This window comes from Anolis sagrei, chromosome 2 (assembly GCF_037176765.1).
Source record: "Anolis sagrei isolate rAnoSag1 chromosome 2, rAnoSag1.mat, whole genome shotgun sequence".
NCBI classification, from domain to species: domain Eukaryota; kingdom Metazoa; phylum Chordata; class Lepidosauria; order Squamata; family Dactyloidae; genus Anolis; species Anolis sagrei.
In genome coordinates, this window is record NC_090022.1 from 282,175,179 (window position 1) to 282,244,350 (window position 69,172).

The 69,172-nt window shown below is 40.8% G+C and overlaps 1 protein-coding gene across 11 annotated transcripts; it reads right to left on the reverse strand.

Annotated features, from left to right (window-relative positions):
* Positions 1 to 809: 809 nt before the first annotated feature.
* Positions 810 to 56,065, reverse strand: ZNF532 (zinc finger protein 532). 11 transcript variants are annotated; one of them, XM_067464642.1, is made up of 12 exons: positions 55,647 to 56,065; positions 54,628 to 54,768; positions 49,368 to 49,405; positions 48,372 to 48,491; positions 27,508 to 29,871; positions 15,575 to 15,756; positions 13,021 to 13,197; positions 8,393 to 8,555; positions 6,487 to 6,765; positions 3,429 to 3,541; positions 2,769 to 2,916; positions 810 to 2,386 (listed from the first exon to the last, which is right to left on the reverse strand). In XM_067464642.1, exons 5-12 carry the CDS (start codon positions 29,842 to 29,844, stop codon positions 1,892 to 1,894), a joined length of 3,894 nt encoding a protein of 1,297 aa, XP_067320743.1. In that variant the 5' UTR covers positions 29,845 to 29,871; positions 48,372 to 48,491; positions 49,368 to 49,405; positions 54,628 to 54,768; positions 55,647 to 56,065; the 3' UTR covers positions 810 to 1,891. The 11 variants fall into 11 exon arrangements, with proteins under 11 accessions (XP_067320743.1, XP_060617317.2, XP_060617316.2 ...); XM_060761334.2 differs by having other exon boundaries at positions 54,628 to 54,771; XM_060761333.2 differs by lacking the exon at positions 54,628 to 54,768.
* Between the last annotated feature and the right edge of the window lie 13,107 nt (positions 56,066 to 69,172).

Genomic DNA, 69,172 nt, shown 5'->3' on the forward strand with positions numbered 1-69,172 from the left:
CCCTGCCAATGAATTAGGCCAAACTTCCCACACAGAACTGCTATGACCAACAGAAAATACTGGGGTTTCTGATGGTCTTTGGTGACCCCTCTGACACCCCTCACGACCCCCCCAGGAGTCCCCCCTCCCAGGTTGAAAAATGCTGCCTCTATAAAATTGCTGTCAGTCAAAGGAGACAACCAACAGTGGGCTAGATGGACAAATCATCTGTCCTGGGAGTTTAAGGCAGCTTCCTATGATTTTTGACATGGTCTTGAGTCTAAGAAAATCTAATTTAACATCATCTGGTGGCCTCCCACCATCTAATGCAACCAATGAAGTGTGCAGAAATATTCCAATGTGGATTTTCTCTCTGTAACACTAAAATTATGCACCATATAGTACGCATTAAAATTCATCCTGAATCTCATTTGACAGAAAATACTGAAAAATTTGCATTAAGCTCGAAAAGGTGCCGGAGTGTCGAATGACCTATTTCAAAAGTGCAATGGAGGGGAACTAAGGAACATGATGCTTACACACAAACAACAAGACATGTATCTTGCACAAGCACTGCAGAAAAGAAGACTTGTGCTTTTCTGCAGCTCCCACTGATTCAGTGGGACTTTTGTTCAGGGGATTATCTTTGTGGCTGGTGTAGCCACTGCAATCTGTGTGCACAAGAGAACCCTCCTTCCCTAATATTAACATAGAGAAAAAAGCACCTGTAATTTTTATTCAAAGCATTAGAATCAGATGATCCCAATCCTTCTGATCATAAGAATCTACGAATGTGCTAGGTGAGGATACAAATCCATATGATCATTCAACAATACCCCCAAATACATGCTCCTTATTGATCTTCCTTTACTTGTATCGCTTGACATTTCAGTGCTCTTTCTGGTCGAGAGATGTATGAGCCAGCATGGGGTACAACAGCCCACATGACTGGTAATTTCACTTTAGATTTCACCAGAAAGGCTTGTGAAATATGCAATTCAGCATCATCCTGTTTCCAAGAAGGGTGGCACTGGCAAATGAAGGAATTGTGTAGCTCAGGTTCCTGACACAGTCATAATGCTAGGGAAAGGACAAACAGGAAGACAGTATGCTTCCATGCTCCTTTACATAACATCAGAACAAAATGACCCATGAAGAAATATAACAAATTTGTAGGAAAACAAAACTGCAGTTAAAAAAGACAACAACAAAAAAGACTGACAAAAATAAACCAACTAGAAATTCCCATTAAGTACCAAAACAAACACATAACAAAGGGTATAAAAACTATCCATTTAAATATATACAAACTCTGTTTCAACTCAAATACTGCTTCACTTTATGCTGTTTTGAGTATTTTTAAAAAATATATGTCTCTGTGTGTATATCTACATGTGTGTGTATATCTTTATAGTGATGAGGTCAGAAAAAATCCTATGAGTATATATTGCAACAGTTTAAAGAAAAACTGTTAATTCTGTTGAGTGGGAAATATTATGTACCAAAAAAATGAGAAAAAGAGAAGAAGGGTAAATTCTGTTCTGGAGGACAGTCTGCACATTCGCTGGGGCCAGGGGCACAAGACCCCTGTGAAAGTGGGAAAACTGTTCCTAAAAACCCTACTTTTTAAACCTGAGAGAACACCACTTTAGGAATCTCTAGGTCCTCCTGGAAGTCGACCACAGAATCATGATGGAGGACCTACAAATGCCTAAAGAAGTGTTCTCTCTAGCAATATCTAGGTTCTCCAGTGCAATTCTATAGGCACACTGGAGGATCTAGAGATCCCTAGAGAGAACATATTAACCAAATCTGCAAATAATCAAATTTGGAAAATTTAAACCCGCAAATGTGGAGGACCAACTGTAGTGAGGCTTTTTTGCTTTTGGAAAACACATATGGGATGGAAGAGTCATTTTTCAGCTGAACTCATTCGTTTGGATTTAATAAAGGCCATCCCATGTGTCCTCATGTGGGTGTTTAAGGCAGCTTCAGTTTCAAAGGTCTTTGCACAAACTTTGCACTTCCTGTCGGATACGGCATTGTCTAGGGACGCCTCTTCGTGGCTGAGCTTGTTCTCTTGCTGACTGTTTTCCCCAGATCCGTTCTGTTTTGAGACCGGCTGTGGCTCCTTCAGCTTATGCACAATGAAGAGGTGTCTGGAGAGAGATACATGGGAGGTATAACAGAGACCACATTCCCGACATTGGTAAGACGAGCCATCAGACTTGTGCTGGGGAATATGTTCGTGGAACTGAAGAAGGTTCTCTGTTGTAAAGCCGCACACCGCACATTTGTGAACTTTGAAAACGTTGATCTTCAATTTCTTTAGCGGTTGAGTGATGGCACCTCGAGGGGGCCTGAATTCCAGCACAGGCTCCTCCAGTTTACGCTTTGGACTGGGAACCTGAAGTTGAGAATACGTCCATTAAGAAGGGGAAAGAAAAGGACCCTGTCACAATCATGCAGTGATTCTCAGGAATGTCTACAGTTTGAGATGAACCAAACTGCCTACCAGGAAGCAACCAAACTGACTGGTAGTTAGGTTTGGGACAAAAAACAAAACAAAAAAAGGAAGCCTTATGAAACATGACATGAGTTTTTCACTCAACCCAGTCCCCTCTACAAAAGGAAGCACAGCCTGGGAATTTCATGCACACCAGTTCCTTAAACAGGCCACAAATTGCTGATGTTTCATCATTTATGGCCAGGACACAGAATTTCAATGTGGAAGTCTGGAACTTTTTTAAAAAAAGAGATTGGCAAGTTCAGAAACACACGTATCTCACCTTGGCATCTTCTTTCACTGCACTTTCTCCTATGTTGGCTGATTCTGCCATCTCTTTCACATCAGGCTCCTTAATGCCATGCATCAACTGAATGTGTTTTTCCAACATCAATCGCTTTGTAAAAGTACGCTTTGAATCTGGACAATGCCTGTAATCAAAAACATTTGTTGTTTATTTGTTCAGTCACTCTCAACTCTTCATGACTCATGGACCATCCCACACCAGAACTCACTGTCAGCTGTGGCCACCCCCAGCTCCTTCAAGGTCAAGCCAGTCACTTAAAGGATACCATCCACCCATCTTGCCCTTGATTGGCCCCTCTTCCCTTTTCCTTCCCTTTTCCCCAGCATCATTATCTTCTCCAAGCTTCCCTGTGTTCTCATTATGTGGCCAAAGTACAAAATCAAAAACATAGAAAACTATAAATAGATACAATTGATATTTTGGGTAAACAGTAAGATTTTAAAAAATCCTACACAAGTGGGTCAGCTTGGGAAATCCTCTCCCTTACAGCTTTAGGTAAGTTAGCATTGTACTTGCCACCTGATCTCAGTAGGAGACGGGGAGGTTTTAGAAATGGAATCCTGACTGTAATAAGCATAAGCAGGTCATTCAGTACAGTTTGCTCTTTTTGAAAAGAAATTCGGAAGCCAGACTCACGAGCAGGTGTAAACTTTCCGAATGCCTTTGTGCTTGATTCGATTGTGGCGGCAAAGGCTGTGCGATGAACTGAAAGATTTGTCACACTGTCGACAAGGATGTTTCTTCATTTGCTTTAACAGAAAGAAAGAAAGCACTTAAAAGAGGACCAGGTATGTTTACACTGACAGTAAAAAACAAACAAACATGGAATTCATTCTTACCAATAATTAGGGTACTGTGATACCCACTGCCTCTCCTAAACGCATTGTTTGGAAAGCATTGAGTTGTACAGACACAGTATCATACTTAATAAACAGTCATTAAAATCAGTGGGACTTTAATTAGTCCGGTTTCACTGCTTTCAATGGCTTAGCTCCAAGACTGACTGGGATCCAACCCAATGTGTCCACTAGAGGGAGTGAAACTGTGTCCAACTATTTATGGAAAGCAACGTGGGTATAATTTTTTTCCCCATCCTATGAGCACTTATTCTCATAGGTACCAGATGGGTACATACAGAAAAGAGATGTGTGGCGGGAGAAGAGAACCTCCTTATGAACTTTCCTAGTTTTTTAGGTCCAGAGGAGCAAATGGAGTTCTGAAAATTCACTTGCCCAGGAAACACTTAACAGTTAACAGAAATGCAGCATCGTGCATAAAGGTATGTATTATATAGAGGATATAGTTGGGTCACAACTTTAAAAAAATGCATTTTTAACAACCTCCCTCCTCCCCAAAAATCAGAGAATTTCCATACACAGGGGCACATGGTTCTGGAATTGATAACACAAGAGACCATCGCCTTTCTGCACTGAATTATGGGCTTCACTGCATTATGAGCTTCTGAAAGCATCTAACCTGCTTCTGTTGAAAGTGGTGTTGAACTAATATCAACATGCTCGTACCAGTTCAACGCCAAATCTGGGGACAGTTTACAGACAAGCACACAGCTTGATAACATTATTTTTAAAAAGTAAAGCTCCCAGAATCCCCCAGCAATGGGAGTTTTAGACCAAAAGAGGAACTTCTCAAAGTCATAGACAGTTCTGAATTGGTGAGACAACTCTTGCATCAAGCTGCTAGGTAGAATCTCGTCTGTTACTTGCCTCCAGCTAGGGACCTTCCTTGGACTCAGGTTTACTGGAAGTTGCTAAGTAACTATGCTTAAACCATCTCTGAAAGACTGGCTTGGTTGATCAAATAACTAAACAGCAGCAGGAGGACAAGGACAGCATTGGGTGTGCAAAGACTTATGTCATCCAAGAGGCCACAATGCACAGTTAGAACAGTTTCATCTGGTTTATTCTCATCTGGTCCAATTCACCACCTGCACCACTTCCTCTTCTGCCTTTGAAACCTACTGCATGGGTATTTCATTATAGCATCCCATGCTTACAAGACCCTGTTTTTTCTGAAGCATCTTCTGTCTCTGCTGACACCTTTGAGCTTATTACATTTCTCACAATATTTCCCACATGGCACCCACTGCGCTCTTTTCCCCCTCATTCTCCAGCTACCTCAGATAGGAAAACTGACATGATGTTTATTAGGCTCACTCATGCCTAGAGGTTTGCGCTGAGTATCAGCCTTGGACAATTATAAGCCTTTCCTCTCTTTTTAATTTTGCTGCTTCGGAAACCCCTCTTGGCAGGATGGTGGTGGAGAGGAAATCAAAAGCAGGCTTAAGGTAACAGACCAATATTTATTTAGACACCTTCAGCAAAATGTTGCCGTATAGAGTGTCCCTGTTCAAATCACATCTGTGTCCAGGCCATCCCATGCAGATGTGTTGAAATTCTGCTTCTGGTGAAGTCCAAGCTGACACAAAATATTTATCAGGATGCGCGGTGCAGAGTTGCACAAGTAGGGGAGAGGAAGCTAGTATTATCTGTTTCCCTGGTAGATGGAGAAGAAGTGGCTACAGCCCATGAAAGGCTAGGATGATGACAGGGCTTTTTCTGTAGCAGCAAACTAACTACAGAAATTCCTCCTCGTTGTCGTCATCATCATCATCACCATGAAAATGTATTAGTCAATTGACCGCAATACAATGTACATATTGTATACCTCAAGTTAATTCACTGCTTAACACACATTTTGGTGTCTTGGTCTGAGTATATTTGATCGGCTGATTTGAAAAACAATGCAGTGTCCACCTATTTGTCCTAGTTTTTGAGATGCAGAACATATGCCATTTACCAGTTGCTATCTGTGCATCCATTGAAAACCATAATAACCACATCTAAGAAACTAGAACGAATGCTGTCTATCCAATGCCATTTTCTGAATCAGTGGCCCAAATAACCATAGGAACAGGCCTAAAAACCAAGACACCAAGAAGTTGTTGTTGTTGTTGGGCTGTGTTATCAGTTATAAGCTGCCCTGGGCTTTCTCCTTAAAATCAGCATGATTTTTGAGTATGATGAAAACAACAGTCAATACTTGACTTGTGCACTTTATGTGACTGACACTAATATGGCTGTATTTTAATCCGCAGCTATTGCTGTGTTTTATTGAGTATTTTTATTTAAACTAGAAGATGTGTTATGCTGTTTTATATATATTTCTTCTATGTAATTTGATATTATTATATGTATTTTACTGTATTTTGAGTATTCTGTTGCACTGCTATGTGCTTTTGTAAGCCACCCCGAGTTCCTTTCGGGAGATGGTGGCGGGATATAAATAAAGTTTTATTATTGTTATTATTATTTATTATACTTATGTAAATGAATAAACATGATTAATGGATCAGAATCCAATTCCAGTTGGGTGAAAATTCAGAGCACACGTACCTTGGAAGTTATTTTAATACTTGCACACTGATGTTATATGGAATGCAAAATGTGTGAATGACTGTTAGCAGTTATTTATTAAACTATGTTGTTAAAGCTTATTTGGTATCTCAGAAACAGACTAATGACATTTTTAGCAACACACAGATACAATAAATAAATATGATGAATATGGCCAAGTATCACATGCACTGAAAAATAGTGCAAAAACAATTTAAGTGCAGCCTGATTCTGAACTTCATATACTCTACTGATACAGGGTAAAGTTATGAACAATTTACCTTTCCGTGTTCTTTCCTCATGTGGGATATGTAAACATCTCTCTGGGTAAACAGCCGATCACATTCCCAGCACGTCCAGCCAGGGTTGGGTGCTTTTTTGGGATCTGCCTTCTTCACAGGAGAGGGAGACTTCTTCTCTGTTTTTTCTGTTCCATTAACAGACTTGGAGTCCTCTTTGTTGTGGCTGACTGAGTTCTGTGTGGTGGGCTTTGTGCTCAGTGGCAAATTGATACCCAGGTTTGGTGGCCCTTCAACACTTTTCAGTGTCCCATGCATAGACTATTTAAAAACAAGCAAAAAAAGATAACAAAACCACACTATTGTAATGAGCAATTGGTTACAATTTGCTGATAATATGACTAATGTTGCATGCTCAGCTGTTGCATGATAGAAATCAAGAATTAGAAAGGCATTATCTGCATAAATGATAGAAATAAAGTTGTGACTGGGCTTGGAGCCAGCCAACACATACAAAAGATAGGAGGCAACCAGCTGCACAACTGAAAAGTCCATAGTAAAATCCAGCATGTACTCTTCTGTAAAAGGGGGAAAATGGGCAATATAAACTGCTCCAAGAACAATATAGGTGATAGGAAATCCATGCAAGAAGCCAGGCTTTGCATTTTGGACCTCTTGAAATTAGCTATTTTGGAAAGTAGACTTTGTTCCTTCTCATTGGTTAAGACTTTGGAAAAAAAATTGTGACAGCTATACAAACTGAAAAGTTAAAGCACATAGGAACCAATCTACCAAGTTTGAGCCAAAACTACAAATGCTGCAATGCATCATCAGTAATATGATTAAATCTTTTTCAAAACACTGTGCATTGAATAAAACATTTCTATACAGAGTTATCTATCAAATAATGTCTGTGTATTGTAACTGATTCTGGAACACAAATAGGTTGGAAAAGTTACTTTTCTGTGTTGCAAATAAGAAACTTCCAAGCATTCACTATTTGTTTGTTAATGTATATATTTGCTAATCTGTATGGTATGTATATATTGATTTGCGAGTTTGACTGACCTCTTTGGTGTGGGAAGGGCTACAAACATGCGACTGTACTGAGTATGTTAAGACTCAAGACTCCCTTTTTATCAGTATGATTTTGGACTTCAGTGAAAGCAAGTATGCTTTTGGGCTTCAGTGGAATCAGTTTGCATTTGGACTTATGCAGGAACAGTCTACTATATGTTTGCTTTGAGAAGCAGTGAATACAGTAATACAGTTTGGATTTTTTTATAAGATGTATACTTAAAGACTTTGGACTATGGACTATTGATTAAGAACAATGTACTGTGTTCTCAACACAGAGAAACTACATCCTATCTATAAATGTGCCTGTAGGCTGAATTAATACTATATGTTTATAAGTAAACAAGATGTGTTACTTTTTAAAGAAGACTTTTTTTGTCTCTGAGTGCATAGATTTTAAAACTAAGAGGTTTCAAGGGAGAGTATATGTTTTGGGCAACTGCAATTTCAATTTCAACTTCAATAAGAAACATTTTAAAACTCTGTTAGCTAAGTATATGTTTTTTGTGCAGTGGCATGTCTTTGTCCCTGGCAGTTCAAAGACATGGTTTATCAGTTTAACAGCTGAATTATCTGTGTGCCATTATATGAATGTTTGTGAACATCACTTTTTCAAAAGGTTGAGTTCTAACAATGTCATGTCTTTCCTTGACTAGTGGTTTTCAAAAGGTGGTCTCCAGATGTTCGTGGAGATTCACATTTGCCAAAGTGATATAACACCATTGTTCCTTTTCAAGATGCTTATGAATGGCATTTTCCCAAAATTCTGGAAATGATCTTGTCTGGGAGATGCAATCCCCAAAAGTAACATTTCAAAGTTCCACTCAGGCTACTCACTCAGTTCCCATGAAGCATCCACAAACACAATTACCTTGATATGGTCCATCATAAGTTGCTTCTGTGCATATAAAAGAGAGCAATCTGGACACTTGAAGACAGACACCTTCTGGTTTTCAATGTGCTGATCAAAGTGGCGATATAGCAAAGGTTGCAGGGTAAACACTGTGTCACACATAGAACACTTGTATATGATTCTAAAAAGGAAGATAAAGAACTAATGTCAATCCATTGCTGTGTTTAATGGTGCAAATAAATGTTTTCACAAAAACAGGTAAGTATGGATGGAAAATTCAGTAAGCCTTGACAAACTGTTTTGTAGATTCCCTTTCAATCTGAAATTCCCTTTCAAGAGTATGATTTAATCAGAAACATTTTGCATCTTCCTAACATCAGTTCTAAAAACCACAGTTGGAGGTTCACAAACTTCTCCTTGACCTTTGCAGTGTTGGTAATCCTGACTTTTTGGCTGAGATCCTCTGAGCTCACAGTAGACAGCACTGAAGAGACAAGATTAGTCACCACAATCCAGCCAAGGACTGAAAAGGGCACTAAGATGCCCTGTAATAGGAAAATTTCCAAGCATAGCGTAGGGGAAAGGCTCTACCCCCAAAACAGAGGAATTCCAGACATAAAACAACAAGGGCCAACTAACACCTCCCAACAAAGGCTTCCGCCAGCCAGGAATCAGCCGGCCTAGAAGCTGCAAGGCTTTGCAATGCTAATCAAGGTGATTAATTGCAATGTTCACAGTTGCCTCCAACAGACAAGAGTTCTTTCTCCCACCTTGGACCCTCTACAGATATATAGACCTCCCTTGCTTAGTTTCCAGTATATCTCACAATCTCTGAGGATGCCTGCCATAGATGTGGGTGAAACATCAGGAGAGAATGTTTCTGGAACATGGACATACAGTCCAGAAAACTTACAGCATCCCAGAACCCCTAAATCTTTCCCTGAGTGAGCTGGCCCCTCCACATCAGCCATTGAACGGTCTCTTTTAGAGCTTTCAGGTTATGCACAGGTTCATTCAGTGGGGCACAATGTCACTGGGGAAGGAATAACAAAGGGTGGCCTCAGTCCTCCATCCCCACCCCAAAACCAGTTACTATATGTGGAAACAGTCTCATACTCCCTAGTGTAGAACAACATGGTATTTAAACTCTAAAGCTCCAGGAGCACCTTTCGGAGGATTAAATAGTGTTAAGTAGTACTGATGTGGAATGGGCTTTCAAATGACATTTTGAAGCTGTGAATCACTTTAACAGTTCCAGCAGGTTTCGATAAAAGCAAACAGGAGACCCTTGCTGCTAATAAAGAAAAATTATCAGCCATTTTTCATTAGAGCTGATGCTGACATTTTGCATAAAGCGAGGTTTGGAGCAAGCAGTCTTCTTCAAGTAAAGCAACCAAGGAATATCCAGGGTAACCAAAAGAATGATAAAATAACCAACAGCATTTCTCAAGGGAGTTTTATACATCTCTACTGATGATGATATTTTGTCAAAAGCTTTCAAGCCAGGATCACTGCAGTGTTGTGTAGTTTCCAGGCTGTACGACTGTGTTCTAGCAGCATTTTCTCCTGATATTTTGGCTGCATCTGTGGCTGGTATCTTCAGAGGATGCCAGCCACAGATGCAGGTGAAACATCAGGAGAAAATGCTACTAGAACATGGCCATATAACCAGAAACCACACAACACTCCAATAATGATGACAGATTATGAAAATAGCTGCACTGTAAAGCATATTCACAGCTATAGAAAAAGGGAAAGGTTTTCCCCTGACATTGAGTCCAGTCGTGTTCAACTCTGGGGGTTGGTGTTCTTCTTCTTCTAAGCTGAAGAGCCACCGTTGTCCATAGACACCTCCAAGGTCATGTGGCCGGCATGACTGCATAGAGCACCATTACCTTCCTGCCAGAGTAGTACCTATTGATCTACTCACATTTGCATTCACAGCTATACATTAGGTAAAGTAGTCTGACTTTCCCCAAGACAGTGTGGGATTTGTAGTTAGACAGAGGGCTCAAAGAGCCATATTCCTCCCTGCCAAAATATAATTGCCAGTATTCCCTTGGGAGCTGGAATGGCAGTAAAGCCACTTCACACTTAGAGTGACTGCAGATGCTTCTAAATCAGCCTTCTCAAAGTTAGTCTCTTCTAGATGAACGTTACCCAAAATGAGGGTCCCTGGACCAGTGTTGGCACCTGAAATGTGCTCTGGAAAGTTTCCCAAAAAGGAATAAATAACCGTTGTAGTCAATGTACAAAATTAGTTAGTGCCAGTCCCCAACACACTGGGAAAATATAATAATTTCCAGCTCCCCACATCAAACTGCTCTAGATGGGGTTGGAATAAAACTGCTGCTAGGCAATGGTGGTGGCTGTGATTCAACAAATCCAGAAGGCACCGAATTGGAAAAAAGCTGCCATGTACCTCCAGCCATGAATCCCCGAGTTCAACTTCGAAAATCTGGGAAATGGTTACAAATCCCTAAGGAAATTATTGGTTAAAACTTACTCCGACTCCAAGACCTTTCGACTACACTAAAAATAAATGAGCTCCTGCATATATTTGTTTCGGTTTTTACGCAGGAGCATAGTGCTCATTAGCAATAACATCTGCCCACGGGGAAAAATCAAAGCTGTTGCAGATAATTTAGCATATTTAAGCAACTTCTATTTTTCGGGGGGAGGAAGGGATTGGGAATCAAAATCTTTACAGTGTCACAATATTTCACAACCATAACAAACTGCTTCATCTGGTCTCACCATAGTAGCCAGCATTTTTATTATTCTAAAATGCTAAATATGTACATTCATATTAAAAAAAATTGAGTAAAGGCAATTTGCTTTTTTGGGCCACACTGATGTTAATAAAGACAAGCAAAACCAGAGAGACAAAATGCAAGTGGGAAAAAGAGTGCCTGAAATGCATGATAAGATGGCCTCCTTCCCTGGATAATGAGCATTAACTGACCAGACTGTCCATTTATTCTTGCTTCAGCATGAGCAATGGGATAACGTCATCCTTGCAGTGGAGGTAGAGAAGACAGAAATGCTTTATGGTATATCTATCTCTAACTTACATAAGAACAGAAGTGCTGGAATGGATGGGGAACTGTAAAGTGGCTATTCTGAGTCTCTAGTGTCTCCTGCCTGAAGCGACTGCCTTACGAAAAAATGGCCCCTACAGCTAGGCTGTGCTGGTACCAGGAGCTCCAAATTCTTTTCCTTTCTATTGAGTGTCTGCATGTATTCCAAAGTCCCATGCATCTTGCAATAAGGTGGCTTCCCTTGGTTTGCAATCATAGGGCCAATGACCCATCAATTATCATTATGTTCTTTAGTTCCGCCCCTTTTTCTGGGTTAAGGAGGGAAAAATGGGACCTCTAGTTCAGTTCACACAGAGAAGCCTTTCGTACAGGATGTGAATCAGTTCCACCTGTAAAAAGCTTCATCTTTTACAGCTTTGCTGGGGGGATCCAGTCCCACAGCTCTACAGATAACTACAGCATAGCCTTTGTTGGGGAATTTAGCTCCACAACTCTACAGCCAGCTTGACAGTTTTATAGCCAGCCTTTGCTGGGAATTGAAAGTCTTCTTTCCTCTTGGAAATCTACTAAAGTACTCTGTTTGGTAAGGACCACTCGCGGCAGCCATAACACAATTTGGACCGGGTGTAGGGGCTCACGCCAGCAGACCTTAAGTCAAATTGCTCGGCGGGGGGGGGGGGGGGGTCAAGGATTTTCCTTGTAGAAGGAAGAAACAGTTTATGAAGAAAGTTGCCTGGCCCTTGTGGACAAGGTTTAAGCAAGCCACCAGTTGATTCAAAGCCTTGAAGTATTTGTTTGATTTATTGAAGATTTAAGCAACAATAAAAACTTTGTTGAACTTTCTAAGTTTTTAAAAGAACTTTGTGTGGGGAAATCCGAAAGGCCTCTCAGCCGAGGCACCCCCGGCGTCCTGTTGGATATTCAGGAAACACATCCTATCTACAGACTCTTTCACTGGCCCAGCGCGTGACAGCACAAAGGCAATATATAACTATACACATTTATTTAGCTAGTTCTCCCACATTTGTGAACTTAACTTTTGCAGATTTGATTATTCACAGATTAGATTAATATGGTATCTCTGGAAGTCTCAAGGTCTTCCAGCTTGACCCTAGGATTGTGCTGGAGGATCTAAACATTCCTAGAGATAACATCTCTCTTGAGTCTCACTAGTGGACCTAGAGATTTCTAGAGAGGTGTTTTTTTTAAAAAAATGTGATTTTTTAAATGCAGGTTCTGCATTCCTATCTCCCAGAAATCTTGAGGGCTGACAATACTCATAGTCAGATAATGATGAGCCTCAGCAACACCTCTATGTCAGCAATTTTTCCCAGAAAATATATTTTAATTTTTTTATTAGTTTTACATAAATCTAGGGATTTATACCACAAAGCTCAACACCAAAAAGTATGACATGTCTAGAAATGTAAATTGCCCTCTATGTTGTCTTTTTTTTTTTTTGCTTCTTCAGTGACATAGGAAAATGCCCCACCGTCATAACAGAAAGTTAACATTTCTTGGTATATGAAGTAGTACACGGTAATTCGCGTGACCTTTTATTTTTATTGAATGATCAAGTAGAAAGCAAAGATCTGTATTGCTTACTTGGGTTCCCCGATCTTGATCCCAGGGTGTTGCGTGTAGGCGTGGGAATGTGTACTCGGTGCTGACTTGAACGCCATGGGACAAATTGGACACTTGTAGAAGACTTCACAGTGAGAACCTTGAATGTGAGATTTGAGAGCAGCCACATCCGAGTAGACTACATTACAATGGACACAGCTGTGAAAAAGGCAGAGAATGATTTCAGTATTTTCTGTTTTAAATTTAAATGTTTGTATACATGCCAGTGGCTTCACAGTACAAAGAGCAACATTTTTGGATTACAATTATGAGGTGCTCCAGCCAGAATTATGGGTGTGTCGCAGATTGACCACCCTCATTGGGGAGAGGAATCTGGAAAGGCTTGGCTTACATTTTTAAAACTCCCGGTAAAGACTTTGAAAACAATTAGCTACTTATTCCTTAGCAGCTCTAACAAAAATAAGCACTCAATTTAATGCAAACACTAAGTGAAGGTAGTGATAACTATTCTCTGGCAGATTCTCCATAAACAATATCCAGCAGGCTGTACTACTCATTCCAAACGTCTCCAATTCCAAACCTCTCCAGACATCTCCAATTCCTCCATTTCATCCATCTTGCCACTCCCTCCTTTCTGCCCTCAATGTTCTTCCTTTTCCATAGTTTCCCCCCAGCACCATCATCTCATCAGACATTCCTCCCAGTTGCTCCTTATCACATTGTTCAATGCCTCAACACTTTGCAAGCTCCCACAGCCCTCCTTTACTTCAGGAGCTACTTTGCTTGGCTATGGGTGGTGCCCTCTTTACTCCTCCACCTGTTACAGGGAGTAGAAGGCTAAAAAGAGCATTTCCCTCTCCATCTTATGGACATATTCAGTAAAGGTTACTTCGGAGGAAGGATAAAATCACTAGCAAACACAACAGTTTTCCAGAATAGGGTCTAGAAAGGATGCCAAATGCTCCTGGCTCAATAATGCTCAAATTTCCAAGAAAGCAACATCAAAATGTTTTAGTGCAGTTGCAGGAAAAGCAAAGGAGTTTGATCTTCTATAGAAGACTGGTAGAGAATGCCTAGTATACAGGAAATTATCTTCAAATAAATTTGTGATAACTAAGAGAAATTATTGTCAAATTCATTTTCAGCATCCCAAAAAGGACAAATATGACCCAAGATATTTTACCACTCAAGCAGCTTCATCAAATATACTCCAAAATGTTTCACAAGACTGGAATTTAGAAACAAGGGGGGTTAGCAAGTGACAAACAAAAACTAACCAAATGTAGATGTTTCTGAAGGCAACTTAAAAATGGATGATGCTCATTACATTCCATGCAAAGACAGCCTGCTATTTTTCATCTTATGTTTTATTGGAGAAGGGATTATAAATGAGCACAACAAGAAAGGAATGAAAGGAGAAAGAGAAATGTTGGCAATATTTAATCATGTATTTTTTTTAAAAAAAATAACAAAAAGAAACCTGATTGATTTCTTAGGCACTCTTAGAAGAATCAAAAGCAAAAGATGGAAGGGGAATGTTTCTGTGGCACTAAAAGCCTTCCCATAATCCCTTCTTGAATTCCAGCTGCACTTTTGGTAGGTTGAAAATAGAGTGTATCGTGTTGTGCATTAAAGTTGACATAAGGATCTTTTTCCCCATTGAAGATACACAATAAGAAGCTGCTTGGGCAATGAAAACGGTAAAGCTGAGCATCTGCCAGATGTTGGAAGCTAAAGCTCTGAACTATTCTTACCATAATGCATCCCTAGGGGATGACATCACAGCAGGATGCTTATGGGGAAATAAAGGGACTTTCAACAACAACATGTAGTACATTCCCCTAAGCATTTTTTTTTAAAAAATAGACTTTTGTTTCTTTTTAAAGAAACAGAAGATGATCCACAATAAATGGGTAAAAAAAAAACTATGCAGGAGAAAACATATACCTAAACAATTGGTCCCAATAAAACAGTGGGTCCCAACCTTTTTTCTTTTTTTTTTGACCAGGGACCACTTTGACCAGGGACTACTCTCCAACATTAGTACCAAAAGGGTTACAAATCAGTTTTTGGTCAACTTTAGGTTCGGTTTGGGGTGCTGATTCAGAAAATTGCACTGGATAGACCACATCAACTCTAGTTTCTGATACAGTGAGAAGGAAGGAATGGCAAAATATGCAAAAGGAGAAGAAATAAAATAAAATAAAATAAGAGGAAGGAGGCTTGCAGACCAGATTATTGTCTTTGCAGCCCACTGGTGGTCTGCAGCCCACAGGTTAAGAACCACTGCAATAAAAGAAGCAAACCAAAATTCCTTATAGCCTCTTCCCATATTAATAGCAAATCACAAAGACATGCAAAGTAGCAGAAAGATACAGATCAGAATGAGAATATTTTCTAGGCCTACACTGGATTATACCATTTTACAAAACTTGAACATCTTCATGATCAGCAATTTCATTTTTGCAATTGCAATTATTTCACATGATTATTGTGTTCTCAATTGGTAACAAACTACTATTTATAACAACTTCAAGCATTATTATTACTGCTATTATACTGTGGTTATACTAACCGAAAGCCAACTCTTCGAGTGTAATGGAGGCAGTTCTTTGTGACATGGGTCTGGAAGTGCACCGACCGACATATTGCACCACATTCAGGACAAGTGTATGGAGATTTATGCTGATGAATTCTCTGATGCGATGCAAAACTGCAGGGGTTTGGAAGCAACATCTGGCATATACTGCAGGTCTTCTATGCAATAAACATATAAGAATATATAAGGGAAATTAGCCATTTGGGTTAGCCATACACTATATTTTACAAACGTGGTCATGATTCTAAAGAGATTTTAAAATAAAATACTACTATCAAGCTATTATGATGTGTGATTAAAAAAGTAACAACAAATGAATAAAAAATACTGTAATCCAGAATTATGGCTGTTTTAAAAGGTATGCACCTGTTTTGGGGAGGCAATTCTGTTTTATTTGAGAACTAAGGAGAAAAAATTGTGTTAATTTAACTGGTTTCAATAACTGTATTTTTAACGGTATAATCGATATCATTTTTAAAAACCAAGTACCCTGATCCTATTTTATACAACAACAGAAAATACAAGGTACAAAGAATAGTGAAGCTATCCAGGACCACAGAGAATCCATACAAGCTATAGCAGATAATGCCTTCATTATACTGATATAATTTTATGTCATCTTCTCTCCAAAGAGCCCACCCAGCCTAATATTTCACTTTCTTTCTTATCTGAGTTGCAATAAAAGATTGTAAATGACCCAGATTACCAAGCCAACTTTGCAACTGAGCAGATGGGTTAATTCATGTCTGATAAGTCTATGTCCAACATAAAAGCCACCACTCCATAATGGTAAACTTACCTTTCTGAAGATAAATTATTATAGACTAGCCATCCTCTGCCATTCATGGCTGTGGCCCAGTCTGTATATATGAGTTTTGTGTGTATATATGTGTGTGTATATATTTGTGTATATGTGTTTATATATGTGGTTATGCGCATGCGTTGTAGTGTATTTTTATTTTTATTTTTGGCTTTTTAGTCTCTTCCGCTGTGTTTTCCAATGTTTTTATGAGTGATAATCACCCGTTGGCCTGATAGGTATATTGTGTCCAAATTTGATGTCAATTCGTCCAGTGGTTTTTGAGTTATGTTAATCCCACAAACGAACATTACATTTTTATTTATATAGATTAAGGGGGAAGCAACTTGTAATCCTCTGGATATTGCTGCTCTGCAACTCCTTATCAGCACTTCCTATTGACTACACTGGGTGCATGTGTTGAAATTACTATATCTAGTAGGGAACCACAGGTTGTCCACTCCTTTTTCCAAAGTTTGCTATTACCTGGAAGATAAACTGCACTACAATTCGATGTACAACATACAGCATTCCATCATTTTGGACAAAGGATCAGGATAAAAATGTAAACAACAGATTATCAAAACATCACAACAGTGTTGCTAGAATCCTTTGGGTGACTCGCATATGTATACATGAGAATCTGTTGACAATTTTTAGATTAGCTATGGAAGCAGAATAACACCTGTAGAACTCCACATCCACAGATTTATGCTGTGCAACCCTGATGTAGCATCTATGTCTATATCCAATACTGGTGTTGATCCCTGCATGTAAACAAATACCTGTGAAATTGTATATAATCTTCAAGAAAATCCCAGAAAATTCCCACATTTAAGAGTAACATTAAAGCCTAATATCAAATTAAGACAGTCAGTAAATTAAATCTGACATCAATAAGTTAAACTATACGTAATCCAGTGGTTCTCGACCTGGAGTCCCTAGATGCTTTTGGCCTACAACTCCCAGAAATCCTAACAGCTGGTAAACTGGCTGGGATTTCTGCGAGTTGTAGGCCCAAAACATCTGGGGACCCCAGGTTGAGAACCACTGACATAATCAGACCAAATTCTATAATAGCACAAATCTAAACAAAACATCCACATTTGTGTATGACAGCCAGCAAGGGTTCACAAAACAGTGTAGGTGGATATATAGACAAATAGGGCTGGTGTAGACCAGGAAAGCCCGAATACGAATAGTTCTCAACCAGAATCTTGGCAGTGATCTTTCGACCATCTAATCTCCCTCCTCTCCATATGCTAGCGAGCAAAAGTAGGTCTTTTAAAAGAGAGAAGGGAGCGGACCAGCTTTATTTCTTTAGGGAGGGAGTTCCAGAGGTGGTGGGGTTGGGGGGGATTGAAAATTTAAGCACTTAAGCAAAATGTGCTTTGTTTGCAGTAAACCAATTAATCAAGGAGAGGGATATAGCATTCATTTCCAATATTCTAGCTGATTACATACAAGAAAGGGATGAAAGAGTCAAAAATATGCCAGTACCACCTTGCATTCCTATGCAATACAAGTTAGAATTCTACCATTTCATTCTGTGTACATATCGACATTCAATTTGGAAATCAAAGGAAAACAAGATTCTGCTGCAAGTCCATAGGTAGCCTAGCAACAAGGAGGACATTTATATAACTCAAGTACAATTTGTCATAGAAGCCAGCTTCTTCTAAACCAAGCTTCTAGTTCAGCGTGTCTCAACCTTCCTGATGCCGCAACCCCTTAATATAGCTCCTCATGTTGTGGTGAACCCCAACCATAACATTATTTTCATTGCTACTTCATAACTGTAATTTTGCTACTGTTATGAATCGTAATGTAAATATCTGATATGCAGGATTATTTTCATTCACTTGACCAAACTTGAAACAAATATCTGATACGCCCAAATTTGAATACTGGTGGAGGGATTGATTTTTTCATTGGGGAATTGTAGTTGCTGGGATTTATAGTTAACCTACAATCAAAGAGCATTCTGAACTCCACCAACAATGGACTTGAACCAAACATGGCACGCAGAACTCCCATAACCAACAGAAAATACTGGAGGGGTTTGGTGGGCAATGACCTTGAGTTTTAGAGTTGTAGTTGACCTACATCCAGAGAGCACTGGGGACTCAAATAATGATGGATTGGGCCAAACTTGGCATGAATACTAAATATGGCCAAATGTGAACACTGGTAGAGTTTGGGGAAAATAGACCTTGACATTTGAGAGTTGAAGTTGCTGGGATTTATAGTTCACCTACAACCAAACAGCATTCTAAACTCAGCCCACAATGGATCTGCACCAAACTTGGCACACTACCTACATGGCCAACATTGCATACTGATGGAGTTGGGAGGAGCTGTTTTTGATTTCTGGGAGTTGTAGTTCACCAACACTCAGAAAGCACTCTGTACTGGTGATGGAACTAGTAAACCTGCCACACAGAACTTGTCTCAGAAACAACCCTCCCCTTAGTTGAGAGGCCGGCCAATCACAGCAGAGGAGGGCTTTTGGTGGGAAGATTCGCCGTCTCTTTTCAAAAAGGAAAAGAAGGACAGGCAGAGAGATCTTCAGCCTTCTCTGCTGAAGGGCAGGCATGTAGCCGGTGGGGGGGGGGGGGGGCTTGAGGGGCTTCAGCCCCCCCCCCCCAAATTCTCATGGTGGTTCGGGAAAAGGCCTTACTGGTGCATTATTTAAACTGTTATGTTTATTCATATCATGATCTAATCACCATACTCAATATATCCCATATGCATGGGGGTATTGGGATAACGATACAAAAAGTTTGCTAGGGTAGACCCTCTTTCACTCAAACTCAGCCCCCCCCCCCCAAATCGAAATCCTGGCTACGGGCCTGCTGAGACCATCAGGAATACGTATTTTCCGATGGTCTTTGGTGACCCCTCTGAAACCCCCTCATGACCCCCTCAGGGGTCCCGACCCCCAGGTTGAGAAACACTGTTCTAGTTCATCTGAAACCAGTTTTTAAAAACTCTAATTCTTTAAAATTTAAATCAGATGAGATTGCAGCATAGCAGATGTTCAAATACTGGTGCTGCCAATACCAATGTACATCATTATGTACATCTTCATTGCTACGGACTACCTGTGTGTTCTTTTGATGTGAAAAGACTTCTGGAACTGGCATCTGGACCCACCAGCCATTCTGCATAACAAATTGCCTGGGATTACAGCTGGACCCAAATCAATGGTTCTTTTGTATTTCTGCACCACAAAGAAATCTAAGCACACTCTGAAGACCTGTAAATTGTTGACATGAGATGACTTTGAAATGTTTTTGTTGGATGCCTTTCAATCATTCCACTACTGGTAACCCCAAGGCAAATCTATCGCAGGTTTTTTTTCTTGGCAAGATTTCCCCAGGGTAGGTTTGCCATTGCATTCCAGAGACACAGAGAAGGCACAGATATAAGATATAGAATATAGGATGAGTGACACCTGGGCTGACAACAGTAAATGCGAAAGGTGTTTTGGAGCCTTAGTAGACCACAAGCTGAACATGAGTCAACAGTGTGATGTGACAGCTAAAAAAGCCAATGTGATTCTAGCCTGTTTAATAGCAGTTTAGTGCCAAAACTGAAGGAAGTAATAGTACTACTCTTTTCTGCTTTGGTCAGATCTCACTTGGAATACTGTGTCCAGTTCTAAGCATCACAATTCAAGAAGGATATTAACAAGGTAGAATGTGTTCCGGGAAGGACAGCTGAGATAGTGAATATTGTAGAAGCCAGGCCCTATAAAAATTGTGTTAAAAACTGGAGATATTTATATTGGAGATGAGAAGGTTGAGAGAGGACATAATAGCTCTGTTTACATATTTGAAAATATGTCATATTTAGGAGGGGCTAAGCTTGTTTTCTGCTGTCCTGGAGACTAGGACACAGAGCAAATGATATAATTTATTTCACTATTTTTAGAAATGCAAGTAGTTCTATATGCATTCGTTAATTTAATAATTACTTTAACAAAAAGTAAAATGATAATAATTAGTAATATTTGAGTTTCCAAACAATTCAGACTATTTCTTTATAAAAAAAAAATTCTGCAAAATTATTTGAAAAGGTACAAGGCTCAGACAGTGGAATGAAATATGAACATCTTTCAGCACACATACAAACATCATTCCCACAGATATTGCTGGGGAAATAATGAAACTAGATATCTGGACATTCATGTTTAGCATTATAATTGTGTTATTTAAAATAATAATACATATGTAATGGGGTGACTAAAACATTCTTGCAAAAGCTGGTAACTTTAAAAAATTATGTACAGTATAAAATGAACCTATAAGTAAAGTAAACATATAATAAAACAGATATATTAATTTATTAAATAAGCATAAATGAGTTATGTAGTCCCTTGAAAAAAACATTAAAATGTTTTCCCACTAGAGTGTTTAATGGATTTTACATCTAATCTATTCTCTCCCCTCTTCATGCTTAACATTTTGTAGTGTTGTGCTATCTCTGAAGTAAAAACAAATCAAGATCTGCAAATCAACTTCAGTTTTGGTTTTTTAAAAACTGGTTTAAAGCTAACTAGTGGCAAATGTAACACTACACCATGACTACTATGAAAAAGGAACAAGTTCAGCGAGAGAGTTCAAGAAAAATTGTGGAATCTTCTTTCAACATTGGTTAAAAGTATGGGATGCATATATCTGTACCTTGTCTATTAGCAATAAAAATAATTTTAAAAAACAAAAAACTGCCAGCCACATAAATTTGTTAACCTTTAAAAACACCACAGTTATATCTGTTTCAGAAAGTTTGGAAGTTAAAATCATGACCCAACTTGTTTGCACAACCCCTTAATTACCTGAGAAATTTCCATTCTAGATTGAAACAGCCGTTAGCTTGCTAGTTTTGGAGATTCTTAGCTAAACGAACAAACACTGCCTTTGATAATACTTTTGATCAGAGTCAAAGAAGGATTTAGCTGGGGGGTTTTCAGCAAGGTTAGAAAACTGGGTTTCCAACACTTTAGAAAGCAACATGCCATCCTACTCAGGGCAGAAACATGCTGTTGATTTTCTTGTATACACTGAGCCCTACACTTTCACAGGGTCTAGGGCAGTAGTTCTCAACCTGTGGGTCCCCAGATGTTTTAGATTGCAACTCCCAGAAATCCTAACTGCTGGTCAACTGTCTGGGATTTCTGGGAGTTGTAGGCCAAAACACCTGGGGGCCCACAGGTTGGGAACCACTGGCCTAGTGCTCAGGACTGCTGTGAAAGTAAGGCAAAGTGAATTTTAATATAGCTTTGTTTAAAACTCAAGAGAGCACATGTCTAGGTCTTCTAGCACAATTCTGTGATCGAGTTCCAGTGCAGGTTGACCAAACAGTCATACTGGAAGACTTAGAGATTTGTAGAGAGAATATATTAATGAAATCTGCAAATAATGAAATCCATGAAAGAGAAACACACAAACATGGAGGACTGACTATAGTCTGGGTTGTTGTGGGTTTTTCGAGTTGTAGGGCCATGTTCTAGAAACATTCTCTCCTGACGTTTTGCCTGCATCTATGGCAGGCATCCTCAGAGGACCTCACAACCTCTGAGGATGCCTGCCATAGATGCAAATGAAACATCAGGAGAGAATACGTCTAGAACATGGCCCTATAGCCTGAAAAACCTACAACAACCCAGTGATTCCGGCTATGAAAGCCTTCAATAATACATTGACTACCTCTTCTATTAAATCAAACTGCAGCAAAAGAGCCCTTGCACAAGGTAAGATGGCCTTGAGCAAGAGGAACACTCTGGAAATTGAATTCAGAAAATTTTGCTGATCTATTATAAATCATTTTGAGACCCGGCAGAAAATTTGGACCAATGTTTGCCCATCCCTGATCAAGACAAGTGTGGTCTAAAGGAAATCTTCAACTGCAGGAGAACAATTCTTCAGTGGAAAAAAAAGGTCTAATGACCACAACAGGAACAAGATTTTTCCTAAACATTTGCCCTCCAATCCATACTGCATCTAAGAGGAGATGCAAATAGAATCGGCTGATTCTCTCCCACATTTCTATTACTGCCTTTTCCCTCTTAGGGCCCTTCCACACAGCCATATAACCCAGAATATCAAGGCAGAAAATCCCATAATATCTGCTTTGAACTGGGTTTTCTGTGTCCACAATGCCATATAGTCCAGTTCAAAGCAGATAATGTGGGACTTTATTCAGCTCTGTGGAAGGGGCCTTAGAGGCAGACTTCGCAAGGAGAAGTGGCCCTGATTCCACAATTCCAACAGCTATGTCTAGAATAGTGATCTAGATAAATGATGACAATGACAGGCCTAATAAGGTCAAGAGCTTAGAAAACACACCATTGGATAAAGCAATGGCTACAAAGATGAGCTAAGCAGTGGGCAGTGACTGGTGCCAAAATAGATTTGGCAGTCTGAGCTCAAGCAAAAACCTGGTGAGAAAATCCATCTCTGAAAATTTAATTTTAGGGGAAGATCCCTAGCTTAGGATCTAGAATGATAAGTAATTCAGGAAGAAAAAAAACAGGCACAAAAAACAAGGAGTGAAAAGGGAGATAGAACAATTATACATAAGGGCAATGCTTATTTTCATATTGTTCCAGGAATGACAAGGTTCCCCCATAAAGCAAAACACACACTGTGCAAATATAATATGCCAATAACCCAAAAGGATTATAAGCATGTATCCAAATGGAATAAAGGAGAATCTTACAGTTAAAGGTCCTGATCAACCGAGGCTCCGAATGCTTAAGAAAGCACTCTTCCAAAGATGAAATAACAAAATCAGACACAATAATACATTTCTCTCTTTTTTAATCACTATATCTTGACTCAAGTGACAGAATGGCAATTTCGCAGAACACATAAGAACTATGTAGAATATGAAGGCTGCAAAAATATTTCAGCATGCCCAAATATTATGTGTTGGTGAAATTAATCTGACAGGTTGCTCCACCAACTAAAGAACAGTTACACTTGTTAAGTGGGATTTTAATTACATTATTCTTTTTCAGTCTATTAGAATGCATGTATATTATCATTCTAAAAAATAATTAAAATGCTGCTATGCTCTCTGGAGACAACCACATACTTTACAGAGGGTTTTTGCCTGCATTTCCTGGATCCACCACTATACATCTTTTCCTGTCCTTAGGTCTTTTGTGATAAATTTATTTGTTGATTAATTAATTATTTCATTGATATCCACTGTTGACTCATTCATATCTGCAGTCAACCACTTATACTGGGAGTGGATCATTATCCTCTGTCTGAAATAGAACACTACTTATTAATCTTTACCAAACAAGGCAGAGTAAATGAAATATATGGGAGCAGGAGAGAGACATAATTAAAGAGGTTGCAAAATGCAATCCTATGCTTCGGAATTGCATTTCCAAATTTGACAGTTCCCAGAAATGCTCCACTTCCACTATTCCCAAACAACAATCCTATCTTAGACTTTGTAATTTAAGTAGGGAAAAATATCAGGTTGGGGGAGGGCAACTTTAAAAGGACAAAAAAAAAAAACCTAGTTACTAGGCTTCCCAAAATTCAACAGTGACATGCTGTGAGTTTTCCAGGCTGTATGACCATGTTCCAAAAGCATTCTCTCCTGATGTTTCACTCACATCTGTGGCAGACATCCTCAGAGGTTGTGAGGTCTGTTGGAAACTAGGCGAGTGAGGTTTATATATCTGTGGAATGTTCAGGATGAGAGAGAAAACTCTTCTCTGTTTGAAGCAAGTGTGAATGTTGCAACTGGCAATCTTGATTAGCACTGAATGGCCCTGCAGTTTCAAAGCCTGTCTGCTTCCTGTCTGGGAGAATCCATTGTTGAATAGCTTTGCAGTAAACAAGGTGGCCAGTTGCAACATTCACTCTTGCCTCAAACAGACAAGAGTTCTTTGTCCCACCCTGGACATTATTCCACAGATATATAAACCTCACTTACCTAGTTTCCAACAGACCCCTCAACCTCTGAGGATGTCTGCCATAGATGTGGGTGAAACGTCAGGAGAGAATGTTTCTGGAACATAGCCATACAGCCCAAAAATCTTACAGCAACCCAGTGATTTTGGCCATGAAATCCTTCAAAAACTCCATGCTATTTTCTGAAAATCTCAGGGCCTGGCTGAATACTAACATTCCAAATTAACAAGTCGATTAATGATAATTTACCTACTGTATATAATATATTCCCAAATTAATCTTAAAATCTAATGTTTCATACTTTGATTCCATGAAATGAAGCTTCTCTAAAAACTGTCATTTTTTAAAAATATATATATATAACCACATGCCTGGATTTTGCTTTAATGCCTTTGCCATATCTCTGCATCTACAGCAGACGTTTCCATAGAATGTCCACATTGGGACAGGATAGAACATTAGTCCATTTATATTCTGTTTAACAGCCATAAACTATATTAAAAGCAGTGTCAAATACACAACCTACTAATACAGAAGGAAATAAGAGTCATTCATCAACACTTTTCAGACCTGTTTCTGACAGGCCAGCAAACCAGAACAGGCATGTCATTGCATGGACTTTGCACATTAATAGAGCTTAAAAAGCAAATGCCTGGAATGATTATGAAACTTTATATGGAACACTTAATTAATGAAAACAAAATATCAAATGAAACATTGTCTATCAAATAAAGGACTCCCAAATGAATCAATTCCACTGTACTACAGATGCATACAACTATCTCTCCGAAAATGTCTATCAGCACTTGTAAAAAAGAGAGCATGTTCGACATTTTTTTTGTTCTCAAAAACAAAGTATGACAAATGTAAAGGTCAAAGAAGCAACTCAAAGGGACTAAATATCGTTCCTATAGCTAAACTGCATAACTTTCACTGCCTTTTTATAACTTTTAGTAAAGGTAAAGGTTTCCCCTGACATTAAGTCTAGTCGTGTGCGACTCTGGGTGGTGGTGCTCATCTCCATTTCTAAGCTGAAGAGCCGGCGTTGTCCATAGACACCTCTAAATTCATGTAGCCGGCATGACTGCATGGAGCACCATTATCTCCCCACAGAAGCAGTACCTATTGATCTACTCACATATGCATGTTTTTAAACTGCTAGGTAGGCATAAGCTGGGCCTAACACGAAGAGCTCACCCTGCACCCTGGATTCAAACTGCTGACCTTTATGTCAGCAAGTTCAGCAGTTCAGCAGTTTAACCCACTGCACCACCAGGGGGGCCTTTTATATGTTTAGAATAACACAAATGTAGTGGGTAGCCTTGTAGTTCATAATACACAATCCAAAGTCTATATTAGACTATTACTATTGTTAGGTCAACCGACTTGTTTGTTTTATAAAAGAAAATTAGCCTGATGTTTCAAAGGTTTCCACAAGGAATTTTGTGCCTTTTTGGTTGGCCTAATAAAAGTATTTAGGAGGAATATTTTGAGTGTTGACAAGAGATGGATGCCGTACTCTGCCATGGAAGGAAATAGCAAAATTCCTGGAAGTAAATCTTGCCAAGAGAACCCTCTGATAGAATCATAAGTCTCTGTTGATAGGCTCATTGCTGAAGGCATGTAACCATCACCAAGGTATCAGAAAATAGGTTTGGATAATAGCCCAGGGTTTAGTCTCATTTTCTTTTCAGGTTCTCCCTTCTTTATTGGATTTCCATCAATTATTTCATTTTATCTAATCATTTAAATCCAGCTTTACTCTACTTTAGAAAATGTAAACAAGGATGTGTTGTCAAAGGCTTTCATGGCCGGAATCACTGGGCTGCTGGGAGTTTTCTGGGCTGTATGACCATGATCCAGAAGCATTCTCTCCTGACTTTTGCTCACATCTATGCCAGACATTCTCAGAGGTTGAGGGGTCTGTTGGAAACTAGGCAATTGGGTTTTAATCAAGGTGGCCATTTGCAACATTCACACTTGCCTCAAGCAGACAAAAGTTACTTCTTCCACCCTGGACATTCCACAGATATATAAACCTCACTTTCTAGTTTCTAAAAGATGCCTCAAGCACTGAGGATACCTGCCATAGATGTGGCCAAAACATCAGGAGATAATGTTTCTGGAACATGGCCATACAGCCTGAAAAACCCATAGCAACCAAGTAAACAAGGATGGTTTGTGTTGTGGTGGGCTGTTCTTCTGATGACATTAATTTCTGCCATATTACATTCCTTCAAGCAGAAATCCAAAACAGTGTGTGTTTACGCTAGAAGGCATAAAATGTATAACATTAAACTGGAAATAAAGACAACACTGGAGAACAAACTATTTCCCTTGAGAAAATCATGTTAAGAGTTCAGATAGAAACTAAGATCAAACCTCACTTGATCCATGACTCATTAGACTGACTAGAGGCAAAGCTCTTCAGTCATAATCCTTAACATTGAGAAACTGAAAACTGGAGCCCTAACATCACATTTTGGCTACTGACAGCTAACAGATCTATTCTGGAACAGGTTTCCAGAAACTGGGATTCTCCCAACTCCAATGTAACTTCAGAACAAGTCCCTTAAATACCTGGATGCTTAGGAGTCTGGGGTGATATTCTAAAACTCATTCAGATTAGTTCGGGAGCGAGGAACTCTATTTGTAACTCATTTACAAGGAAACAGGAAGTCTGTAGAGAAATAATGAAAATGCTACATAGGGAAAGGCATAGGAAGGGACCACGCTGCTTCCAGATCCCAACAAAACCAAAAAATAAACTTGGTTGGTATGGATTTAACCCATAACTTGTGGAGTCTGGATAACAGCTATTGACACAGAGGAAACAGATTCTTTTGAACTGTTAGAGCCTGCCCAATACAAAGGAGAACTTAAATCTAAATAAATGATTTCTTGCACTCCGCAGCTCATTGTCCCAGGACTGTGGCACAAAAGACTATATATTCCTAAAAGCAATTTTGTTCTTTCAAATGTAAGAGCAAATTATTTTATTATATGAAAGGCATAACAAATTCCCTCCAAATTCCCTCCTTTGTATTTTAAAGATATTTTTGTAATCATTCCCCACTTTACTTTAAGGAAACTAAAAAAATCTAAGGAAACATGGAAAAATATCTATATTTATTGCAGAAACACTGGAATATAAAGATAGAATACTGTACTTGTCCGCTTGAATCCGCGGCCTGCTGGTAGTGTGTCGCTAGAGCTGTCTCATCTTGGAAAACTTCATTACATTCCAAACACTTGAGGCTATGCCTGCATAGCTTTGATGAGTCTTCATCTAGAGGCATTGCTGGAGGAACAGGAGTACTTGGGGGAGCCGATATGACTGTCCCAGTTATGCCAGACTGTATCTTTGTTATAGTGTGAGAGCCCATAATGGAGCTCTGAAGAATGGATGCTGTAACGGAAGTATTACCTGTAGAAGAAGATATCATTTGATCTGTTGGAACTGGTTTCAAAATCAAATGGGAACACTGCATTACCACCCCTTTCTCTTTGTGTCCCCGTGCATGAGAGAGAAGGCTGCACTTGTTATAGAAAACAAGATTCTTTGTGCAGTGATTGCAGGTAACTTCAATGCGCACGCTTCTTCTATCGTAATGCTGCGCCAGACTCTTCTCAAGAGCAAACGAGTCCCCACACTCCAAACACTTATAACCACGTGTGGGTAAAGTGATGCCGGCGTTTGCAGGAGGACTAAGGTTTGGGATGTAAATGGGGACAGGGTTAACACTGCTGAGCACCTTGTTGAAAGCTTCAACAACAGAGCTCTGTAGAGACGAGACCACCTGGACTCGGGATACTTTTTTTGATGGCTGTGAAGCTGCAGCAGAAATTATTGCCTGCTTGATCTGTTGCTGAGGTTTGGTGAGCACTTGGCGGAGTTCAGAGGTGGTCTGAGCACTTTGAGGCAGTAGATTAAGGTTGGCAAGATGGACAGTCTTTGGCACAAGTTTTGCACTGGCAAGGCTGGATGCTGGCACCACAACAGTCTGCTGCTGTATAGCATTGGCCGCTTTGATAATGGCACTGCTGGCACTTTGCACCGATGCTGCAGATATCACTGTGGCCTTCACTGTAGTGTTGTTAGCAAGCTTCAGGTTGATAACCTGGGATCCTGCTGTCTTAACAGCTGAGACCGGAAGGAAAGCAGTAGCCACAGGTTTAATGGTGACCTGTTTTGGAGCGAGCTCTGCAGAAGTAACTGCATTGGCGACCACCGTTGACTGGAGTGGTGCTCTTGGAGGAGAAGACAGGACAGCAGCAGAAGTTGGAGAAGACAACAATGATGTTACGGAAGCCACCATGGAAGCTGTTTGCTCTAGCTTTCTATTGCCATCCAAATCAATTTCTGGCAACACTCTTGTAACTGTTCGTTTGATTTCCCCAGATGATGTCTTGATAGTTTTTATGCGAACTTTTGGAATTGCTGGTGTTGAACCTGCAGGTGATTGTGGAGACCCTTTACTGCTGTTCTCACTTGATATACTTCTGGGACTATCTGGTTGCTTCATGGATGATTTTTTAGTGCAGTCAATGAGACTCTGAGATTCAGGTGATTTATCAATGGCCCTAGGACTTTCACTTGTATCTTTCGGTAAGGGTGATGGTTCTCTCGAATTTGACTGTGGGTCTCTAACAATGTCCGTTGCTGCTTTTTTAGCACTAAGCGCAGCAATTGCAGCAATACATGAGGACAGTTTTGAGGATGATTTTGCTTTAGACTGTGAAACACTGGTAAGATTTGTGTCCCCCTTTTCAGTGCCTATTTTTCCATCCAGCACTCTATTTTCAAGTGTTTTTTCTGGACTATCTTTAAGCAGTTTATCATCTAGTTTTCTTGCTTTAAAAGGTTCATACATACCTAAAGATGTAGAGTTTGCTTCAGAGTCTCTTTTAAGAACCTTGTTTTTATCAGCATTACCCGAACTTGCAACTCCAGGTTTCATCAGGTTCTCTCCTCCAAGCACTTTTAACTTTTCAAAATCATGCTGAGAGAGAGACCCAGTTAATACATTAGCTCTGAAGTTTCCACGCATCTCTTCCTTATCTGGAGGGTCATCAACCTCAATTTTTTCATCATCATCAAATTCTTCTGCACTTGAGATGGGGCTAAACTGGCTGAAGGTTGACTCTTTGAGTGTAGTCTCTGAAACTGAACCCTCATCTTTGAGAGACTTGCCTTCTTCTTTATTATATCCTTCCAGAGCTGATACAGTTAAAAAACCATTATGTAAACCATTTCCTGTGGAATGGTGGCCATCTTTCTCTGCTCCTTCAGAAGAATCGATAGTCCGTACATTTTTTACAATGACACTTACACCAACATCAGATGATGAAGGTGCATGAGAATCATCATCAGGATGCACATTCTGTTTTATGTGGCTTTCATGATCATCATGTCCAGATTCAATAGCAGCTTTGGGGTCAACCATATCTGGAATGTCAAATGCTGCAAGAAGGTCATCAAAATCTGGAGTCTTCATATCTCCCATGGTCACGTTAATTGTTTAGAAGTAAATCTACAAAACAAACAAAAATATTTTATACTAGTGCAATAACCTTTAATACACAAATATCAATATCACAGATCCAATCTTGGCATTTCACCCATGAACCCAGAAGAACACCCTGAAATGTCTAAAAATTTTGAGAAATTAGAAAGAAAATTTGGTCTAAGTCTTTATTCTACTGTACAAGTAAAATAGAACCATATTTAAAAAATAATAAAATTCCAGATCATTTTTATTTGCACATGAGAAGAATCTGAGCTTTTTACAAGTACTCATGTTGAGAGTTATAATAAAACTTGTGACCTATCCTTATTGTATACCGATATCGAAAGAGTACCATGCACACTGATAATATGTGGAAATCAATTTTAGACTCAGGTAATGTGAAGGCATCATCTGGTGTTATAACTTAAGTAAAGTCTGTTCTGGTTAGTACTTGTATGGGATTACCTGGTGTTTTAAGCTGTATTTCAGAAAATAAACTAGCAAAAACACCTCTGAGTATTCCTTGCTTAAGAAAACCCTATAGAATCATAGAATCAAAGAGTTGGAAGAGACCTCATGGGCCATCCAGGCCAACCCCCTGCCAAGAAGCAGGAATATTGCATTCAAATCACTCCTGACAGATGGCCATCCAGCCTCTGTTTAAAAGCTTCCAAAGAAGGAGCCTCCACCACACTCCGGGGCAGAGAGTTCCACTGCTGAACGGCTCTCACAGTCAGGAAGTTCTTCCTCATGTTCAGATGAGGACATGTAGTCTCTTGTAGTTTGAAGCCATTGTTCCGCGTCCTAGTCTCCAGGGAAGCAGAAAACAAGCTTGCTCCCTCCTCCCTGTGGCTTCCTCTCACATATTTATACATGGCTATCATATCCCCTCTCAGCCTTCTCTTCTTCAGGCTAAACATGCCCAGTTCCTTAAGCCGCTTCTCATAGGGCTTATTCTTCAAACCTTTTATCATTTTAGTCGCTCTCCTCTGGACACATTCCAGCTTGTCAATATCTCTCTTGAATTGTGGTGCCCAGAGTCACTGGTTAACTATGAAATTCATGAACTCACCATAAGTTAACCAGTGACTTTAAGGCACACAAACAAAAACTATATGAAGCTGAGAGGCTGTAAATGAGCAGATTTCATACAAACTGAGCATTTTTTTTTGTTCTCACAAAAAAGTATGTTTTAGAAGGCATCAAAATTTGATGCTTCAAAATTAGAAGGCATCAAATTTTAATGTGTGGGTTGCATTCCCATCTTCCCAAACATTTAGACATTTTGGTGAAGTGAAGGTCATTCTTTTGGGGAGATTTTGAATTGAAGGGTTGATGCAAGCTTGCTAGCAGTCTCTGCTCCTGATGAGAAGATGGAGTAAAAAAAGAATGGCACAAGGGAGAGGCTCCACACACACTCTCACACACTCACAACATGTACACAAATGCATACAAACTGAGGTGCTGCCCCAAGGAATGGGGTCCCTTGCAAAGACTTGGCTGGGGTGGATACACTTTTCTCTCTCCCTGACATTCTTCGCTCCATTCTCGTTTCTCCTCCAACCCTCTTAGTCATCAGAGTCAGAGACGGCTAAAAATAGGGGGACACCTACCCAAGTCCATACTGCCCAGATAACTTTCTTGGTTGGAGAATTAATCTGAAGGGTTGGGTGGAGTGCTGAAGATGGATGACTCAGAGTGGTGGTATAAAAATTAAAAGTTGAAAGCAGGTAAGGTGGGAGATCCTTCCCTCCACTCCTACCATCTTGTTGCTGATGGCAACAGGGAAAGGTGGCCACATTGGCTAAACAGTCCTGCTCACACAACAGTAGTGGCAATAGGGTGCGGATGGCCAGCAAGGTTATGAGGTTAACCAGCTCCTGACCCACTGTGAAAGCACTGTTGGTACCGAACAGTGAAGCCACCAAGTCATCACAAGAGGAGTCTTCTGAAACGGGTGGCAGCACCAAGGCCCACTGGGACCCTTAAAAAGCAGCGCAACAGTGGAGGAAGGTCCAGTGGATCAGTTCTTCTTTTAGTTTCTCCCCAGATGGACTCAGGTGAAAACTTAGTTCATTCTGTAAAAACCTAAAAGAAGCAGTGACCCCATCTACTCCCCCAGCCACACCAAAGACCCACCACTACTCCTATTTTCCCACCCAGATTACACTGACTTGTGGATAAGTCAATCCAAGTTTTGGGGAGGAGCATTTCCTGTCAAAAAAAATCCCTGATTTAAACTCAAGCCTCTATGGTGGCTGTATTTTGGCAATGGTTATATATCTTTTTTTTCCTTCAGAGATTATTGCAAAAATTACATTATCATAACTACATTTGCTGAAGCATGAGTGCTATATAAGATGTTAAAAAGACAAAGGAATGTGTCAAATAAAATCCTTTTAAACAGGCTCATGGCAGACATTATAGGTTGGTATGGTTTTCAAAAAGCTAAAATCCAGACTATAGTAAGATTGCTACTCTTCACATTCCAAGATAATTGTTATATTCTTTTGCATTAAGCAGCCAAAGGGTAGAATACTGTAAGGAATAAGTAAAAAGCAATTCCCCATGATCTGTGGCCATCAGTCTTCAACACCAACTGGTTAGGGCCAATGGGTGGTGGTGCCCACATGTTATCCCGTTCCTCCACTCCCTTTCCCCATCATAAGCCATTCATTTTCTACAAAGAATTGGATTACTTGTACATATCTTGAAATATTTTTGGACCACATTTTCCATCAGCTCTAGCAATGGTGGTGGGAAATGAAAGCCAATACATCTGAAGGAGAGGGAGCAGATTGAAGAAAGTTTACTCAAAATAATGACGTTTGGCCCCAGGAACAGAGCATATGGTGATCCAATGCACATTGCTTTTACACTCCACATTCAGCCAAGAAGGCACAGGCTATAAAGCCCCATTGTACCACATAATGACTTTACTGTACATAGTAATGCCATCATTTTATCACATCCAATAAGACCTAATTTTTACTTCAAGCTTTTAAGAAGGGCCTGACACCTGATAGCTAAGTTATTCATGGTACGTTGAACAGATTTCAATGAAAGTAAATATTACAGCATAAGGCTGAAGCCCATTTTAACAAAATGTGTTACATTTTTCTAAATAATTGGAAAGTGTTTCACATTTGAGACAAGCAGCAATCTAGAGATCTAAGCTGGACTTATTTATCACTCTCATTAATGTCTCAACAAGGGAGGTAGCAGCACGATAATAAATCATTTTCAGTTTTTCCCAATTGGAATGTGTTCTCTATGTAAATAATAATTAGAAAAAGATAATACCATTGGACATTCGAAGATGTCTATGAACAAATCAACTGCACAATTTAAACCACAACATTTATGTGAAATGAATGGAGCACAATATTTAAACAAGAATGAGGCAGAAAGTTACTCTGGGATTATGGCGCCTCATAATTCCATATTGTTAGGACTGGGGAAAAGAAAGCTACCAGCCAGCAGAAGGGAACGAAATAGGCCACTAACCTTACCATTTATCAGTGACACCTTTGTCTCTGATAATTATCTAAGTAATCATTCACTATTGTTCAAAAACAATTCCCTAAAGGAATTGCAAGTAGAAATCCTCATTTGAAATTCAATAGAAACATGTTATTTAATATGGAAACAGTAGCCAAAAATTGTAAATATCTCCTAAATATGCCCAACAACACCAAGTGTGTTGGACAAATGATCTGTTGTCCCTCCTAATGGTGCTACGAAGTAGCAGCAACATAAATAACTGTTTTTCTATTTTAAAAACCTTATACCGGTCATGGACAAACTTCGGTCCTACTGTCTGTTAGGAATTGTGGGAGCTGAAGTCTAAAACACCTGGAAGGGTGATGTTTGCCCATGACTGCCTTATACTGTGAGGCAGGAACCTTAGATCTAACTCAAAAATTATTGATTTATCTTAAGCTCAAAATTCAAAGACAGATGGGATAGTCTGGATCGATATGCAGGGGCAGGCATGTAGCCGGGGGGGGGGGGGGGGGGGACGGGACGGGACTTGGGGGGCTTCAGCCCCCCCCCCCCAAATTCTCATGGTGTTTCACAAAAAGGCCTTACTGGTACATTATTTAAACTGTTATGTTTATTCATATCATGATCCGATCACCATGCTCAATATATCTCATATGCATGGGGGTATTGGGGTAACAATACAAAAGGTTTGCTAGGTTAGACCCTCTTTCACTTAGACTCCACCCTCCCCCCCCAAATCAAACTCACCCCCCCCCCCGAATCAAAATCCTGGCTACGGCTTGTGCAGGGGTATCTTGCAAGCACATTTGAGACTAACTAAAAGAAAGATGTTAGTAGCATAAGCTTTTGCAGACTCAGACCCCACCTACACTGCCATATAAGGCAGTTTCAGAATTTATTTATTGCTTCATTTATACCTCACTTTTCTCACCCCCATGGGGGGGGGGGGCTCAAGACGGCTTACAACTCCAGCAAGATTCAATGCTGTTTAAAACAGAACCATGAAACATATCCTGTCAACTAAAACAATTAAAACAGTCAAGCAAATAAAACATATAGATTAGTAACAGATTAAAACACCCCAGTTAGAAATCTGGTAGCTGCCCATTGGATTAACTGAAGCTTCCAGGCCATCTTCAAAGGCAACCCCACGTAGAGTGTGTTGCAGTAGGCTATATGGGATGTAACAAGAGCATGGACCACCATGGCCAAGTCTGACTTCCCAAGCTATGAGTACGATTGGCGCACAAGTTTTGATTGTGCAAAAGCTCCCCTGGCCGCTGCCGAAACCTGGGGCTCCAGGCTCAGTGATGAATTCAGGAACACTCCCAAGCTGCGAACCTGCATCTTCAGAGGGAGTGCAAGCCCATCCAACTTAGGTTGTACCCCTATACCCTGCATGCATTATTTGCTGATACATCACACAGTCCTAGACACTTGGGAAGTATCCAACGTGTGGGACAATACAACAGCCAGCAGAATGATCTTATTTGCTATGGACTCATCTTGTTGTGTTTCAAATAACAACAACAACAACAACAACTTTATTTATATATCTCACCACCATCTCCCTAAAGGGACTCAGGGTGGCTTACAAGGAGACAAACCTGAAATGCAGAGTAAAAACATAAACAATAAAATAAAATGAAAACAAATTAAAATCACAACATCATCATAAAAACAGTTGCAATCACAGCTAAAAACAGTATAATGGCTGCAGATTAGGTGCTGAGTGCGGAGGGATTGGGAAATGTGCAGTCGTTCATAGATAGTTCTATGGTACCAAGAGCCACTAGGAGGTCTAAGAAAATCAACAGGGATACACTCCCCCATCAAATTCCCTACTTCCACTAAGCAGATCTTCCACTAAGAAGACCAAGGCTGATTCACTTCATTATCCCAGTTTACACATAATGCAGTTTAACTGAATTGAACTGGAGTATATGAATCTACATTGCCAGATGCAGAGGATGAAGCTAATGTTATCAAGCGCTTTCTCTCAGTCTCAAAGATCCTACAAAATCCCTTAGCTTATCTCTCCTTTCCTGATATGCCAAAAAGTGAAACCAAAAATACCAAGGAAGAACCTTGTGCCCAAGGAGAAGCCATGTAGATTCTATCCAAAAGATCCCTCTTCACCGCCACACATATATTACAGCTTCCAATCAAAGCCACAAAATTGCTTGAGATGAAGCAAACAAATACATATTTTATGAAAAGGATAAAAGCCAGCCAATCCAGCATTTTTCTCCTCTCCTCTTCAACCTCTATTTGCTTCCATCTAGAATCAATTAGTGTAATTCATTGTGAGTACATAACTCAGTTACTGAATCATTCCAGATTGGTTTGTATTGAAACTGAGCATGAGAGAGGAAACCCTAAAATAAGACCATCACAGAAAGAGCAAAAACCTTGGAAGTAACTACTGTAATTACAAACAACTATATATTTACAATTCGCCCTCCTCATTTGAGGTTTTGACTTTTAGAGATCTGATTATTCAAAGACTGACTTAAAATGTTCTCTAGGAATTTTCAGGTCCGCCAGTGTGATTTTACGCTTCCTTTCCAGCTGATATTGACCAGAATCATGATGGAGAACCCAAAAATGTATAGAAAGATGTTCTTCTAGGTTAAAAAAGTAATGTTTAAAAGATTTTATTTATTGAGATTTATATAATATCAATATATTAAAACACACATGCAAATTGGCATTTTTTAATTTGCAGTTTTCCACTTTCAAGGATTCTTCACCCCTTTTAACAGACAATGTGAAGGGCTGACTGTACAAGTAATTTGTTCATTAAGTAAGCTACAACCACGTTGCATTATAACTGTAACTCAACACAGGACAAATTTGATCCTTTTGCAGTGCTACTGTTACTCTTTCTTGTTACTTTTATTATGATAGTGGCAGAAGTACTGAATGAGTAATATCACATGGGAAAATGTTGACTTATGTTGTGTCTCCTACTCTGCTGTGAGTGTTGAGGGCGACAAAATGAGTGTGGTTTGTACTGCAGAGCAGCACCTTGTGGCAGTCAGGCTTTGTAAGTAACTATAAGTATCTTTTATCCCAGCTGAACTGTTTAAAATCTTAAAAGATGATGCTGTCAAGGTGATGCATGCCATTTGCCAGCAAATATGGAAAACACAAGAATGGCCATCAGACTGGAAAAAATCAACTTATATCCCCATACCAAAAAAGGGAAATGCGAAAGACTACTCAAACTTCCGTACAGTGGCCCTTATTTCTCATGCCAGTAAGGTAATGCTCAAGATCCTTCAAGGAAGAATCCAGCAATACATGGAGCGAGAGTTGCCAGATGTTCAAGCTGGGTTCAGAAAAGGCAGAGGAACGAGAGACCAGATTGCCAATATCCGCTGGATAATGGAGAAAGGCAGGGAGTTTCAGAAAAACATCTACTTCTGCTTCATTGACTATTCTAAAGCCTTTGACTGTGTGGATCATAATAAATTGTGGCAAGTTCTTAGTGGGATGGGCATCCCAAGCCACCTTGTCTCTCTCCTGAGGAATCTGTACAAGGACCAAGTAGCAACAGTCAGAACTGACCACGGAACAACAGACTGGTTCAAGATTGGGAAAGGCGTACGGCAAGGCTGCATCCTCTCACCCAACCTTTTTAACTTGTATGCAGAACACATCATGCGATGTGCGGGGATTGATGAATGCAAGGCTGGGGTGAAAATTGCTGGAAGAAACATTAACAACCTCAGATATGCAGATGACACCACCCTGATGGCCGAAAGCGAGGAGGAGCTGAGGAGCCTTCTAATCAAGGTGAAAGAAGAAAGCGCAAAAGCCGGGTTGCAGCTAAACGTCAAAAAAACCAAGATTATGGCAACAAGAATGATTGACAACTGGAAAATAGAAGGAGAAACCGTGGAGGCCGTGACAGACTTTGTATTTCTAGGTGCAAAGATTACTGCAGATGCAGACTGTAGCCAGGAAATCAGAAGACGCTTACTTCTTGGGAGGAGAGCAATGTCCAGTCTCGATAAAATAGTGAAGAGTAGAGACATCAGACTGACAACAAAGATCCGCCTAGTCAAAGCCATGGTATTCCGTGTAGTCACCTACGGATGTGAGAGCTGGACCTTAGGGAAGGCTGAGCGAAGGAAGATCGATGCTTTTGAGCTGTGGTGTTGGAGGAAAGTGCTGAGAGTGCCTTGGACTGCGAGAAGATCCAACCAGTCCATCCTCCAGGAAATAAAGCCTGACTGCTCACTGGAGGGAAAGATACTAGAGATAAAGTTGAAGTACTTTGGCCACATCATGAGGAGACAGGAAAGCCTAGAGAAGACAATTATGCTGGGGAAAGTGGAAGGCAAAAGGAAGAGGGGCCGACCAAGGGCAAGATGGATGGATGGCATCCTTGAAGTGACTGGACTGACCTTGAGGGAGCTGGGGGTGGTAACGGCCGACAGGGAGCTCTGGCGTGGGCTGGTCCATGAGGTCACAAAGAGTCGGAGACGACTGAACGAATGAACAACAACATAAGTATCTTTTAAGAAATTGAATAGTAAGGAATTTTGGCGGCCGTGGTTTTGCTACCATAACTGCAACACGTTACTTGGCAAAACCTCTGGCCAAAATGAAGCAAGCAACTTCTAGCCTGCATGAAGGTATGCACATTTTGGGTTGCACAATGGAGATGGAAGAAACTATGATTCTCAAAATACGAAATGGCTACTTGCTAAAGCAATGTACTAGTACGTCTTGATGAAGCTGAACAATAAATATTGTTTAGCTTCTTTTTCTCTCTGCTTCATTTGCCTCCAACATTACCTTTTCATTTGTCAAAGATCAGAAGATGGCTAGCTATGAAGGGACTAGGCCAGGGGTATCCAATCTTTTGGCTTCCCTGAGTCACACCGGAAGAAGAAAAGTCTTGGGTGACACAGCACCATAAAACTGAAGCTACATATGCATACAAAGAGAGAGAACATACAGCACACAGTGGTGCTATGCCTAGTACAGAATAAACGCAATTTATTTCATAAGTCCTCTTGTTCTTTATTTTATTAGTTAATTTTAATAGTATTTCCTTTCTTCTGGGTGAACTGTGTGCAATTATCAAGCAAAATATGGTTAATGCTGTGATACTTGTGGATGCAACATATTCTGATTATTCAATTCCACTCCATGATCATCTACAACGTTTGCACTTGAGAACCATGCAAATAAGTCATTTTAAAAATCTGCAAAACATCTCAAAGTTTTAAGTAACCTTATGATTTTGTGTTGGGCCACATGTGGACTAGGCAAAGATCCTGAAGTATAAAGATATATCACTGAGGTTGGACAAGTCTTATCTAGGCAAAGATCTTGAAATGTAAAGATACATCACTGAAAAGTTAAGATGGTCCAGTCTCTATGAACACATAGTATTGGAAATTTCTATATTTGAAAACTAGACAGTGAAGAAAGCTGATGGGATGAAAATCAACTTGTTTGAAATGTGGAGCTAGAGATTATATCCAATTGGCAACTGCCACCCAGAGGACTTTTTTTTATCAACCATCCCAGGACTGTGGGATGGCCTTCTGGAAGAGATTTAACAGCTAAATGAGCTGTAAAAATTTAAAACCCAACTGAAGACCCATCTCTTCTGACAGACCTATCCAGTCAACTTTGAATCGTGAGTTTAGGATATGCATTCTATTACAGTTGTATGTTGATCGTTGTACCCTGTGCTTGATGTATGTTTTTTTATCATTGTGTGTTTTGACATATGTATTTTATTGTATGCATTTCTATGTTGATAAGTTTTGACTCTGTTGTCAAAATAAAATATATCATCATCACTATCTGCGGATATCATGGATGGCTAAAAAGATACATTAATGGGTTCTAGAGGAAATTAAACTTGAACTCTCCCTAGAACCAAGATGACTAACCTGAACTGTTGTATTTTGAACACATCAAGAAATGATTTACTAGAAAAAATGTAATAATGCTTGTTATGTTAGAACAGTGGTTCCCAACTTGTGCTCCATGGACCACCAGTGGGCCGCAAGAATGAAAATATGGTCCATGGCCTCACCATTACTCCACTGTTGCCTCAAAAGCATGCAGCAACAAGAGTGACTGGTCTCGCAAAACCCTCTTGTCTGCTGGAGCTAGGTGTGAATGTTTCAAGTGACCACCTTGATTAGCATTTGATGGCATTTCTTTGTCCCACCTTGGTCATTCCACAGATATATAAACCCATTTTCCTAGTTCCAACAGACCTCACTATCTCCGAGGATGCTTTCCATAGATGCAGGTGAAATGTCAGGAGAGAATGCTTCTGGAACATGGCCATATAGCCTGAAAAAACCTACAACAACCCAAGCACATTTTTGATTGATTTAATCAGTCAAGGAAGCTGCTGCGTGTGCAAGATCTGAGCAAGGTTCTTGAGGACAGGGTGACTTGGAGGTCTCTCATTCCTATGATTGCCACAAGTCAAAGGTTACTGGACAGCAGTTGGCAACAACAAATGCCTTTGCTTGCCCGTCTACCTGATGTCTTTCTGCAACCAGCATAAAGCTCCTTCAGGGCCAAAGTAGCAGTAACAGTTACTGTTATTGGTCACAAGATTTTTGAAACATGTAACACAAACAAAAATATTAAATGAATAATTGCAGCAAAGACAAACTGCAGCCACAGCTTTTAAGCTGCTATTTAAATCAATAAGGAAGCCTCCATTGGAACAATGCCACTTTCTCCCCAAAAGCAAACAGTAGATTTGAGAAAAAATATTTTCAGCAGGACCTAGTGATTATTATGTTAGTTATGAATTGTACTTTTTAAAAAACGTGGACATCACCTGATACTGTTGTTTCATTTTATCTGTTCATATTTTTAGTATGAAAGAAATACATCAAATTGACCTTCATTTTTGTCATGCACAATAAAGACCTATGCCTATTCTTTCCATGTTATTTCTGCCTTTGGCTCCAAATTTTCTCTTGAACTAATGGTGATGAACACATCAACTTCATTAACTGAGGGATACCTATATTCTAGAGCAGTGGTTCTCAACCTGCGGGTCCCAAGAGGGTTTGGCCTTCAATTCCCAGAAATCCTAACAGTTAGTAAACTGTTAGGATTTCTGTTAGGCCAAAACATTTAGGTATCCAAAGGTTGAGTATCACTGTATTAGAGTCGATTCAATTCTGAATAATAGCTGGTGGCTCTATAATGTGGTCCCTTAGGAGTCTATACATGTGTGTTTGGACACATCGCATGGCTTTGGGACAAAGAACAACTTGAAGAACAACTTGAAGAAGGGATATTTCCTTCACCTAGTTTAGGAGAGAGGCAGCTTCTTCTCAGTGCTCCTGTCCAAGTAGCACTGCCACTGTTGCAAGTCAGATAAAACAATATCACAGTCTCAGCTGCCAAAGGTATAGTACACTTCTATGGTTAAAGATAATTGCTATTGAGTGACTATGAGCAAAGGCCATTACAAAAACCTCAGGGCATTTCCTCCCAGAGTGCTTCATGAGATAGGGCATTATATAACAGTCCAAAATAGCCCTGGGCTGATACAAAGTTGCTAGGCTACCCAGATACTCTCTCTTATCTCTTAAAATTGATATGGAACTTCAACAGTTGCAACCCTAGCATTCAGCATGGAAACATTGCATCTTTTAGACTACAGGTTGAGTATCCCTTATCTGGAAATCTGAAACAGACCAAAATCCCAAACTGTTCATATGGGTGGTTGGGATGGTTAATTCCATTGCTTTATGTTGGTTCAAGTTAAACAAACCTTGCTGTGAGTTTTCTGGGCTGTTGGAGGCAAATGTGAATGTTGCAATTGGCCACCTTGATTAGCCTTGTATACATTTGCAGTTCCAACACACAAGAGTTCTTTCTCCCACCCTGAAGATTTCACAGATATATAAACCCCACTTGCCTAGTTTCCAACAGACCTCACAACCTCTACCATAGATGTGGGCAAAATGTCAGGAGAGAATGCTTCTGGAACATCACCATACAGCCCAGAAAACTCACAGCAACCCAGTGATTCCAGCCATGAAAGACTTCAAAAACACCTTAAACTAATTTTGTTTCAGGGAAAAAATAATTGTAAAATGTTTTACAAAATTATCTTCAGGCAAGGTGTACAAGGTAGACATAAATGAATTTCATTTTTAGACTTTGATTCCACTACCAAGATCTCTTATTGTATGTATATGCAAATGCAGACATTCCAAACTCCAGGGGAGGGGGAACCCACAAAATCAAAAAAAAAATCTGGTCTCAGGCATTTCAGATAAGGAATACTCAATCTGTAGAAGTCCTGTAATTCCCCTACCAATGGATCATACTGGCTGGAGACATCTGGAAATTTCTATGCTAAAGAAAGAATAAAAAAGAAAAATATGGGGGTGGGAGAAAAGAAGGAGAAGGACAAGGAGAAGAAAAAGGAGAAGGAAATGGCATTCAGTTCATAGTTTCCAGCTAAACAAAATTATTGAGGCACCAATGAATTGAGCAGTGGTTCTCATCCTGTGGATCCCCAGGTGTTTTGCCCTACAACTCCCAAAACTCCCAGCCAGTTTCTAGCTGATAGGATTTCTGGGAGTTGATGACCAAAACATCTGGGGAACCACAAGATGAGAACCACTGGGATTGAGGGATGCATTGAAGGACTCCAAGTAAACTCTTATCATTTTAAGAAGCAATACTCATGGTCCATCACCAAGCCTTAAGAAACTTCGTAACAAAATAAGCAGGGATTGAAGAGATATCTAATGCTGTCCATTGACAGCATCTTTAAGATGCAGCAATTATGCAGAGAAGAGATGTAAGTCAAGGTTTTCTGCTGAACATTAATGTTTGGGTTTATGCTTGATCACGAAGTTGACATGCCCTACACTCACCGTTGAAGCAAAGATAATGCCTCTATTTTATAAAACCACTAACGGTTTATCTTTTTTAGCATAGCAATGTATTGTTACAGAGCTAGCAAAAGTGGCAGATAAGTTCCACCAAGCATGTAGAAAATCCAGTTACTGATATTGCCACCTGACAAAATAACAGAAAAATAATATAAAACCTAATGAAGAAAAATCTATACTTAAGTACAATGTACATAGGGTTACAAATGTAGCATTCCTGAACTCTCTACATGGGTAGAAAATACAATTTCATCACCTGGAGCCAATGCCAAGGGACAACTGGAATTGTAATCCAATATATCTAACTAGCTAGCAAGTTGAGAAAGTTGCAATAAAATGATTTCCACATTTCTTCATCATCCTCATCCTCATCTGCCACAGCGAGGAAGGCAAGAAAACTGCAAAGTCATTTGATGGTCCCTAAAAATTGCAAGTCAAGTTTAAAAGGTCTCTGGCTAGGCCAAGAGGGAGGCAAGGTATACCTCCCTTAGCTTATTGCCAGAGAGTTTTTTGTTTGTTTTGTGGGGGGGGGGGGGGTTGTCGTGTCAGGAGCGACTTGAGAAACTGCAAGTCGCTTCTGGTGTGAGAGAATTGGCCATCTGCAAGGACGTTGCCTAGGGGATGCCCGGATATTTTGATGTTTTTACCATCCTTGTGGGAGGCTTCTCTCATGTCCCCGTGTGAAGAGCTGGAGCTGATAGAGGGAGCTCATCCACGCTCTCCCTGGATTCGAACCTGTGACCTGTTGGTCTTCAGTCCTGCTGGCACAGGGGTTTAACCCACTGCACCACCGGGGACTCCTATTGCCAGAGGGTAGGATGAATAGACAACTGAGACTTGAAAATAAGGGATTCTGTAGAGTTATATGGAGATAAAACATCAGCATAGACCAGTTTCTAAAAGATAGAGGAGAAGATCTATAGCCATCAATGTTATACTGATTTACATTCAGTTGTGCTGCATTCCAGTGAATGTTCTCAACTCCTACGCACTCATCTCTGGTTTTGTTTCCTTCAGAAGCTAGTCTGCAAGACAAAGCAACTGCCTGGAGGGCAGCAATAAAGTCCCAGATTTCCTGCCCATTAGGATGTCAAGAATATTCGAGCCCTTGGGCATGGAATCCTGAGACTTCAGTATGTTTCACCTAACACCACTGGCGTTTTAAAAAATGATTGCACTTTAGTTTCAATTTATATTGTAATAAAATTATATACCTCTCATATGAAATACAACAACACGTAAATAGAAAAAATGGATAACAAGTTGCTCTTTAAATGTGGGGGTACAATATGATACCAAAAGTTGTGCGTGTGTGCGGGGGCAAGGGGGAGTTACTATGGCAATGCTTTGAAATCACCAAGTGGTTATTGTTTGTGTTGTTCTGACATTCACCAATGCCCCCACCTTCCCATAATGGGAGCTTGGAATAAACAATCATCTTGGTATTGTGGTAATACCAAGATGCTGGTTTATAAAGCTATTGTCCTTCCAACTCTATTGGACGCCTGCAAAACATCACTCTTTACTTCTGGAGAGGTTAAATCAAAGTAGCTTCTGAAAAATCCTGCAAATTTATTTATTTATTTATGGTATTTCTAGCCGGCCTTTCTCAGCCCTAAGGCAACTCAAGGTGGGTTAGAGATTGGCAACAATTCGATGCCACACATTCATAAAAACACGATTAAAAACATTCAGCATAACAATATAAAAACCATATAAAAAACCATATAAGCATATAATCACCAGTGTCGTCCTGTTAAAGTCATTGTCCAATAGTATCATCTAGCCATTCCATGTTCATTCTTCATAGTTTCATGTTTAACTATTGTGCTGCATTTCCAAAATCTTGTTTGAAGAGCCAAGTTTTTACTTTTTTTTCAGAAAGTCAGGAGGGAGGGAGCCAATCTAATATCCCTAGGGAGTGAGTTTCTCAGCCGAGGGGCCACCAGTGAGAAGGCTCTGTCTCTCATCCCCGCCAGAAGCACCTGCAAGGAAGATGGGATCGAGAGCGGGGCCTCCCCAGATGATCTTAAGTTCTTAGATGGTTCATAAGGAGAGATATGTTCAGACAGGTAAGCTGAGCCGGAACCATTTAAGGCTTTATAGGCTAAAGTCAGCACTTTGAATTGTGCCTGATAGCAAATTGGCAGCCAATGGAGTTAGCGCAACAGAGGAGTTGTATGCTCCCTGAGCACTACTCCTGTTAGTAACCTGGCCTTTGTCCGCTGGACCATTTGAAGTTTCCCAACAGTCTTCAAAGGCAACTGCATGAAGAGTACATTGCAATAGTCTATACCAGAGCGTGGACTACCAGGGCCAAGCCAGACTTCCCAAGGCGTGGGCACAGCTGGTGCACATGCTTTAACTGTGCAAATTCTCCCCTGGCTACCGCCGAAACCTGAGGTTCCAGGTTCAGCTATGAATCCAGGTTCACTCCCAAGCTGCGAACCTGCGTCTTCAGGGGGCGTGTAACCCCATCCAACACAGGCTGTAACCCCACACCTTGATTCGCTTTCCGACTGACCAAAGTACCTCTGTCTTATCTGGATTTAATTTCAACTTATTAGCCCTCATCCAGGCCATCACAGCTGGTTACAGCTGACCAGGAGTACCTCTGTCTTGTCTGGATTCAGTTTCAAATCTCTTGGGAAGACAAGCAGACAAAAATCAGTGTTCTGGTAGAAGCGAAAACCACTACCATTGAAGCAATGATTCTTTGACATCAACTTCTCTGGACTGGCCAGTTTGTCTGAATGCCTGATCACAATCTCCCAAAGCAGTTATTATACTCTCTACTCAACAACAGAAAATGGAATGTTGATGGACATGAAAAGAGATTTAAAGGTGGGCTTAAAGCTAACCTTGAAACTGTGGCATAGACACCAATAACTGGGTAGCCCTGGAGGTCAGCTGTTATCAACAGTGGATTTTGAAGAGGCACAAGTAAAGGGCGGAAGGGAGATACATGCCAAGAGGAAGGCATGTCAAGCCAACCCTTGTTGGGACCACCTTCCATCTGGAAATGTATGTTCTCACTGCGGAAGACCATACAGATGCAGAATAGGTCTCTACAGTCACTTATGGATCCACCGTCAAAACTCTACCCTTGGAAGACAATCATACTCAGCCACGAATGGCTTTTTTGAAGGTCATTTAGTATTTTGTTATCTACTGATTGGTTCTGATAATGGTAAATTCCCTGCTTCCAATTTCAGATCAGCTCCTTGAAGCAACAATCCATGAGTTCTGCTGCCAACAGTTCCACACATTCAGTTACCAACTCTGCCTAATACAATGTAATTAAATACAGTATGACCCTCCTTATCTGGAAAAGTGGTTTCATTTATCCATGTCTAAAACAATATGTTCTCTCTAGGCCCTCCAGCACAACTCTATGGTATTCTTGGGCCAGATGTCCTTCATTTCTACAGGGTTCACTAATACTGACAGTTCTGCCAGTCCATGCAAAGTCTGGGTACATATCACCTGTACATATGAGGGTCATACTGAACAGCCAAGATGAGAAACTAAGCCAGTGTTTGTATTTCTCAAGGCCCTCCCTCCAACCCCAGCCAGACCCAGCCTGAGAACTGGGGTCCCACAAGATCCTCCTCCACATTGCAGGAAGAATCTTGCTATACAGTGTAAATACCAGAAAACAATTCCTGCACATCTGACAAAGTATTTGACAAAGGAACACTTGTGAGATTCTTTGGCTCCAGGGTAATGAACACAACAGCAAGCAAGCACAGCAGCCTCACTACAATCCTTTTCTATTGGTTTATCTGCTTTGCTAAAAGCACAATAGATGACACTAAATATTTTTTAGCTCAAGACAGCCAGAGTTAAGTCCAAAAAGGGGGAGAAACACATCAATGTCTGGCAAAAAAGCAGGCCTAGAAATGTCTGGGTCAACATAGTCACCCAAATCAATAATCTTGTTATGCAAGATTGAAACCCCTAGTCAAAACAACGCCCGATTATTTCATTTCAGAAAATATCTAAACATCAAACACTAAAAGAATGTGTTCCTAAGCAGAATCAGCTATCCAGCAACATGAGCTCTTGCTAAGAATGCCAGCCTCAAATCTGCATTTTCAGTTTAAAAGGATGGCCTACATATTTTTCTTTACCAAATAAGTACCCTCTCCAAATCTCTTTTCTATGTGTGCCTAACTATAAAAACAGCCAATGAATCATGAACAGTTTATCTGTTCAAGTTCTCATATTACATCAAACTATTCCCACCACAATATTTAAAGAAAGTGTGTGTGTGTGAGTGTTTACGCATGTTGGAGAGAATCTTTGCAGTTAGCAAGGGAAAATAAAGGCAGCAGGCAACACACAGACACACATACAAGCATACATAGCACACTGCTATTTCCAAAACCTGAATACATGAAAAATATTGTCACAAAACCGAAGCATTAATAGTACTTACAGTTCTAGAAAAGCCTACAAAACATATAAAATGGCGATCTTATGTGCCCTGGCCCTCAGAAAAAGAACAGACCCAATACAGAGCAGCCACCCATCTTTTTCCTTCCTGTAATATGAACCAATGGCTTCTAAAACAGACATCTACACACAAACACAGAACCACTGCATCCTGATATTAAGCATTAACACAAAGATGGTATGACAGTATACTTGGCTCCTTCATGCAAGCTATTTAATGCTCTGTCAAATTTGAGAAGCACAATACATTTATACCTGGTTTAACACTCTCTATATCAAATATTCCCAGGCTTAACAGAGATCACATGCGACTTTCAATACACTACAATTTATTCCTTAAATACCTTGTGTCATCTGCTGCACAATCAGGAAATAAAGAGGTTCCTTAATGCTTGTGTCACCCTCTAAATGCAGCGAACCCTGCCTGTCACCAGCCTCCATGGAACTTACCCAATCAAAATACTCCCAAGGCTTTTAAGATTGTCTACTTTATTCCGCCTGAATACAATGGACAACCTGAATTTCAAACTGGATCAGAACCCATTTTCCTCCTCTTTATCCTCCATCTTTATTTCTATTATATTTCCTCATGACTGCAAATGTATATTACCAAAGACAGCTAGGAGCCGGATGGATTTTAGTAACATAATGCATGTTAAAAAGACCAGAATTCCTGATGATTTCCTGTTTGGCGAAGTCGCAGTTTATAGCAAAAGAATCCCTAAGGCAAAAATGTTTAGTGTTCCAACATAATCTCTAAGAGCCTTTGTTCTTTCCTTTGCCACATTCATTCCTGCATTCTCTCCTGCCTCCCCCACTCCCTTTCTCTGGAGCCTCCAGCTTCACTGAAAGATGCAAAATGTCTGCTCGAATCTAAGTATTTATTTAGAGAAGAAAAACAAACCTTATCCATCATCTAATGTTCTGAAACACTGAGTCAGAAGGAGACATTCCTTACCAGCTGATGCAGCCTCCATCCGGTTTCCTATTTGTATGCAATTATTGCTCGTGTATTGTAATTTATCCTAGTAGTAATCCACTGGAGTTCTACAAAACCTTTAAAATGCATCTCTTCCACTGAACTGCAAGAACCTTGGCCACAATGCAGTTGTGCATGTAAAATACATTATATATATATATATATATATATATATATATATATATATATATATATATATATATCCCTTCCATCCAGATAAAATCATATATTTTGTGTCATATTTCTTGTAGCTTATAAAAAAAGACAAGGATGTGTGTACATGTGTGGAGTAAAAAAAATATTTTTTTCATGATAAGATAGAAAACATGTTTGCAAGTTTAACTGCTAATTGCAAAGTAATGCAAATGTGCTTTCTGTCATAAGGTCCACAATTTATGATTGCCGTATGGGGGCCTGTTCCCTTCTGATTTACCATAAGGAGGACACGTCTGCCTATAAGGTATCCCACACAAAGACAGCATTGCTAGCCTGGCCATGAATAAGCCTTTATAAGCAATCTGAGAAAACCTGGATGGGTTTAATAGCATTTCTTTGCCTAATTTAGTCCCTGCGCCTGGTTCTGGAATCACAAACTGCATTCAGGCTTTGTACATGTTATCCCCATGCTATTGTGATCATACTCAAAAAATGCCATAGCTCACCTTCTATACCTTGACCTGTGGAAGATGTTTTTTTTGGTAAAGCCAATGGTCAGCTATACTTCCACGGACGCATAGCCACTGAAAACCTGAAAAGGTTAAAGGCAGCCCCAATCAATAGGCCTACAAGGAGAAAAAGAAAAGAGTATGCCTTGATAAGCCTCTTTTGTAAATGCTTTCATGCACATTCTTATAACAATAGTTTGCTCCTGGCCTTTAACAGAGATGAGACACAACACACATACACACTTTCCTTGAAAACGAACCTATAGGACAGCATCCTGTAAATAAAATCGGCATGCAAAGCAGCAATCCTCAGCCATAAGCATAAGCAGAAATAGAAACCATTCTTTTTATTCTTTTGTTCAGCTTTCAAAAAAGAAACAAAGCTCCTAGGTAGGTACCCATGTGTACCTTCTGGCAAAACAAAGGAAACATTTTTCATCAGGGAGACAAATCTCAGCTGTTGTCTATAAAGGGAAAATAGAACGCCCCCCTCCAAAAAAAAAAATCCATCAAGAAAAAAAGGCAGGAACCAGCCAAAGTCATTGCAGTCAGATACACAGAAACCTTTATGACTATCCCATTAGCCACATACCAGAGCAGTGTGTCTAAAGTGTGCATTCACATATTGTTAGGGGATGGTGGTATCTTTCTGCTAGATCCTCTGCTTTTGGCTGCCATGGAGGGAGGAAGCTATCCCACTGTAGCAGCTCAATGACTGCATTGTGTTCAGGAGCTGATCTGCCTCAAACCAGTTTCAGCCGGCTCTGGTCACCCTACATAAAAAGCTATGGCAACCCTCGCTGGGTTGCCAACAAATCCTGAAAATCAGAGGGGCTCTCGGCTGCTTTTTTCTCGGGTGCGAGGGCAATTTCTGTCCTGTTTCTCCCCCCTCCCGCCTCGTTTTTCCCCAGTCGCAGCCCCTTCTAACAACCCACCATAACAGCAGCCTGCATTCCAATCATCCTCTTTTGCCTTTTTTCCTCCACAACTTACCTCCCAGAACCTGGCTGGAAAGCTGTGTGAGTCTGTAGCTAACAAAGAGAGAGAGAGAGAGAGAAAGAGACGGCAGTTAAAAAAAATCTCTTCACAAGATCTCCTTTTTGCTGCACCAAAGATACTCGGCCGCAGGAGCAAGAGGGTGGCTGCTAAGCAGGGTTCCCCTTGTCTCTTGCTCCCCAAGAGAATGAAATCTTCCCCCTACTTCCTCCAGCATTTGGTCATCTGCAAAAAGCATGCCTTCCTTACTCCGAAACAAGCTCAAGCACATAGGTCCGTGCTGCATTTGGGGTGGCTACTACCGAGTGTCCTTTCTCCCCACATTAACCATATACATGTAAAACGCCGGCCTTGTGGCAACAATCCACACTGAGAGGTGGTTATGTAAAAGCAAGGCCTTTCCCTTGCCGACACGATTCCTCTTCTCCACAAATGAGTGTGTGCATTTTCTGCACGGATGGCCTTGTCCAAATACGACCTGAAACAGTATTACACCCCCTCACCTCGATTCAGGGTCCTCAGATGGTATTGCTGTTCTCAAGCCTGAAGCCACAGCTGAAGCTTCTGAGATCGACATCATTTAAAAGCACAAGAGCCACCAAGCTCTGCTCTGTACCCACTAACATCTGACATTTTGACCTATGTAACTAACCTTCTTCCCATCCTTTTCTCACCACAATCTCCCCCCCCCCCCCCAATTTGGACATCTCCCTATACAATGACTGATCTTCACAAGTTCTAGCCACAACCTTTGCTGTGCTACCTTAACGATAACAAAGTACATTACCCCCACATTTGTTTGTTTCCTTAACTCAGAATTTATCAGGCACGAGGATGACTCCTGAAAATGGTCTTTTAAAAACAACTCCTCTCTTTCCTTCCTTCCTGTCCATGCACCGAGGGTTACTTCATAACCATTATTATTCATTTCCCAGAACTTTACACCCATTTTGGTTGAGTCCTCAGGGTCATTCAATGTAAGGTCTTCTAGACAGAAGCCACAATTTTATTAATAGCCTGCTATCTTACCTTTCCTAAAATAGAGCCAGATCCCAGTGCATAAGGTTTTTTGTGAATCAGAAATGACTTGAGAAACTGCAAGTCACTTCTGACACACATAAAAAAAACCTTATGCATTGGGACCTGGCTCTATTTTAGGTAAGGTGGTAAGTCACTTCTGGTGCAAAGAATTGGCCATCTTCAGGGACTTTGCCCAGTGGACACACGGATGTTTTACTATCCTGTGGGAGGTTTCTCTCATGTTCCTGCATGGGAAGCTGGAGCTGACAGAGGGGAGCTCACTTTGTCTCACAGATTTGAACTGCCGACCTTCAGGTCTGCAGTTTAGTCCGCACAAGGGTTAAAGCCATTGCACCACCATGGCTCCTAGTGAATAACATAATATTAATTGTCTTAATGCAGCCCCCAAATCCTTTATTAGCCTATTCCTTCATTCCATCCTGTTCTCATATTATAATGGATTCTACCATTGATTCACAAGCTCCACTATTGTGCAAGCTGCTTTGAGTCTCCTTTATAGAGAGAAAAAGCAGGTATAAACAAACATAAACAAAATAATATTATTATTAATAATAATAATCCAAAGCTCCTGAGGAGTGGTTGGTTTGCATACACACCAGTATGAAAGAAAGAATTCAATCACACAGTTATAGAAGATCCAGCTTGTGCAATTTCTTCCCATTTTAGTGCACTCTTGATATCAGTTCATCTGTATTATACAAATTTTCAAAGCTTCTGGTGCAAGATGGAGGTTAGCTCCTCAGCACTGATTTGCACAACCAACCATTTCACAAAGGTAACACAGTATTGGGCCTCCTCTCTACAATACAGATAGTTATGAACAAGATATGTTATATAGGTTTGTTCTTAAGTGGAATTTGTTTGTAAGTTAGAACAGGTATATTTTTCAAGTGTAACTTCAGCCATATATATAGTAGCTTTGGATAGCATAGGGAAGGCTTAACACTCCTGTGGTGTTTGTGTTTCTGTCTATGTCCCTGGTCAAAGGATTTCCCCTCCCTTTCTGTCCCCGTGAGAATAGGATTTTGAAATATTTGACTTCATGTGGAAACAAGGAGTGGTGATAAAGCTTCAGCAGAGACCACTTTCCCCCATGATAACTCTTCCAGGAGATTTCTCTCACTTCCTGTTGTCTCATCCAGTTCTTAACTATAAGTCATTTGTAAGTCAGATGTTTGTAACTTGGGGAGTGCCTTTCGGTTTGGGGAAAATGGAAAAAGCTCTTGCCTGAGACTCTGGAAGCTGCTCAGAAGCTTGGCCACTTGCATTTCAACCTGTTAGCCATCCAAAGAGGTAAAGCTATAGTAAACTGAAATCAACAAAATAGTTACATTTCTGATGGGCACCTCCCAAACAGTCAAATGTACCAGTTACATAGTAGCATCTCAGCCAAGTATGGTAACAAGTATGTAAGCCTTATACATAGTAGCGGCCACACAAATCCTAAGGATCTTGTCTAATCTTAGAAGCCAAGCAGGGTTAGTGCAATGGGGGACCAACAATGAATACCAAGCGCTATAGGCTATATTTCAGAGGAAGGAATTGGTGAAACCTACTCTGAGTTCTCCTTGTCCAAGAAAATGCTATGAAACCCATGGGGCTGCCATAAGTAGACAGACAACTTGAAGGCACCTACATGAATGCATCTGCAAAACCAAAGGTCCCCTACTCATCCCATGCAGCTACTATACATCCATTTGAATCCAGGTGTTCAGAACGAATTTCCAGGGAAAGTAGCCATGTTAGGCTACTACAGCAAAACAAAAGGGGAAAGTCATATGGCATATTAAGAGACAAAAGAGATTTTAGCTGCCAAAAACCTGCTATAGCTGCAAGGATGGAACAAAGCTTCTAAGAAAAGGTACCATTAAGAATCTTTAAAAACCCACAAAAGTGTCCCTTCTCAGTAAAATCACAGGGTCCACTTCCAACTACAAATGAAGTACTAGTCGAATATCCCTTATCCAAAATGCCTGGGACTAGAAGTGTTCCATTTTTCAGATGCGGGAACACTAGCATGACCACAATGGGATGGACATATTGATGGTTGGACACAAGTCTTAAAAAAGAAACTGAATCACATCATATGAAGTTGGCCATCTGTATCCATGGATTCTGTATCCACTAGTCATGGGCCCAAACTTTGTCCCATTCATTTTATTCGTGTTTCTGTTTCGTATCACCCATTCAGATGGCATGAAACGGCAAGGCCCCTCCTGAAATTAAAATTCAATTGATATGGATGGCAGGTGGGCCTGCCTTTCAAATGGATTGTGTAGGGCCGGGCAGGGCTTGCAGCTGAGTGCCAAATAAGGAGCACTCCTTACTCAGCACTCAGCTACAGGCATCCCAGCTCCTTGAACCTAAGTGCCCATGCCTGGCAGGGCCTACAGCTGAGCACCGAGTAAGGAGCACTTCTTACTTGGAGCTCAGCTGCAGGCCCTACCAGGCCCCGGTGCGTAGGCCAGGAAGCCTGAACCCATAGGCCCAAAGCATGCAGGTCTGTGGGTGCTGGCAGAGCATGCAGCTGAGGACCGAATAAGGAGTGCTCCTTACTTGGCGCTTGGTTGTAGGCCCTGCCAGAATCATAGAGTTGGAAGAGACCTCATGGGACATACAGTCCAACCCCCTGCCAAGAAGCAGGAAAATTGCATCCAAAGCACCCTGGCAGATGGCCATCCAGCCTCTGTTTAAAAGCTTCCAAAGAAGGAGCACCTACCACACTCCAGGGCAGAGAGTGTGTCTATAGAATCTTTGCTATGTGTGTCTATAGAATCTTTGCAATGTTTGCTATGTGTGTCTATAGAATCTTTGCAATGTTTGTGTGGTTTGACTGTGCTGTGGTCCACTGTGAGCCACAACAAGAGGTAGGTATGAAATAAAATTGTTGTTGTTGTGTTGTCAAAAGCTTTCACGGCTGGAATCACTGGGTTGCTGTGAGTTTTCCAGGCTGTATGACCATGTTCCAGAAACATTCTCTCCTAAGGAACATGGCCATACAGCCCAGAAAGCTCACAGTAATCCTTTGTTGTTGTTTGCTTGCTTGCATGCTGGTCGCATTATCACGGGGTGTCTGCGCCATACACCACTGGAGAAATTACACTGCTTAGCCGGTATTGCACCACCTGACATCCGCCGGGAAGTAGCAGCCAATAGTGAAAGGACCAAGGCAGAGACATCTCCAGCTCATTCCCTGTTTGGGTATCAGCCAGCACGTCAACGACTTAAATCCAGACATAGTTTTCTAAGATCTACAGAGACACTCGCTGGAACACCTCAGCAAGCGAGAGTCCAAAAGTGGCAGGCTCAAACCCAGCACTTCAACCAATGGCTGATACCAAATGAGAGACTCCCCCCTGGGCACACAGAAGACTGGGTGACTTGGAAGGCATTGAACAGACTGCGCTCTGGCACCACGAGATGCAGAGCCAACCTTCAGAAATGGGGCTAGAAAGTGGAATCCTCGGCATGCGAGTGTGGAGAAGAGCAAACCACTGACCACCTGCTGCAATGCAACCTGAGCCCTGCCACATGCACAATGGAGGACCTTCTTGCAGCAACACCGGAAGCACTCCAAGTGGCCAGATACTGGTCAAAGGACATTTAACCAGCTACCAAACTCATAAGTTGTGTATTTTTCTGTTTGCTTTGTTCTGTTAGAAATGTAATATAATGGACTGGCTGCTCTGACACGACAAAAAAAAATGTTGTTGTTGTTATTGTTAGCAAATAAAACAAATCTCAATCTTTTTTTTTTCCTTTTGGGAAGGAGGGGGAGAATAATACTGGACTCAGACCCGTAGCCAGGATTTTGATTTTGGGGGGGGGGGGGGGCTGAGTTTGATTCGGGGGGGGGGGGGGGAGGCTGAGGATCTACCCTAGCAAACCTTTTGTATTGTTATCCCAATACCCCCATAATTTTACTCATAAAAGCACATAAAATGAATCACACAACCCTGCAAGAATAAAAATAATATCCTCCTATGCCTGAGGTGGGAAAAAAGCAAGCCAGGGCCTGTGAGCTGCTTCGACAGCCTTAATAGAGGCCTAACATCTTCGTTTGCAGCAGCGGGGGTTGATTTTCCTGCCGCTGCCAGGCCCCTCTCCGCTCCAGGCAAGTGTTCCCAAGGCATTCCCTGGCTTGTGGCCTAACTGCATGGAAAAGCAAGGCCCTCGCTGAGCTCTTTCCCATAGCAAGAGAAAGAGAGGCACAAACCGTGATTGCACTTCTCGCCTCTTTTTTTTTGGCCCAGCAGCCAGGAAGGGAGGCAGAGCTGCAGGCAGATTATGGACAGCACTTTTCTTTTTTCTGTTGTGTTTAATGCTCCAGCGTACAAAGAGATGCAGCAGCCAGGCCCTACTGGAGTGGAAGGGAGGAAATCAGGGAAAATAATAGAAATATAAGACATATAGCCACATAGAAATAACAGATATATACCCCCTTCCCCTCCTTTTTTTCCTCTCTTTCCTTCCCTCCCTCTCTGCCTTATATTTCTATTATTTTCCCCTCTTTTTTCTCTCCTTTTCTAATAGGGCCTGGTTGCTGCAGTGCCCTTAAAAATATAAGACGTATGCACCTTTTGCTACCTAAAAATAACTATAGTTATTTAGTTAAATGCTAAAAAAAAGGACCTGAATGTAGAAGAAGAAATATGATAGTACTCATTTTAATTGAATTTAATCTGAAACGGCAATTTTAGGCCAGGAGTTCAAAGGGTGGGTTCATGCTGGCATCCTGGAAGAAGAGAGGTTTTTCAAGTTTCTCTATTGAGTTGTTTACTCCTGTTTAGGGTGTATAATAGTGGCAGAAATTGCAAAAAAGAGAGGAAAGTATTGCACCCAGAAAAGACGCATTTTGGGGACAGGGTGGGCCAAAAGTCACAAAGGTGCCTGACGCTTAGAAAATGATTTCTATATAGATTGCACATGTTGCACATGTACATTTTATAGATTGCACATGTTGCACATGTACATTTATTTCCTGTGTGTGCATAGTATATTATGTCATGTAGATTAAAAAGATATTGAAACCCTCTTTGTGACTTTTTTGGCCCAGCTTGGAGAGAAACTGCAAGAAGGAGAAAATTGCACTGAGAAAAGAGATTCCTCAATTCCCAGCTGCTAAGGGTGTGCACATTTAGATGCCTGTCTGTATCTGTAGACATAGATAAGAGAGCTCTCCCCCTTCCTCTGCCCACTTTGCATGCAACCTCCTCGCCCCCCATGCAAACAGACCTGCTGTTGCTGCTGCTGGTAGTAGCAGGAGTGAGTAGTAGCCTTGGGCAAGGCACCAGCTCGTTGCCAAACCCGGGGAAGGGGCTGATCCTGGCCAGGGTGCCTTTATTTCCAGGCAGACATGTTTAAAGGGCTGCTGCCTCTTTCCCTTGCTGCTGCTGCTGCTGCGGCTGCTGCTGCTGCTGCCAGAGGGAGAAAGAGCCAGGCCTGGGAAAGATGGTTGCATGCACATCAATGGAAGGAGGAGAAGAAGGAGAAGGAGAGATCGCGGGGCTCTTTGCAGGGAGGGAAGAGGAGGAGGAGGGGAGGCAAGGAAGGGGAAAGAAGGGGAAACACACACCGCGATGGTGGAGGTGGGGGGCCGGAGGAAAAGGCTGGGTGGAAGAGGATCTCCCCTGTGGATTCAATTTAAAACTTGTCACTGGAGTGTGAAGGGGGCGAAGGAGGGGAAGGCTTCCTCTTTGCTCTCCCTCCCTCCTCTTCCGTCGCCATCACCATCATCATCACCCTCGGCCTTTTATTACAGGCTTTTCTTCCTTTCCTCTCCTCCTTTCCATCCTTCCTTTCTTCCTTCCCCTCCTTTTTAAAATTGGGGATTCCCTCTTGCGGAGAGAAAGAAGAGAAGAGTTAAAAGCCATTTCCCTCCTCCTCTTCCACTTCCTCTCTCTCTCTCTCTCTCTCTGGCACGTTTTAATCCCAAAGAGAGTAAAGACAGGGGGATAAAAGAGAGAGAACTGAAGCTTTCTTTGAAGTGTTCTTTTCCCTCGCTCTCTTCTCTATTTTTTCCCTGTCCTCCTTCTCTTCTTTGTAAAATCAGGAATTGAGAAAAGAGGGGAGACAGAGAAGTTAAATTTCCCTCTTCTTCCTCCTGTTTTAATCCCAAGGGGAGTGAAGACAGGAAAACATAGAATGAAATGAGGCTTTTGGAACTTTTCTTCTATTCCTCTCGTTTATTGCCATCCTCACTTTATAAAATCAGGGATTTCCTCCCCTGAAGACAAAGAAGAGGAAAGAAGTGTTTAAAAGCCATATCTTCCCCTCCCTGGCATGTTTTTAATTCCAAGGTGGGCCCTTCCTTCCACACAGCCCTATATCCCAGAATATCAAGGCAGAAAATCCCACGTTATCTGAGTGTGGACTCAGTGCCCTTCCAGGCAGGGCCTTTATCCCAGGATCTGATTTATCACATTTATCGTTTTCTGTTTATCGCAGATTATATGGCAGTGTGGACTCAAATAATCCAGTTTAAAGCAGAAAACCCAGGATCACATTCTGGGATATAGGAACTGTCTGGAAGGGCCCTTTGATAACACAGTTCAAAGCAGATAATGTGGGATTTTCTGCCTTGATATTCTGACATATAGGGCTGTGTGGAAGGGCCCTGGGTTATCTGAGCCCACAATCAGATAATGTGGGATTTTCCGCCTTGATATTCTGAATATAGGGCTGTGTGGAAGGGCCCTGAGAGCAGAGAAAGGGGGAAAGGAGAGAGAAACTGGGCTCTTTTTTTTTCTATTTTGAAGCTGTCTTTTTTTATTAGTGTCTTTTGGGGAGCTTTCTTTTCCTCTCCTCTTTTTTCCCTTTTTGCCCTTCTCTTCTTTTCTAGATGTATAATCTTGGATTTCGTCTTGAAGAAAGAAAGGAAAGAAGTCCTAAAAGCCATTTCCCTTCTGCCTGACATGTTTTCATTACAAGGAGAGTGAAGACAAGGGGGAGAAAGAGAGAGACATGAGGCTTTTCTTAAAGCTTTCTTCTTTTATTGGTGACTTATTTTTAAGCTTTCTTCTTTTCCTCTTCTCCTTTTCTTCCTTCCCTAATTTATAAACTCAGGGATTCCCTTTTGTGGGGAAAGAAAAGCGAGAGGAAGAAGAAAGGAGTTAAAAGCCATCTCCCTCCTCCTCCTCGTCCTCTTCTGCCTCTCTGCCATGTTTTAATTACAAGGAGAGAGAAGGCAGAAGAAAGGAGAAATGGGTCTGGCAGGGACAGTTGTTTTGGCAAATTTGAGCTCCTTCTTTGTGTAGCTGGATTAAACTGGCTAGGAGGGTGGTAAGACACATAAAGAGATGTGTTTTTGCAACACAGACACACAAACCTTCCTTTAAATATTAGCTGATACCAGGTCTGTATGTATGTGTGCATATTTGGTTTATTTTTCTCACCAAGAGAAAGATTCTGGGGCAGAATGTTGATAAACAGCATCAGCAAAGGGTGTGTGTTTACATATTTAGTTTCAAAAACAAGCATGATGGAAAAGGGGAGATTCTGGGAAAGCTCTTAGACAAACAGCTCAGGCACAGGAGGGTTTTCTCCAAAATATAATACCATTTAAGGGGTTTGTTTTAAAAACACAGAGATTAAAATCCAACTCAGGGTTGCCACTGCAAAACATGGCAACCTGTTTATCTTCCTGGTTTGCACCCAGAAAAATGTGGGAAGCTGGAAGAAAAATAATGCTGGACTGTGCTGGCCCATTCTGGATTGCGATTTGCTAGCGTGCACTTAATGAGCCAAATTTTGCGACTAACAGCATGCTGTTTGGGCAGCCTTATCTTGGTCTGCCCTTATCTGACTTTATAAAGCCGCCACTGTTGCAATCTTATTATGATAAGACTGCCTTTGTCTGAGGGATAACTCACGTGGCGTAATAATAGTGGAAGAAATTTTAAAACCTTGATCATTTTTCTGTTTAGACAGTTACGTGCACGGCTCCATGCCACAGAGACAAGGAGACAGTCTTGCATTTATTTCTTGGCACTGTCTTTCTCAGTCTCACTGCTTGCCTAGTAAACATTTTTATTTTTAGAATATCATTCTCTTTTCAATTGACAGCAGTGCAGCATGCTGTATCTGTTCATTGCAAAAATTTCTCAGTTTTGCGATTAAGCTGGGTGTCATGGCTGCCAATGTTGGGCCGCAGCAAAAATGTCACTGAAATGTCAGTCAGGGTCATTTCTCCTCTAGCGCTATGTGCAGGTCCCTCCTGTTTTCTCAAAAATATGCTTGCAGTTAGGGACAGAGAATATTAAGAACCCATGAAACTGCCTAGGATTGAGAAAACAAGTGGTCTTCAAGTGTGCATCCATTCTGTAGAATTAATGCAGTTTGACAGCATTTTAACAACCATGGTTCAATTCTATGGAGTTGTAGCTTGGTGTTGTTGTTTATTTGTTCAGTCGCTTCTGACTCTTCGTGACCTCATGGACCAGCCCACACCAGAGCTCCCTGTTGGCTGTGGCCACCCCCAGCTCCTTCAGAGTCAAACCAGTCAGATACCATTCATCCATCTTGCCCTTGGTCAGTCCCTCTTCCTTTTGCCTTCCATTTTCCCCAGCATCATGGTCTTCTCTAAGCTTTCTCATGATGTGGCCAAAGTACTTCATCTTTGTCTCTACTATCCTTCCCTCCAGTGAGCAGTCAGGCTTTATTTCCTGTATTGACTGGTTGGATCTTCTTGAAGTCCAAGGCACTCTCAGAATTTTCCTCCAACACCACAGTTCAAAAACATCTATCTTTCTTCACTCAGCCTCCCTTATGGTCCAACTCTCATCTATAGGTTACTATGGGGAATCCCATTGCTTTAACTATGCAGATCTTCATTGCCAGTGTGATGATTCTACTCTTCACTATTTTATCAAGATTAGCCATTGCTTTCCTCCCAAGTAGTAAACGTCTTCTGATTTCCTGGCTGTAGTCTGCGTCTGCAGTAATTTTTGCACCTAGAAATACAAAGTCTGTCACTGCCTCCACATTTTCTCCCTCCATTTGCCAGTTATCAATCAGTTGGTTCCATAATCTTGTTTTTTTTTAATATATGTTTAACTGCAACCCAGCTTTTGCATTTTCTTCTTTCACCTTGCTTATAAGGCTCCTCGGCTCCTCCTCGCTTTCAGCTATCAAAGTGGTATCATCTGCATATCTAAGGTTGTTATTGTTTTTTAACTCCAGCCTTGGATTTGCATGTTGCATGGTGTGTTCTGCATACAAATTGGGTGAGAGTATACAGCCCTGCTGTACTTGTTTCCCAATCTTGAACCAGTCTGTTGTTCCATGGTCTGTTCTTACTGGTGTGGCACCAATAATAATGATAATGATAATGATAATGATAATGATAATGATAATAATAATAATAATAATAATAATAATGATAATAATAATGATAATATTAAAATTATATTATTTGTACCCCACCACCATCTCCCCAAAGGGATTTGGGAGGTTCACAAAGCACTCCAAAGTGCTGCACATCAATAAACAATACATAGACATAAAAACAATAATAACATGAGATTACAACTGCAAACACAACTAAAGTATCTCATAATAAAATATTAAAATTCATAAAACTCAGTTGTGACTGCAGATAAAACTGGTTGTTTTCCATTAACAAGACATGTGCCAAAATGAAATAAACATTTAAGTCCTCAGATTAACCCTTAAAATCTACTCAACATCAAAGGCTTGTTTTTTAAGCCATGTTTTTAGACCTGATTGGAAAACTTTGAGAGAGCTTAGACTACTGCAACACTCTCTACATGGGGTTGCCCTTGAAGACTGCTCGGAAGCTTCAGATGGTCCAACGTTCGGCAGCCAGGTTGCTAACAGGAGCAGCACTCAGGGAGCACACCACTCCTCTGCTGCGCCAGCTGCACTGGCTGCCAATCTGCTACCGCACACAATTCAAGGTGCTGGCTTTAGCCTATAAAGCCCTAAATGGTTCTGGCCCTACTTACCTCTCCGAACGCATCTCCACCTATGAACCGACTAGGACATTAAGATCGTCTGGGGAGGCCCTGCTCTCGGTCCCGCCCGCATCGCAGGTGCGGTTGGCAGGGACGAGGGACAGGGCCTTCTCAGTGGTGGCCCCTCGGCTGTGGAATTCCCTACCTGTGGACATCAGACAGGCCCTTCACTGCCGGCATTCTGGAGGAAGGTCAAGACTTGGCTTTACCAATAAGCGTTTGGCTAAATAGTGCAATGGAATACAGGAAGATGGTACAACCGAACATAGGAATTGGTATAAAGGATTATGATTACGGACTCTGATTCTGATTTGTTTGCTGAGGTGCTACGATTATGATAATAATTGTTTTTGATCTGATATGTCTTGTATAATGTGTTTTAATTGCCTTTTTTGATATTGTTGTGATAACCTTTACTATGTAAACCGCCTTGAGTCACCATTCCGGCTGAGAAAGGCGGTATAGAAGTAAAGCAAATAAATAAAATAAATAAATAAAGATGAGGCTAACCTAATATTGCGAAGGATGGCATTCGAGAGCCAGGGATCCACCACTGAGAAGGCCCTCTCTCTTGTCCCAACCAACCATATTTGGGACAGTGGTGGGACCAAGAAAAGGGCATCCTCAGCAGATCACAGAGCCCACGTTGGCTCATAGAAGGAGATGTGGTCACAAAGATGGTTTTGACTCGAAGTGTATAAGGCTTCTTAGACTCTTTGGTAAAGAAGATAAAGACCTTGTAAAGCCACAATCTGCATTGAGCTAAGGCAGTTAAAGTGGTGTCAAAATGCATTAATTCTACATATAGATGTACTGCATCAAGGCCCAAGGATGATGGGAGCTGTATTCCAGCAAAATATGGAAGAGCAAGCTTAATGTTGGCTATATTGAACAGCTGCAGAAACCTCCAGGATCTGGAGAAGGATCTGCTTCTTTCCTGTAATCCATTGCATGCAAAATGCAGAAATCTGAGGCTTCTGTATTCTGTATGTGAAGTAGGTAGCTTTAGAATGATAAGAGATAACTGTTTATCCCAGAGGCAGGTAAAGTGTGGTCTGCAACTCATAACAGGCAAAGGCATTATAGCAGATTCTACATTTTTGTGGGAGTTAGGGGTGCAGGACAGTGGAAGAATTACACATTTAAAAAAAATGACATCCTATGTGTGAGAACACTTCTAGAAATTGCAAGGTCCTCCAATACAATTTTATAGTGAACCTGCATTGCAGTCATACTGGAGGACCTAGAGATTCCTAGAGATAATATATTAATAACACTGCGTAACAATATTTATTGGAGCCCTTGGTGGCGCATTGGGTTAAAGGGCTGAGCTGCTGAGCTTGTTGATTGAAAGGTTGCAGGTTCGATTCCGGGGAGCAGCATGAGCTTCCGCTGAGAGCCCCAGCTTCTGCCACCTAGCAGTTCGAAAACATGCAAATGAGAGTAGATCAATAGGTACCGCTCCGACGGGCAGGTAACGGCACTCCATGCAGTCATGCCGGCCACATGACCTTGGAGGTGTCTATGGACAATGCCGGCTCTATGACTTAGAAATGGAGATGAGCACCACACCCCAGAGTCGAACACAACTAGACTTCATGTCAGGGGAAAACCTTTACCTTTACCTTAACAATATTTTTTAAATGTTCTGTTCCTGGTTTGAAAGTATTATTTCCCCTTTTAATTGTGTGGTATGTACTTTGAAAGTAGATATACTCCAGAAACTTCATTTGTGTGGTTGCCACAAACTATGTTGAATTGGTTGAGACTGGAGAAGATATTCATTGAAAAACTATAGCAAAATGTGCTGCAGGTTTAATAAACCCTTTCCATGTTTTTTTTAATGATAGAATCAATTAGGAAATGACATTTATAACCCAGGAATAAAATTTTGTTACAGAGTGTAATCAAAGCTGCAAGAATTAAACCCACAAACGGGGAAGGCCAATTGTATAGCGAATGGTGAGGAATACTGGGATTTACAGTGCAATATCTGACAAGCAGCACTTTGTCCACCTGCTTTATCAGATGGTGACTTAATAGCATTGTAAATATAAGTTGTTTGGTGTTCCAGCTACGTATATATCCTACCAAGGGATAAGGATAATTATACTGATGTTTCTGAGACTTTTTGATCAAGTGTGAAAGCAACAATGTAATGAAGTAACTATGTAACAAAGTAATTCAGTCATTGCTTTCCTGGATAATTTATTCTCCTCAAGGTTTGACAATATTGATACAATTAGGAAGCTTGTGCTAGGAATACAGTCAGCCCTCCACATTCACTAGGGTTAGGGGCACAAGAATCCCATGAGAGTGAAAAGCCATACATTTTTTAAAAACCTGAAAAAACATCTTTCTAGGAATTTCTAGGTCCTCCAGCAGACTCTGCTGGAAGCTGACCATAGAAGTGCACTGGAGGACCTAAACATTCCCAGAGATTCACGGATTTTCATCAAATCAATGAATAATCAAATCTGCAAAAGACAAACCCACAAATGTGGAGAGCTGGCTGAAATTCAGTGATCTGTGTGAACAAATCCAAGCCTTCTTAGGATAGCAAGTTATGTGTTTCTAAGGGATCTAGAAATTGGTGCAATTCCCAGTCAGCCTCATCTAGACACAAGGCAGGTTAAAAGTATCAAGGCCAGAGTTAAGCCCTTGTGTATTACTGGATGCATCTGCACTGCAGAATGAAAGCAGTTCAGCACTACTTTGACTTCCTTGGCTAAATATTATGGAATCCTAGGAGTTGCAGTTTGATATAGTGTCAGCACTATTTGGTAAAGAAGGCTAAAGGCCTTGTAAAACTACAGTTCCCAAGATTGAATGGCATTGGGCCAGAGAAGTCTAAGGACCCTTCTACACTGCCATATAAAATCAGATTATCTTCTTGGACTTGGATTCCATGGCAGTGTAGACTCAGATAATCCAGTTCAAAGCAGATAACGTGGATTATTTGCTTTGATATCTGGATCATATTGCAGTCCAGAAAGCGCCTGAAAGATGTTATCCAGTGTAGATACACCCTCTGTTTTGGTTTTGTGTGTTATCTCACATACCTTCAGAGTGTAGAATCACAATGGCTACTCCAGGTTGGGACTGGTCAATGAAATCTGCCTCTGGCTGCTGTGGCTTTGTGTGTAAAACCTTGGATAATGAAATCTGTCTTTAAACCTTAACAATGGACTCATGGGCTGATTGACTGTGCCTCATGCTATAAGTGAGACCCATAATTCGGATGTCTAGAACAGGGATTTACTTATGTTTGTTGGATGCACCCTTTCCCAAATTGTTTGTTTTACTTTTGTATTGTAATAATCCTATCTCCTTAGAGATATTGTGTGTGCCAGTTATTCATAGCTCCTTAATCTAAATCCATTATCTTGTGGACTTTGGGTTCACTGAGACTGTCTAAAGCAGGCATCCCAAACTTCAGCCCTACCAGCTGTTAGGAATTGTGGGAACTGAAGTCCAAAACACCTGGAGGGCCAAAGTTTGCCCATGCCTGGTCTAAAAGTTTTCCCAAGGCTCCTTGCTTCCCTTCATTCTCTCCAGGTACTGTAAGATCTGGAAACCTTCTTAATCCAGATTCCGTTGGGGTGAAGTGGTGACAGCAGAGCTAATCTGTTTCTGTTGTGTGTCTTCAGGTTGTTTCTGACAACTGATCACAGGGTTTTCTTGGCAAGGTTTATTCAGAGGGAGTTTGCTTTGCCTTCCTCTGTGACTTGCCCAAAGCCACCTAGTGGGTTTCCATGGCTAAAGGGATTTGAACTCTGGCCTTTCAGTATCCTAATCCTCAAAGTATGTTGGCTTTCTACTATATTTAGCTGGACAAAAATAAAAAAATGGTGATATATCACATGTCTGTTCAAGAATAAGTCCTGGTGCTAAAACTTCTGCAGCTGGAAAGTGCAGCTTTCTTTGATGCAACAGTGTCTCTGGTGCTCACCAGAGCTTAGCATCCCCATCTCTGCTTTAAAGTTTGTCCAAGAATGACCACATAAAGGCTGAAATCTTGCATTGGATCTACATAGTAACATTTATTTATTTACTTATTTACAGTATTTATTTTCTGCCCTTCTCACCCCGAAGGGGACTCAGGGTGGATCACATTGCACACATACATGACAAACATTCAATGCCATTTTTAGACATATATGACACACAGACAAATAGAGGTATTTTGGCATTATTCAACTTCGGTGCCTGGAGGTTATCTCGATTCCCACCACATGGGTGTACTGTTGCTCCATCCACTGTGACAGCAAGCCCTTTTTGATTGTAGAATTTCCCTCCTTGTTCTTTGATCACCGGCATTTTATGGTGCATAAAATACCTCCCTGCTAAAATGGTGCCCAATTTCTCTACTCACAGCTCAGCTGTTTTTGAACTGCTTAGGGGTCGAGTACTCAATCTGACTTGGGCTTTGAACTTGCCAGCTTCTGGTCAGCAGTGATCTATTGCTGCTGGTGATTAACCAGCTGTGCTACAGCCCGAATTACCTGTGGAGTTATACATTGACTGGGTGGATTAGCACTGAACGCACACCCAAATGTACTTCTGCATGTGCAACTTCTCTTCTGCAAACTTAATTTTTAGACAAAAAGTCCAACCCTTTCTGTAAATGGACATACATCTGCACATGGTAGCAATGGGATTTTGGATAACAGAATAAGTAATTTTTGCCAAACTCCAGTCTTCAATTTCCTCCACATTCAGTAGAAGAAAATGGTATAGATGTATTTGTGATACTGATTTCTTAATATTAGCTGTATTTCACAACAACATGGTTATAACACCCCTGGCCATTGGTGAGCTGACAAAATTAAAAGTTTAATTAAGTTCCATCTACCTGGAAGTCAACATTCTCCTTACCATCCAGCCTCTTTAAAACTTTTTATTAAAACAGCAATAGGCTTTGGAAGCTTAATTGCTATCTCAGGGCTTTCCCCCAAACTAGTATTGTGTTGTTTATTTACAAGGTTATACTGTATTTTCCATACTGGATCAATATAATACAATATTTTCCATACTAGATCTGAATGTGATTGTTTTTGCCAGTATTTTGCATTATTTTCCAAGATTTCAGTAAGTGTAAACAACTGAAAGCCTTTGGTAAGTGTAAACAACTGAACGTAATTTGTGATTTCTAAACTTGAAAACAGTTAAAAGTTTGGGGGATCATCATATTTTAAATTCATGGGAGAGAAGAGAGTTGACACTTTTTATTTAAACTTCACATTGCATTCTGTCTTTTAGGGTGCTCAATTTATGGTGGCTCTAAGGTGAACCTTTTGTGAATTAATCCTAGCAAGATTTCTTCTGAGAGACTTGACTTCCTGTGAAGCTGAAGGAATGTGACTTGCCCAAGGCCACCCTATGAGTTTACATGGCAAAAGGGGGATTCAAAATCAATGCAGCGTAGTGGTATGAGTGCTGGACTGTGACTCTGGAGACTATCCAAAGTCACAGTCAAGTAATCATATAACTGCCACACTGCATTGGCTCTTTAGTGTGGGATTGCTTTACTTTATTCTCCAAACAACCCTATGAAATAAGATAGGTCCAGAAAAAGAATAACTTATCTAAGGTCTCCCAAGTGTCAGCTTCAGAGAGAGGCCTATTCAGCTGACCCACTTGACTTAGCCAAGACAAGCCACCTGCTCATTCAGCATCCCCAGCAAGAGCATAACATCAGATATCCTTGAAGCTGGACATAAAGATGGAATAGCTCCAGGGCTGAGCACAGATTTTAAAATCAAACCTGCTTACTCTAAATCTGATAGTTTGGTCACTGCACAAGCATTGCACTGTCTTTTTTAAGCCCAGGAAGGATGTACCATGGTTATATGTCTATGTGTAGCCCCTGGGGTGCAGTGGGTTAAACTGCTGAGCCGACGAACTTGCTAACCAAAAGGTTGCAGGTTCGAATCTGGGGAGTGGTGTGAGCTCCCACTGTTAGCCCCAGCTTTTCCCAACCTAGCAATTCGAAAACATGCAAACATGTGAGTAGATCAATAGGTACCGCTCTGGTGGGAAGGTAACACCACTCCATGCAGTCATGCTGACCACATGACCTTGGAGGTGTCTATGGACAATACCAGCTCTTCGGCTTAGAAATGGAGATAAGCACCAACCCCTAGAGTCAGACACAACTGGATTTAATGTCAGGGGAAAACCTTTACCTCTACTTATATGTGTGTGTATGTGTGTGTGTGTATGTGCACGCACGTGTGTGTGTGCCTCTTCCCCTCTTTGCAACCCTGAACATGGAAGTTCCTAATTAAAGTTACTATTTAATTGTGATTTAGTTCTTTCCATTAATAACTGCTATATTTCTTAGGGTAGTTATACATGCTATTCAGATAAAAAGGGTTGCAGATTCATTACATTATAAATATAACATAACGAAGGGGGATGTCATTCCTTTTAGGATCTAACGTTTTAATTAAATCATGGAGGAAAAACCCAAGGTTACTCCTATGCTTGTTTGCATGAGTGGAGGCAACCATGTGGTGGATGCACCGAAACAGGCTGTCCTTAATCACAAGCCTGTACAATTAAAATCTTGTTCACTTTCTGTCTTCATCTGCTCACTGGCCATCTGCCTCTTCCTCACACATTTGTTTCCCCTTGGCCTCCACATACACACACTGTGCCTTCATTGCAAACCCTGAATATCATGGAGGTTATTGAACTAGCTTGAGCCCTCTATGCCACTTGAAGCAACAGTGGTGGGAAAGTGACAAAGAGATGAAGCAGGACTTCCAATATTTCACAGAGCAGAACTGGGACACCTGTACCAAGCAACATCAGAGTGTGGTCAGGAAGAATAGACAAGCTAGAAGAAGCTGATAGGCAGTTTACATTTGCCTGAGTGCTCAGGAAAAGATGAGTTTCCATATTCTTCTCTTCCCTTCCTTGCTGAATTGCAAAGCATGCCTGCATTTTGAATGGAATTGACAGTAATTCAGGAAGTGGGCTGAAGACACAGGGGAAAGTGGGAGGAGAGAAAAACTGGGACATTTTAAGACCAGCTGAAAAAGTGAGATGGAACATGATTAATTGGGACAGTCTCTGCCATCTTGGTGCAGTGGGTTAAACTACTGAGCTGCTAAACTTGTTGACCAAAAGGTCACAGTCATGCCGGCCACATGACCTTGGAGGTGTCAACAGACAATGCTGGCTCTTCGGTTTAGAAATAGAGATGAGCACCAACCCCCAGAGTTGGACACGACTGGACTTAATGTCAGGGGAAAACCTTTACCTTTACCTAAAGGATATGTACAAAGTAGTGTTTTTTTTTCTACAACCAGCTTTCTGAATCTGAATGAATAGGAAGGAATGTACTCAAAATTTTCTTTAAGCTAGAGGCAGGAATCACATGACTCTTCAAGTGTTGTTAGTCTGAAGCTCCTGGCATTTCTTACCTTTCTTTGTTCTGGTCAGGGCTGCTGGGAATTGCAATTCATGAACATCTGGAGAGCTGCATGATTCAGTCCTTCCTTCTATCTTCTTTAGAGAAGACAATTTAGGAGGAAAGTTATAGCATCTTGCCTTGCTTGAATACTCCCTTACCCTCTCATATTGGTGGAAATGTGTTTTTCAGATCTTTTTATATTTACACTGTGATTACATTTAAAAGATAAATGGGAGGGGGGATTTTCAAACTTGTGATGGCATGCCCGAGCCTTTGGGAAAACTATATTGTCTGACTTTACTCAGGGGGTATCTGATACCTTCTGTTAAGATTAAGACCCTTAATCACTTGAAACAAGGTGAAAAGAGGGTTAACTCCACCTGGGACTATCATAAGGTAACTTAAAACAATACATTACAAAAGGAGATCTTGCTGATTGCAGTCATCTTTCTGGAATCTTTTGCCTCTGATGCAAAGTAATGGTTATAAATTGTCTCAATATTCTTCCTTGTGAAGCTTAGGCTGGCCAAAAGCTTCTGTTGTCCTTTGGATTGGTGGTATAACAATACTGGTCAATGCAAGTGCTAAGAAAGCCTGTTTGAATTGCTGGGGCTTAGGATTGCCGGACAATGCCCCAAGCCTCTATTGACTGTAGAAAAGGGAGGAGTTCAGCAAGAGAGCTCTATACAGGGAAATGGAATAGACCAAGTAATCCTCTGGGGGGATTTTAAACTCCATCCCAAAACTAATACAAAGGAAGGTCTCTACACAATTAGGAGGCCTATAAACAGGTGAAACTAAAGCAGAGTAGAGAAGGCAGAGCCAAGACTTCTCAAAACTCATGCATGCGGATCTCAATCCAAATTGAGATTACACATGCTTGCTTTAGTTAACTGTGTCTAGAGTCTACTATTGAAATTTTGCTTAACATTGAATGAGCACTTCTCACGCAATTAGTTTCCTTTCCTTCAAAATGACAGTAATACTGTTAGGCAATTTTTTTTAAAAAAAATCTGTCTTTAATGCCACATTTACTTAGGCTTTCTTGTACATGGGTATATTCAGCACATATACATTTAATCCCTGGTCTAATCAAGCTCCTCTGCTATGGAAAACATCTCAGTGCCTTTTTCTCCTCTTTGTTGCACCAGATGTGTAGTTTTGCTTGTTCCTCATATGTATTAAAGATATGCCGATCAACACTGAATTATTCATTGCACACATGCCTGATTAGATAGCAGCTCGTACAGATTAATAACGTACTGCTAGCCCTTTGCAGATGGCTCTGTCATCAGCTATTTCAGCTCTGTGTGCTCACCTGCATGAAAACATAAAAGGGAAATTGTTGGTGTTGAACTTTTGCA

Coding starts and splice junctions, on each gene's coding strand:
- ZNF532 (XM_060761340.2), bottom strand. CDS start 29,844: ATGGGAGATATGAAGACTCCAGATTTTGATGACCTTCTTGCAGCATTT. Junction 8,556..13,020: donor ATCAAGATCGGGGAACCCAA/GTAAGCAATACA, acceptor CTTCCTTTTTAG/AATCATATACAAGTGTTCTA. Junction 2,917..3,428: donor CGGAAAGTTTACACCTGCTC/GTGAGTCTGGCT, acceptor TTTTGATTACAG/GCATTGTCCAGATTCAAAGC.